The sequence below is a fragment of the Oncorhynchus tshawytscha genome, linkage group LG09 (assembly GCF_018296145.1).
Source record: "Oncorhynchus tshawytscha isolate Ot180627B linkage group LG09, Otsh_v2.0, whole genome shotgun sequence".
Lineage (NCBI taxonomy): Eukaryota > Metazoa > Chordata > Actinopteri > Salmoniformes > Salmonidae > Oncorhynchus > Oncorhynchus tshawytscha.
In genome coordinates this window covers 21446572-21518660 of record NC_056437.1, presented here as the reverse complement: position 1 = coordinate 21518660, position 72089 = coordinate 21446572, and the positions used below count along the sequence as shown (strand labels likewise).

The 72089-nt window shown below is 44.0% G+C and overlaps 1 protein-coding gene across 1 annotated transcript; it reads left to right on the top strand.

The window, feature by feature from the left end:
• Positions 1–20399: 20399 nt before the first annotated feature.
• On the top strand, positions 20400–64242 carry LOC112259321 (reticulon-4 receptor-like). The gene is made up of 2 exons (XM_024434035.2): positions 20400–20927; positions 61648–64242. Exons 1-2 carry the CDS (start codon positions 20906–20908, stop codon positions 63036–63038), a joined length of 1413 nt encoding a protein of 470 aa, XP_024289803.1. The 5' UTR covers positions 20400–20905; the 3' UTR covers positions 63039–64242.
• Positions 64243–72089: the final 7847 nt, after the last annotated feature.

Here is a 72089-nt window from a genome sequence, read left to right as displayed (position 1 = left end):
TCTGTCCAACGCTGGTCCGACCAAGCAGACTCCACACTCCAAGACTGCTTCCATCACGTGGACTGGGATATGTTTCGTATTGCGTCAGATAACAATATTGATGAATACGCTGATTCGGTGTGCGAGTTCATTAGAACATGCGTTGAATATGTCGTTCCCATAGCAACGATTAAAAAATTCCCTAACCAGAAACCGTGGATTGATGGCAGCATTCGTGTGAAACTGAAAGCGCGAACCACTGCTTTTAATCAGGGCAATGTGTCTGGTAACATGACCGAATACAAACAGTGCAGCTATTCCCTCCGCAAGGCTATCAAACAAGCTAAGCGTCAGTACAGAGACAAAGTAGATTCTCAATTCAACGGCTCAGACACAAGAGGCATGTGGCAGGGTCTACAGTCAATCACGGACTACAGGAAGAAATCCAGCCCAGTCACGGACCAGGATGTCTTGCTCCCAGGCAGACTAAATAACTTTTTTGCCCGCTTTGAGGACAATACAGTGCCACTGACACGGCCTGCAATGAAAACATGCGGTCTCTCCTTTACTGCAGCCGAGGTGAGTAAAACATTTAAACGTGTTAACCCTCGCAAGGCTACAGGCCCAGACGGCATCCCCAGCCGCGCCCTCAGAGCATGCGCAGACCAGCTGGCCGGTGTGTTTACGGACATATCCAATCAATCCCTATACCAGTCTGCTGTTCCCACATGCTTCAAGAGGGCCACCATTGTTCCTGTTCCCAAGAAAGCTAAGGTAACTGAGCTAAACGACTACTGCCCCGTAGCACTCACATCCGTCATCATGAAGTGCTTTGAGAGACTAGTCAAGGACCATATCACCTCCACCCTACCTGACACCCTAGACCCACTCCAATTTGCTTACCGCCCAAATAGGTCCACAGACGATGCAATCTCAACCACACTGCACACTGCCCTAACCCATCTGGACAAGAGGAATACCTATGTGAGAATGCTGTTCATCGACTACAGCTCGGCATTCAACACCATAGTACCCTCCAAGCTCGTCATCAAGCTCGAGACCCTGGGTCTCGACCCCGCCCTGTGCAACTGGGTACTGGACTTCCTGACGGGCCGCCCCCAGGTGGTGAGGGTAGGCAACAACATCTCCTCCCCGCTGATCCTCAACACTGGGGCCCCACAAGGGTGCGTTCTGAGCCCTCTCCTGTACTCCCTGTTCACCCACGACTGCGTGGCCACGCACGCCTCCAACTCAATCATCAAGTTTGCGGACGACACAACAGTGGTAGGCTTGATTACCAACAACGACGAGACGGCCTACAGGGAGGAGGTGAGGGCCCTCGGAGTGTGGTGTCAGGAAAATAACCTCACACTCAACGTCAACAAAACTAAGGAGATGATTGTGGACTTCAGGAAACAGCAGAGTGAACACCCCCCTATCCACATCGATGGAACAGTAGTGGAGAGGGTAGCAAGTTTTAAGTTCCTCAGCATACACATCACAGACAAACTGAATTGGTCCACTCACACAGACAGCATCGTGAAGAAGGCGCAGCAGCGCCTCTTCAACCTCAGGAGGCTGAAGAAATTCGGCTTGTCACCAAAAGCACTCACAAACTTCTACAGATGCACAATCGAGAGCATCCTGGCGGGCTGTATCACCACCTGGTACGGCAACTGCTCCGCCCTCAACCGTAAGGCTCTCCAGAGGGTAGTGAGGTCTGCACAACGCATCACCGGGGGCAAACTACCTGCCCTCCAGGACACCTACACCACCCGATGTTACAGGAAGGCCATAAAGATCATCAAGGACATCAACCACCCGAGCCACTGCCTGTTCACCCCGCTATCATCCAGAAGGCGAGGTCAGTACAGGTGCATCAAAGCTGGGACCGAGAGACTGAAAAACAGCTTCTATCTCAAGGCCATCAGACTGTTAAACAGCCACCACTAACATTGAGTGGCTGCTGCCAACACACTGACAATGACACTGACTCAACTCCAGCCACTTTAATAATGGGAATTGATGGGAAATGATGTAAATATATCACTAGCCACTTTAAACAATGCTACCTTATATAATGTTACTTACCCTACATTATTCATCTCATATGCATACGTATATACTGTACTCTATATCATCGACTGCATCCTTATGTAATACATGTATCACTAGCCACTTTAACTATGCCACTTTGTTTACATACTCATCTCATATGTATATACTGTACTCGATATCATCTACTGTATCTTGCCTATGCTGCTCTGTACCATCACTCATTCATATATCCTTATGTACATATTCTTTATCCCCTTACACTGTGTATAAGACAGTAGTTTTGGAATTGTTAGTTAGATTACTTGTTGGTTATTACTGCATTGTCGGAACTAGAAGCACAAGCATTTCGCTACACTCGCATTAACATCTGCTAACCATGTGTATGTGACAAATAACATTTGATTTGATTTGATTTGATTTGACATACTGTGCATTCGCAAAGTATTCAGACCCCTTGACTTTTTCCGTATATTGTTATGCTACAGCCTTTTCTGAAATGGATTAAATGAAAAACGTCCCTCGTCAATCTGCACAATACCCCATAATGACAAAGCGAAAACAGGTTTTTATAGAATTTGACAATTTCATAAAAAAATAAAAGTACCCAGACCCTTGGCTATGAGACTAATAATTGAGCTCAGGTGCATCCTGCTTCCAAATCAAATCAAATCAAAGTATATTTGTCACGTGCGTCGAATACAACAGGTGTAAACCTTACAGTTAAATGCTTACTTACAGGCTCTAACCAATGGTGTGAAAAAAATAAGGTATGTGTGTGTGTGTGTGTGTGTGTGTGTGTGTGTGTGTGTGTGTGTGTGTGTAGGTAAGTAAAGAAATAAAACAACAGTAAAAAGACATTTGAAAAAAGAGTAGCAAGGCTATATACAGACACCTGTTAGTCAAGCTTATTGAGGTAGTATGTACATATAGGTATCGTTAAAGGGACTATGCATATATGATGAACAGAGAGTAGCAGAAGCGTAAAAAGAAGGGTTGGCTGGTGGTGGTACACAGTACAGATAGCCCGGTTAGCCAATGTGCGGGAGCACTGGTTGGTCGGCCATTTAGGTAGTATGTATATGAACGTATGACTATGCGTATGCATATAAGATAAACAGAGAGTAGCAGCAGCGTAAAAGAGGGGTTGGGGGGGGGACACACAATGCAAATAGTCCGGGTAACCATTTGGTTACCTGTTCAGGAGTCGTATGGCTTGGGGGTAAAAATTGTTGAGAAGCCTTTTTGTCCTGGACTTGGCACTCGGGTACCGCTTGCCATGCGGTAGTAGAGAGAACAGTCTATGACTGGGGTGGCTGGGGTCTTTGTCAATTTTTAGGGCCTTCCTCTGACACCGCCTGGTGTAGAGGTCCTGGATGGCAGGCAGCTTTGCCCCAGTGATGTACTGGGCCATACGCACTACCCTCTGAAGTGCCTTGTGGTCGGAGGCCGAGCAATTGCCATTCCAGGCAGTGATGCAACCGGTCAGGATGCTCTCGATGTTGCAGCTGTAGAACCTTTTGAGGATCTCAGGACCCATGCCAAATCTTTTTAGTTTCCTGAGGGGGAATAGGCTTTGTCGTGCCCTCTTCACGACTGTCTTGGTGTGTTTGGACCAATCTAGTTTGTTGTTGATGTGGACACCAAGGAATTTGAAGCTCTCAACCTGCTCCACTACAGCCCCGTCGATGAGAATGGGGACATGCTCGGTGCTCCTTTTCCGGTAGTCCACAGTCATCTCCTTAGTCTTTGTTACATTGAGGGATAGGTTGTTATTCTGGCACCACCCAGCCAGGTCTCTGACCTCCTCCCTATAGGCTGTCTTGTCGTTGTCGGTGATCAGACCTACCACTGTTGTGTCGTCAGCAAACTTAATGATGGTGTTGGAGTCGTGCCTGGCCATGCAGTCGTGGGAGAACAGGGAATACACGAGGGGACTGAGCACACACCCCTGGGGAGCTCCGGTGTTGATCATCCTTGAGATGTTTCTACAACTTGATTGGTGTCTCCTTGTGGTAAATTCAATGATTGGACATGATTTGGAAAGGCACACACCTGTCTATATTAGGTCCCACAGTTGACAGTGCATGTCAGAGCAAAAACAAAGCCACAAGGTTGAAGGAATTGTCCGTAGACCTCCGAGACAGGATTGTGTCGAGGCACAGATCTGGGGAACTCTACCAAAAAATGTCTGCAGCATTGAAGGTCCCCAAGAACAATGTGCCTCTATCATTCTTAAATGGAAGAAGTTTGGAACAACCAAGACTCTTCTTAGAGCTGGCCACCTGGCCAAACTGGGCAATCGGGGGAGAAAGGACCTTGGTCACCTTCCAACTGGACAACGACTCTAAGCACACAGCCAAGACAATGCATGAGTGGCCCAGTCAGAGCCCGGACTTGAACCAAATCGAACATCTCTGGAGAGACCTGAAAATAGCTGTGTAGTGACTCTCCCCATCCAACCTAAAAGACTTTGAGAGGATCTGCAGAGAAGAATGAGATGAACTCCCCAAACACAGGTGTGCTAAGCTTGTAGGATCATACCCAAGAAGATTGTAATCACTGCCAAAGGTACTTCATCAATGTACTGAGTAAAGGGTCTGAATACTTCTGTAAATGTGATATTTCAGTAGTTTTTTTTATACATTTGCAAACATTTCTAAACAATGTTTTTTGCTTTGACATTACTGGGTATTGTGTGTAGATTGATGAGGAAAAAAATATATTGTATCAATTTTGAATAAGGCTGTAACGTAACAAAATGTGGAAAAAGTCAGTGGGTCTGAATACTTTCTGAATGGACAGTACTTACACTGACACCTCAACACACACAACACACACATACACACACACTGCATACGCCCGCACACACATACAGTACACACACACACACACACACACACACACACACACACACACACACACACACACACACACACACACACACACACACACACACACACACACACACACACACACACACACACTCACCACATATGCTTCTGCTACTGTCTATTATCTATTCAGTTGCTTAGTCAATTTAACCCTACCTATATGTACATAGCTACATCAATTTACCTCTACCCCTGCATGTCAATTCGGCACTGGTTCTCTCTATATATGCGTAATTTATTACTCGTTATAGTTATTCGTTGTTCACTGTGTCATTTTCCCTGTTAGTCTACACCTGTTTACGAATCATGTGACAAAAACATTTGATATGTTATGATATTTGCCGGTTCTGTATATTAGCAACAGGAGCTGAGCCTTGACTTCTGCCCTGTGGAATGGCCTTGTTTACATATCACTGATCTCCATTTCACAGAGAGAGAGAGAGAGAGAGAGAGAGAGAGATTCTATTTAACACTGAGAACCAAGGCGTGAACAGCATCAGCTCCAGATCGCACATCAGTTGTCAGACCTTTGAGACTGCTTTTTTCGCAAAACGACAACAGGATTTGTTACATTATTAGGGCCATTCAGACTGCAGTCACCTCTATATTAGACAAGATATAGGATGACACGTAATATGGTGGTGTTGGAGTGTAGGTGCTTCAGGCACAGATTGGAGAAAGTACTTCATTGCGTGTTTGGCCTTCTCCCTTCTTCACCTGTCGTTACAGGTCTGCTTGCTTCTCACCCAGCTAAGGTGGGTGTGAATTCTGAGGAATGTCAGATTGGTGGTGAGACGTGACCTCTTCAGCCCCCCCCTCCCCCCCAAAGAGCAACCCAGGCAAGAGCAAGCTATTTGAGGAGGTAGACAAGACTTGACTGAAAATCTCATTTGCAGTAGATCTGTGAAAATAATGATCCAGAAGCATTTCCCTCTCTTTCCTCCCATTGCTATTCTAAATGCTGTACCAACAGAGAAGAAACCTGAGGATTGAATTGCTCATCAGAAGTCAGCTAAGCATCCAGAGAGAGCCCTCTCCAGGACAAGGTAATGGCTTTTTTGCCTCCGTTCTTTCTGCTCTTTCTAGTAACCACTGAGACAGTAATCGTGCTGTTAAAATATATGATTTCTGTTTTTTTACCTGGGATATTTACACTTTCAAATACATGTAATACACGATACTGTAGCAATGGAAGAGATTAATCATATGTCTTTGTATCAATATACAGTACAGTATTATATATGGTAATGCAATGTGCTGGAGAGACTCAGTCTTGTCATTGTCTTGAACGTTTAAAAGAGTCCCTGTCAGAGAACACCATACCTTTCCAATTTATCTGAATGTAGGAAAGGTCGGTCAACAAATATAGACAAAGCACCTTGACGAAGGTGATGTACTGTGAGAAAGGTGCCCTCTAGGCCACACGTCAATGTCACTTCTATGTCAGGGTTGAGAAATAGCTGAACTTTACCTTACCTTCACTGTTCTAGCCCTTGTTGAAATGTGGAAATTTGCCCATTTTGAGTGGCAATAAGCATAACATGTTATATTTTGCTTTGTGGTGTGAACTTTTTCAGTATTAGAGGATAATTCACAAGGACAATGACTTCGACAAGGGTAATTATGTTGAACCATTGCTTTAAAAATGTGGATATGTGAGGTTGATGCATCACTCTGAGTTTCCTTTTTTCATTACTTTTTCAGTTGAAATAGACATGCACTCCGTGCTATATTTAAATCATTGTCATCGTGCTGGTGATAGTGAAACCTAACCTTACATTTAATTTATAACCCTGCACTTTAAGCATTGCTTTTCAAGCATAAACCTGTACATTGAGCATTGCTTTTTAATCATAACCCTTTACTTTGATCAAATCAAATCAAATCAAATTTTATTTGTCACATACACATGGTTAGCAGATGTTAATGCGAGTGTAGCGAAATGCTTGTGCTTCTAGTTCCGACAATGCAGTAATAACGAACAAGTAATCTAACTAACAATTCCAAAAAACTACTGTCTTATACACAGTGTAAGGGGATAAAGAATATGTACATAAGGATATATGAATGAGTGATGGTACAGAGCAGCATAGGCAAGATACAGTAGATGATATCGAGTACAGTATATACATATGAGATGAGTATGTAAACCAAGTGGCATAGTTAAAGTGGCTAGTGATACATGTATTACATAAGGATGCAGTCGATGATATAGAGTACAGTATCTACGTATGCATATGAGATGAATAATGTAGGGTAAGTAACATTATATAAGGTAGCATTGTTTAAAGTGGCTAGTGATATATTTACATAATTTCCCATCAATTCCCATTATTAAAGTGGCTGGAGTAGAGTCAGTGTCATTGACAGTGTGTTGGCAGTAGCCACTCAATGTTAGTGGTGGCTGTTTAACAGTCTGATGGCCTTGAGATAGAAGCTGTTTTTCAGTCTCTCGGTCCCAGCTTTGATGCACCTGTACTGACCTCGCCTTCTGGATGACAGCGGGGTGAACAGGCAGTGGCTCGGGTGGTTGATGTCCTTGATGATCTTTATGGCCTTCCTGTAGCATCGGGTGGTGTAGGTGTCCTGGAGGGCAGGTAGTTTGCCCCCGGTCATGCGTTGTGCAGACCTCACTACCCTCTGGAGAGCCTTACGGTTGAGGGCGGTGCAGTTGCCATACCAGGCGGTGATACAGCCCGCCAGGATGCTCTCGATTGTGCATCTGTAGAAGTTTGTGAGTGCTTTTGGTGACAAGCCGAATTTCTTCAGCCTCCTGAGGTTGAAGAGGCGCTGCTGCGCCTTCCTCACGATGCTGTCTGTGTGAGTGGACCAATTCAGTTTGTCTGTGATGTGTATGCCGAGGAACTTAAAACTTGCTACCCTCTCCACTACTGTTCCATCGATGTGGATGGGGAGGTGTTCCCTCTGCTGTTTCCTGAAGTCCACAATCATCTCCTTAGTTTTGTTGACGTTGAGTGTGAGGTTATTTTCCTGACACCACACTCCGAGGGCCCTCACCTCCTCCCTGTAGGCCGTCTCGTCGTTGTTGGTAATCAAGCCTACCACTGTTGTGTCGTCCGCAAACTTGATGATTGAGTTGGAGGCGTGCGTGGCCACGCAGTCGTGGGTGAACAGGGAGTACAGGAGAGGGCTCAGAACGCACCCTTGTGGGGCCCCAGTGTTGAGGATCAGCGGGGAGGAGATGTTGTTGCCTACCCTCACCACCTGGGGGCGGTCCGTCAGGAAGTCCAGTACCCAGTTGCACAGGGCGGGGTCGAGACCCAGGGTCTCGAGCTTGATGACGAGCTTGGAGGGTACTATGGTGTTGAATGCCGAGCTGTAGTCGATGAACAGCATTCTCACATAGGTATTCCTCTTGTCCAGATGGGTTAGGGCAGTGTGCAGTGTGGTTGAGATTGCATCGTCTGTGGACCTATTTGGGCGGTAAGCAAATTGGAGTGGGTCTAGGGTGTCAGGTAGGGTGGAGGTGATATGGTCCTTGACTATTCTCTCAAAGCAGTTCATGATGACGGATGTGAGTGCTACGGGGCGGTAGTCGTTTAGCTCAGTTACCTTAGCTTTCTTGGGAACAGGAACAATGGTGGCCCTCTTGAAGCATGTGGGAACAGCAGACTGGTATAGGGATTGATTGAATATGTCTGTAAACACACCGGCCAGCTGGTCTGCGCATGCTCTGAGGGCGCGGCTGGGGATGCCGTCTGGGCCTGCAGCCTTGCGAGGGTTAACACGTTTAAATGTCTTACTCACTTCGGCTGCAGTGAAGGAGAGACCGCATGTTTTCGTTGCAGGCCGTGTCAGTGGCACTGTATTGACCTCAAAGCGGGCAAAAAAGTTATTTAGTCTGCCTGGGAGCAAGACATCCTGGTCCGTGACTGGGCTGGGTTTCTTCCTGTAGTCCGTGATTGACTGTAGACCCTGCCACATGCCTCTTGTGTCTGAGCTGTTGAATTGAGATTCTACTTTGTCTCTGTACTGGCGCTTAGCTTGTTTGATAGCCTTGCGGAGGGAATAGCTGCACTGTTTGTATTCAGTCATGTTACCAGACACCTTGCCCTGATTAAAAGCAGTGGTTCGCGCCTTCAGTTTCACACGAATGCTGCCATCAATCCACGGTTTCTGGTTAGGGAATGTTTTAATCGTTGCTATGGGAACGACATCTTCAACGCACGTTCTAATGAACTCGCACACAGAATCAGCGTATTCGTCAATGTTGTTGTCTGACGCAATACGAAACATGTCCCAGTCCACGTGATGGAAGCAGTCTTGGAGTGTGGAGTCAGCTTGGTCAGACCAGCGTTGGACAGACCTCAGCGTGGGAGCTTCTTGTTTTAGTTTCTGTCTGTAGGCAGGGATCAACAAAATGGAGTCGTGGTCAGCTTTTCCGAAAGGGGGCGGGGCAGGGCCTTATATGCGTCGCGGAAGTTAGAGTAACAATGATCCAGGGTCTTTCCACCCCTGGTTGCGCAATCGATATGCTGATAAAATTTAGGGAGTCTTGTTTTCAGATTAGCCTTGTTAAAATCCCCAGCTACAATGAATGCAGCCTCCGGATAAATCGTTTCCAGTTTGCAGAGAGTTAAATAAAGTTCGTTCAGAGCCATCGATGTGTCTGCTTGGGGGGGATATATACGGCTGTGATTATAATCGAAGAGAATTCTCTTGGTAGATAATGCGGTCTATATTTGATTGTGAGGAATTCTAAATCAGGTGAACAGAAGGATTTGAGTTCCTATATGTTTCTTTCATCACACCATGTCACGTTAGTCATAAGGCATACGCCCCCGCCCCTCTTCTTACCAGAAAGATGTTTGTTTCTGTTGGCGCGATGCGTGGAGAAACCCGCTGGCTGCACCGCTTCGGATAGCGTCTCTCCAGTTAGCCATGTTTTCGTGAAGCAGAGAACGTTACAGTCTCTGATGTCCCTCTGGAATGCTACCCTTGCTCGGATTTCATCAACCTTGTTGTCAAGAGACTGGACATTGGCAAGAAGAATGCTAGGGAGTGGTGCACGGTGTGCCCGTCTCCGGAGTCTGACCAGAAGGCCGCTTCGTTTCCCTCTTTTTCTGAGTCGTTTTTTTGGGTCGCTGCATGTACTCCACTCCGTTGCACTGGTTGTAAGGCAGAACACAGGATCCGCATCGCGAAAAACATATTCTTGGTCGTACTGATGGTGAGTTGACGCTGATCTTATATTCAGTAGTTCTTCTCGGCTGTATGTAATGAAGCCTAAGATGACCTGGGGTACTAGTGTAAGAAATAACACGTAAAAAAACAAAAAACTGCATAGTTTCCTAGGAACGCGAAGCGAGGCGGCCATCTCTGTCGGCGCCGGATGTTACGCAGTCGGCGCCGGATGTTACGCCGAGAATACATTTTTAATCATAAACTTTTATTTTGAGCATTACTCAATCATAACACTCTAATTTTTGTTTGGATGACTCATATTTTGTACTACTGAATAGCATGAACAGGTGATTATTAATGCTGAAAGGTCCTCCTATTCTTGTGTTCATTCTTATTGTTCATTGGAGGCAGAAGGGGTCTGTTACCATTCACTTAATGAATGAGTTTAAAACTTGAGCTATGCTTTGTTCAATAAGGGGCATCAATCCTGCAGGAGGAATTTTTAGCTTATTGAAAAAGTATCACCGGTAATAAGATGACAAATATGTTTTCAGTCATTTTGCTAAATGTTTTGTTTCTGTGTGTCTCCTGCATAGATGTCTGACGCTAATGCCAAACTGGTGAAAAGAGCAGATGTGACTGTCATTGACTCTCTTTCATTGGCAGATGGCAAGCTTTCTCCTCTTTGGACTTGGGGCCCATCAGTGTCTTCCACCCATATTGGAAGTCCCACAATGTCAAACACGAATGTGTTCCTTCCTGCCTGATGTATGCACAGAGGTAATTAATGACTGTACACAATATGTCGGCCTTGGTGAGCACTGCGCTGCTGATGAGCTTAGGAATCATTAATTCATGTTCATATTGACTTTTTCATCCCCCAGCTAAGAAGCTTTGGGTTCCTGCTCCGGAACACTGTCTCAAGAATATTAATAGCTGCCTACACATCTCCAAACAGAGTTGTTACATCACTCAATCTCTGCTAAGTTCTAATCAGAACATAGATTGTGGTGCTGGAGGGTCCATCATATGGCTCCTGCTCAGGTTTACTGTACAGAAAATTGCCTGTCCTAAGAGACCTTTGCTGAACCTGCTCTCAGCTCTTTCCAACAGTACCAAGACAGTACTAGGATGATTTATGATTTTAAATAAAACTCTGTTGTTGAAACCTGATGTTGCAGTACAGTATGTCTGTGCCATAAAAGGTGCATATTTCTGTAGGGTTAGGGCATCTTGGTGAGATGTAAAGTGTTTTTGGAGATGTCTTCAAATAGACCCAGAAAGCTTTCTAAAAGCGGAGTGAATGAGTCCACAGAGCATGGAATTAATCAACTGACTACAAACCGTGTGTCACAGGTACTTCAGAAGGTCTGAATCACAAAGCCCTTCCTGTTTCACCCCCTTCCCTGACAGTTGAAACGCCCACAGTGATTTGCATCTTTTAATTACAGGCTCCATATATAATTGGGAGCGAGTGGGAGATGGGTAGAGTTCTGTGGATAGATTGTATATGTACATAAAGATAACTTGTTTTTGTGATGCTGAGGAGAATTCTCGGCTAGATATATAAGCTGATTCAAAATCCATAAAGTTTTCTTGCCTCAGGCCAAAACTTGTAACAGTTATATTACCTTCCTTGTATTGATGTATAATTTCAGACATTTTGCAGAAAATATGACCTAGAATTTTCTGAGGCACAGTAAATAGAGTAAACGGATCTGTTGTACTTGTTTTGTACAAACCAACCAGTTTAGAGAAACACAGAACTGTCTGTATCCCCAAGCTCACAGTAAGCCTAATACCAAAAGAAAGAGCACAGAAGATTTATATAACATGTCTTAAGTGTGGACTTAAAAAATAAATATGTTTCTGAACAGAAAAATATCAACAGCATAAAGTGATGCATTTAATAAAGTGATTGTCTTTTGATAAATGCCTGCAGCATATTGAGATGCTTTATTATTTACAGTGCCTTGCGAAAGTATTCGGCCCCCTTGAACTTTGCGACCTTTTGCCACATTTCAGGCTTCAAACATAAAGATATAAAACTGTATTTTTTTGTGAAGAATCAACAACAAGTGGGACACAATCATGAAGTGGAGCGACATTTATTGGATATTTCAAACTTTTTTAATAAATCAAAAACTGAAAAATTGGGCGTGCAAAATTATTCAGCCCCCTTAAGTTAATACTTTGTAGCGCCACCTTTTGCTGCGATTACAGCTGTTAAGTCGCTTGGGGTATGTCTCTATCAGTTTTGCACATCGAGAGACTGACATTTTTTCCCATTCCTCCTTGCAAAACAGCTCGAGCTCAGTGAGGTTGGATGGAGAGCATTTGTGAACAGCAGTTTTCAGTTCTTTCCACAGATTCTCGATTGGATTCAGGTCTGGACTTTGACTTGGCCATTCTAACACCTGGATATGTTTATTTTTTAACCATTCCATTGTAGATTTTGTTTTATGTTTTGGATCATTGTCTTGTTGGAAGACAAATCTCCGTCCCAGTCTCAGGTCTTTTGCAGACTCCATCAGGTTTTCTTCCAGAATGGTCCTGTATTTGGCTCCATCCATCTTCCCATCAATTTTAACCATCTTCCCTGTCCCTGCTGAAGAAAAGCAGGCCCAAACCATGATGCTGCCACCACCATGTTTGATAGTGGGGATGGTGTGTTCAGGGTGATGAGCTGTGTTGCTTTTACGCCAAACATAACGTTTTGCATTGTTGCCAAAAAGTTACATTTTGGTTTCATATGACCAGAGCACCTTCTTCCACATGTTTGGTGTGTCTCCCAGGTGGCTTGTGGCAAACTTTAAATGACACTTTTTATGGATATCTTTAAGAAATGGCTTTCTTCTTGCCACTCTTCCATAAAGGCCAGATTTGTGCAATATACAACTGATTGTTGTCCTATGGACAGAGTCTCCCACCTCAGCTGTAGATCTCTGCAGTTCATCCAGAGTAATCATGGGCCTCTTGGCTGCATCTCTGATCAGTCTTCTCCTTGTATGAGCTGAAACTTTAGAGGGACGGCCAGGTCTTGGTAGATTTGCAGTGGTCTGATACTCCATCCATTTCAATATTATCGCTTGCACAGTGCTCCTTGGGATGTTTAAAGCTTGGGAAATTGTGTTGTATCCAAATCCGGCTTTAAACTTCTTCACAACAGTATCTCGGACCTGCCTGGTGTGTTCCTTGTTCTTCATGATGCTCTCTCCGCTTTTAACGGACCTCTGAGACTATCACAGTGCAGGTGCATTTATACGGAGACATGATTACACACAGGTGGATTGTATTTATCATCATTAGTCATTTAGGTCAACATTGGATCATTCAGAGATCCTCACTGAACTTCTGGAGAGAGTTTGCTGCACTGAAAGTAAAGGGGCTGAATAATTTTGCACGCCCAATTTTTCAGTTTTTAAGTTGTTAAAAAAGTTTGAAATATCCAATAAATGTCGTTCCACTTCATGAATGTGTCCCACTTGTTGTTGATTCTTCACAAAAAAATACAGTTTTATATCTTTATGTTTGAAGCCTGAAATGTGGCAAAAGGTCGCAAAGTTCAAGGGGGCCGAATACTTTCACAAGGCACTGTATATGTAATATGTCAGACAGGGCATGCATACCTTCACATGTTGGCTTCTTTATAAAAACTCCATAGGCATATGAGGGAACATGCCTAATTCACTAAGGCATCATTACTTAATGCAGCAGAAAAAATGACCTGGCAAAGGCTGTTGTTTACTAATGCTCAACATTAGGGTGGAACAAGAGTCAAAGGGATGGTACAAACACAGCCGAAGACCAGAGCAAACATGCCATGAGCATTCACCAATATTATAGACAGCTTATAAGCTACTACATTTTCATGAAGCTTCATATAAATGTGTGTATGCAAGAAGCAGAAGAGCATGTTGCATCATTGTGCTTGTTGTAATGTGAAGGAAATACTTTACAGCCCAGTCATAGCTGTACTGTATGGCAGGAGCAAGTCAATTGGATACACGATTACTTCAGCTAAAATGTATTGGTTAATAAACAGATTGCCAACCCTGACAATCATAGGAACATGTTTAACAGGTAGAATTACTTCTACATTATACTGAGTCACTGACAAAAGTTCTTATTCACAGTGTTAGGGGTAGGCAGATTTAGACATGCATTTTAGAGAGACTTACACTTACACCCCTCCATCCTGCAGCCTGCAGCCTGCAAACAACAGGAAATGTTAGAAAATCCAATTAAATGATGAAATGTGAGTGTGAGTAAAAAGAGTAGGTTGCCATGTAATTGCAGCTTAACATAAGCAATTTCACATTGTCCCGGCTGCAAGATGTTAATGAGGTTTGTGTTGTCTCTGAAAAACAATGCAGTGGAGTGCAGCATTTTCTCAGCCTCCAGAGGCAAATTAGCCATATCTCATAAGTAGGGAAGAGTAGCTAGATCACACCAGATAGACTTCAGTATTCAACGTTCGGCCAGGTATCCAGGACATCGGGAGATTCCTTCAATACCTTCCACTGGGGGCAACGTGAGTTCCTATTACCTGTGCGCTCCGGCTCCGAGGATTGTGGGTTCAATCCCAGTGCCAAGCATTCTTTTTTCTTTTTTCTTTTCTTTCAAAACTATGCCAAACATGAACCCTTACCTTAAAGCTGCATTATGTAACTTTTTGGGTGAGCAGGCCAAATTCACATAGAAATGTGAGTCATACAGTGCGGCAAAAAAGTATTTAGTCAGCCACCAATTGTGCATGTTCTCCCACTTAAAAAGATGAGAGAGGCCTGTAATTTTCATCATGGGTACACTTCAACTATGACAGACAAAATGAGAAAAAAAATCCAGAAAATCACATTGTAGGATTTTTAATGAATTTATTTGCAAATTATGGTGGAAAATAAGTATTTGGTCACATACAAACAAGCAAGATTTCTGGCTCTCACAGACCTGTAACTTCTTCTTTAAGAGGCTCCTCTGTCCTCCACTCGTTACCTGTATTAATGGCACCTGTTTGAACTTGTTATCAGTATAAAAGACACCTGTCCGCAACCTCAAACAGTCACACTCCAAACTCCACTATGGCCAAGACCAAAGAGCTGTCAAAGGACACCAGAAACAAAATTGTAGACCTGCACCAGGCTGGGAAGACTGCATCTGCAATAGGTAAGCAGCTTGGTTTGAAGAAATCAACTGTGGGAGCAATTATTAGGAAATGGAAGACATACAAGACCACTGATAATCTCCCTTGATCTGGGGCTCCACGCAAGATCTCACCCCGTGGGGTCAAAATGATCACGAGCAAAAATCACAGAACCACACGGGGGGGACCTAGTGAATGACCTGCAGAGAGCTGGGACCAAAGTAACAAAACCTACCATCAGTAACACACTACGCCGCCGTCCTGCAGTGCCAGACGTGTCCCCCTGCTTAAGCCAGTACATGTCCAGGCCCATCTGAAGTTTGCTAGAGAGCATTTGGATGATCCAGAAGAAGATTGGGAGAATGTCATATGGTCAGATGAAACCAAAATATAACTTTTTGGTAAAAACTCAACTCATCATGTTTGGAGGACAAAGAATGCTGAGTTGCATCCAAAGAACACCATACCTACTGTGAAGCATGGGGGTGGAAACATCATGCTTTGGGGCTGTTTTTCTGCAAAGGGACCAGGACGACTGATCCGTGTATAGGAAAGAATGAATGGGGCCATGTATCGTGAGATTTTGAGTGAAAACCTCCTTCCATCAGCAAGGGCATTGAAGATGAACCGTGGCTGGGTCTTTCAGCATGACAATGATCCCAAACATACCGCCCGGGCAAAGAAGGAGTGGCTTCGTAAGAAGCATTTCAAGGTCCTGAAGTGGCCTAGCCAGTCTCCAGATCTCAACCCCATAGAAAATCTTTGGAGGGAGTTGAAAGTCCGTGTTGACCAGCAACAGCCCCAAAACATCATTGCTCTAGAGGAGATCTGCATGGAAGAATGGGCCAAAATACCAGCAACAGTGTGTGAAAACCTTGTGAAGACTTACAAAAAACGTTTGACCTCTGTCATTGCCAACAAAGGGTATATAACATGTTGGGGCTAGGGGGTACACATTAACAAGTCCAATACAGCAAATGAACGATAAACATCTTGTTAATCTACCCATCGTGTCCGATTTTTAAAATGTTTTACAGCGAAAACACAACATATATTTATTTTAGATGACCACCAAATTCAAAAACACACACAGCGATTTTTCACAGTCACAAAAGCATAAATATAGATAAAATGAATCACTAACCTTTGATTATCTCTATCAGATGACACTCATAGGACATCATGTTATACATGTATTGTGTGTTTTGTTTGATAATGTGCATATATATATATATATATATAAATATCTCAGTTTACATTGGCGCGTTACGTGCAGTAATGTTTTGATTCCAAAACATCCAGTGATTTTGCAGAAATACTCACAATAAACATTGATAAAAGATGCAAGTGTTATTCACAGAATTAAAGATAAATGTATCCTCTATGCAACTGCTGTGTTTTTTTTTAAATTACGGAAAAATAATAATCTGAGAACGGCGCTCAGAACCCAAAGAAATAGCCGCCATTTTGGCGTCAACAGAAGCTACAAAAAACACTATAAATATTCACTTACCTTTGAATATCTTCATCAGAAGGCAGTTCCTGGAATCCCAGTTTGACAATAAATGACTGATTTATTCCATAAAGTTCCATAAAGCCCACCATTTAGCCACTTGTTGTTAGCTTGTTCAGCCCAGCATTCAATACTCAAAAAGCACGACAGACAAAAACTCAAAAAGTTCCGTTACAGGTCGTAGAAAGTCAAATGATGTATGCAATCCATATTTAGGATGTTTTAAACATTAATCAGCAATAAGGTTCCAACCGGAGAATTTCATTGTCTGAAGAAACGCATAGGAACGCAAGAACACTCTCTCGTGACCGTGCTCAATGAGACGGAGGCTTTCTGCCAGACTACCCACTCAAAGAGCTATTATGAGCCCCACCTTTTTGCCCCACTGTATATCTGTCATTCTCATTGAAAGCAAGTCTAAGTAGTGGTAGATGTTAGCCATTTCAATGCTTCCTGTTTTTAAGTTTTGTTTTTGTGTCTTTTACTTTCAGTTTTGTACACCAGCTTCAAACAGCTGAAAATACTATATTTCTGGTTATTGAAAAGTTATTTTGGTACGATTCGGTACAATGATTCTCTACACTATACATAGCTTGTTATGTCAGAAAAGCTGAAATTGGGAAAACTATTAGAATTGTAGCAAACAGGAAATGGTGATTTCTGCATATTGCACCTTTAACCAGTCAGAATTAATGCCTACACCCAACCATGATATTTTTACTGTTTTAGACCTATCCTAAACCTTAACCCTTACCTTAACCAGTCAGAATTAATGCCCAAACTTAACCCCCCAAAATTTGATAAATGTTGAATACTGAAATGAGACTATGAGATCTTGTTGGGAACAGAGGTCCAAGCCACGATGGAATAAAGAATGTCTGTTTCATGTGAATGGATGCCAAGTGTGACAGGCAGGTAATGAATGCAGAGATTTGCACAAATTACTGACCCTAACAAATGTGTGTTTTTGTTTTCTGAAGCTATGTGTTGTCTATCCTCCTGGGCCGACTTCAGTTAAAGATCTAGTTTTGTATTTACATTTGGTTGAATTGTCAACTAACGTGAATTCAAGGTGAAATCAACAAAAAACGTCATCATGTCATTGGATTTAGGTTCAAAGTTGGGTGAAAAAATGATTAAATGAAGTTAAATGGATTACTTTTTGCAAATCCAATTCATTTTGCACGTTGATTGAACATCATCACATTGACATTTCTGGGTTTGAAATGATGTGGAAACAACATTGATTCAACCAGTTTTTGTACAGCGGGATGGCACATTACTTAGAGAGACGCCTAAGACAGCACTACAGGGAGACAGGACGGACAGCTGATCGTCCTCGTAGTGGCAGAGCACGTGTAACAACACCTGCACAGGATCGGTACAGCCGAACATCACACCTGCGGGACAGGTACAGGATGACAACAACAACTGCCCGAGTTACACCAGGAATGCACAATCCCTCCATCAGTGCTCAGACTGTCCGCAATAGGCTTAGAGAGGCTGGACTGAGGGCTTGTAGGTCTGTTGTAAGGCAGGTCATCACCAGACATCACCAGTAACAACGGCGCCTATGGGCATAAACCCACCGTCGGTGGACCAGACAGGACTGGCAAAAAGTGCTCTTCACTGACAAGTCGCGGTTTTGTCTCACCAGGGGTGATGGTCGAATTTGCGTTTATCATCGAAAGAACAAGCGTTGCACCGAGGCCTGTACTCTGGAGCGGGTATTGATTTGGAGGTGGAGGGTCCGTCATGGTCTGTGGCAGTGTGTCACAGCATAATCGGACTGAGCTTGTTGTCATTGCAGGCAATCTCAACGCTGTAAGTTACAGGGACGACATCCTCCTCCATCATGTGGTACCCTTCCTGCAGGCTCATCCTGACATGACCCTCTAGCATGATAATGCCACCAGCCATACTGCTCGTTCTGTGCGTGATTTCCTGCAAGACAAGAATGTCAGTGTTCTGTCATGGCCAGCGAAGAGCCCGGATCTCAATCCCATAGTGGACGTCTGGGACCTGTTGGATCAGAGGGTGAGGGCTAGGGCCATTCCCCACAAAAATGTCTGGGAACTTGCAGGTGCCATGGTGGAAGAGTGGGGTAAAGTCTCACAGCAAGAACTGGCAAATCTGGTGCAGTCCATGAGGAAGAGATGCAATGCAGTACTTAATGCAGCTGGTGGCCACACCAGATACTGACTGTTACTTTTGATTTTGATCCCCCCTTTGTTCAGGGACACATTATTCAATTTCTGTTAGTCACATGTCTGTGGAACTTGTTCAGTTTATGTCTCAGTTGTTGAATTTTGTTGTGTAAATATTTGTATGAACACATGTTAAGTTTGCTGAAAATAAACGCAATTGACAGTGAGAGGACATTTCTTTTTTTGATGAGTTTATGTTTTCTATGGCGCAAAATAGTGTTCCGTTTAGTATTGCATGAGCTAGGCCTGCTGTTACTTGCACACAGTGTTCATTAAACACATGGAGCCAAATCATCCATCTATCATGGAAACAGGACTAGTAATTACAACAGCCAGTGTTCTCGTCTGCACTCCTTACTGCAGGATAGCCTCAAGTTTACTCGTCTCGAAGGGAAAGAGCGCGGTGGATACGTGCGCTGTCCATGGTGCTGATTAGCATAAACACAATGAGGCAAGGCGGAAAAGACAAAAACATAAATCTCTGTTGAAGTGTGTTTTACAGACATTCATAGAAAAAACATGTTTGTCTTCTCTGTGGCAAACATTTCATGAAACAACGATTGATACGCTTCTATTAAATGGTGTGCTTTTTCTTTTTTTTTACAGCAACATGGATAATATATAATATAGGCTTGTTGAGACAGTACAGTCAGGGACGTGCACCACCGCTGGGAGGCGTCTCTCTCTCTTAATTTAGAATAGCCTGATAGGAAGATCTCATACTCACCTATCATTACGACTAGCCTATGATATAAGCTCGTTTTTTATGTCGTGTTTACAATCAATTAAACTGGTCGAGATAAATCAAGAGCACTACCAACACCTATCACTAAATATAAATATACAATTTGTTTGCTGTCCATCACATAATGGTACTGAGATGCGTATTACCCACTGGGCACAGACATCATTTCAACGTCTAGTTGTGATTTACATTTGATTGTGTTGTCAACGTGAATTTAACGTTAAATCAACAACAAATGTCACCATGCCATTGGATTTAGGTTAAAAGTTGGGTAAAAAAAACAGTAGTCTTTTCACTAATCCAATCAGTTTTCCACATTGATTCATAGTCATCATATTGTTGCTTTGTGTGTTTTTTAATGACGTGGAAACAACGTTGATACAACCAGTTTTTGCCAGGTGGATGTCGTTTGTTGCGATCATCGGTTCTGCGTGTATGTGGTTGTTGTTCAAGGATATGGGTTGTGATCAAAGAGTACAGAGAAGTTCAGCAACACCAACATATTTGCTACGTTTACAAAAGCAGCCCAATTCTGATATTTATTTCACTAATAGGTATTTTAACCAATCAGATCAGCTCTGAAATAGATCAGATGTCAAAAGATATGATGTGATTGGTCAAAAGACCAATTAGGGGAAAAAAAATATCAGAATTGGGCTGCCCGTGTAAATGAGTCCATGATCTCAGTTGCCTCCTCACGTTCTGGCTCAAAAAGACGCCCGCGCGCCTGCATCTCCCCACTGCCCTAGCTTGTTCTAAGTTGCTAGAGATGCGCAGGTCTTTGGATCCCCACCTTCACAAGCCAACCGACAATGAACTACTCATCTAGGATAACTCTGCGTTGGAAACCACACGAAGGATGATTGGATATATGACTGTTCTTAACCGTGGACAGCTGCTGGTTTTAATTCTGTAGCCCATTGGATTGCTGCCACCCGTGCGTTTATGTGGTCCGTTTGGAGACGTTCCTTTGGGTTGCCTGTATTCGGATGTAAATCGGAGGATTTGTTCCCTGCGCACCTCTCAAATGACTAAGCGTGGTGCGAAGAGGAGACTGCGTTCTCCATCTCGCTTCTATGTTAAAACCTTGGGCTAAAGTTTTCATGGACGGTGCCCTGGATTTTCCACTGCTATCCCTCTGAACAGGGTCTTTGCTTTTCAAGCAGAGAACAAGTATTTTACCACGCACACAAGAGGTGCCTTCTTTTGGAATCTATCTCCAAAATGAAGTCCGTTTTTATCCGAGGTACGTATGGGATTCGTTTACATCAGATCCGAATGTGTCGTGTGTTTGCTTGTTTGTTAGTCTTTTACTGGTTTAGCAAACTCTGATTCAATTTGCAGACGATTTTATGTTGATTTACAGAAACATATTATATAAATATCAGTGCTTGCTATTGTAAGTCTGAACACAACGTATTGATGTATAGCCTAGGCCTACTTAATGTGTACTTAACTTGTTTAAATGAGAAGATACAGCCTGTAACATGCCAATGTAGGCTAATAGATATATAATAAGCAAAGTATTTTTCGACGTTTATCTTTTAAAATGATATTGTAGCCTAATGTTGCATGATAGTTGGAACACATAAAACATGCATAGTAAACATGTAATGTTGTTTTATAGTTACCCAAAAAATAATCAATGTGTAAACACGTGACATCCCAAGGGCTCCATTTGTCAGATAAAAAAGTGTGTGGGGGGGTTCTGTTTGCACTAAGCTTTATCTCTCTATCGCTCTCTCTTTTTTTTTTACCAGCGCCTTTGAGACTATTGTGCACGGTGACCAATCACCCATGTCGTCCTAAATGTTGGCGAAGACCACCAGAGCTTATGAAAATGATTTATCAGTGTTCACTGCTCATTTTGTATATCTCATCTAGTCACGCAGTGGGGATTTGGGGACTGGGGAGTTGGGGATTGGGCGGGGTGTTTGCCTTACCTAATAGCAATGAAATAATATGGTTTCTTGTTTGTATGAGTGAGTGCATGCCTACTTTTGTCTTTGTTCTTTTTCTGTCTGTGCATGTGGGATGCCACTGCACGCCTCTTAAATGTTAATTCCTGGAGAGCCCAGGTCACAATACATAAAGTGTGATTCACCACCAGACCCAGGGAGGGAGGCTGCCAGGCTGGATCCCTGTCTATCACACCAGCTGGGGGGTAGAGGAGAACAGTCCTGAATAATGAATAATAATCCCAACCAAATGCCCAGTGTGATGAAAATACATCAAACGATCCATAGCTCAAAGGAAGCGGAGAAAGAATAGAGAGATAGGGAGAGAGCATAGGTTGGAAGTGTCTAAGTGTGTGCTAGAAATCTAGACAGCAAGAAACTAGGGTGTGAAGTGTGTGTGAATGAGAGAATGAGAGAGAGAGAGAGAGAGAGAGAGAGAGAGAATATGCGAGATATTGCAAACAGGGTGTTGGATTAGACTCATTAGAGACATGGAGAATACTTGAGAGCAGATGGTGAAAACCATCAAATCAAATGTTATTTGTCACATGCTTAGTAAACAACAGGTGTAGACTAACAGTGAGATGCTTACTTACTAGCCCTTCCCAACAATGCAGAGAGAAAAATATAGAAAAAATAGTAAGATGAAGAACAAGTACACATTGAGTAACCATAACTTGTCTATATAGACAGAGTAACAGTACCAAGTTGATGTGTAGGGGTATGAGGTAATTGAGGTAGATATATACATATAGGTAGGGGTAAAGTGCCTAGGCAACAGGATAGATAATAAATAGCAGCAGCAGCAGCGTATGTGATGAATCAAACGAGTTAGTGCAAAGAGGGTCAATGCAGATTGTCTGGGTAGCTATTTGGTTAACTATTTAGTAGTCTTATGGCTTGGGGTTTGAAGCTGTTCAGGGTCCTGTTGGTTCCAGATTTGGTACATCAGTACTGCTTGCCGTGCGGTAATAGAGAGAACAGTCTGTGACTTGGCTAGCTGGAGTCTTTGACAATTTTTAGGGCCTTTCTCTGACACTGTCTGGTACAGAGCTCGGTCCCAGTGATGGGCAGTATGCACTACCCTCTGTAGTGCCTAGCAGTCTTTCCAGCCTCTTGAGGGGGAAGAGGCGTTGTCGTGCCTGTTGGTGTGTGTGGAAGCAAGAGCAAAGATTATAGGATAAAAGACAGTGAGGATGCAGGAGGAATGGATAGCCGGTTATCAAGAGTTTGTTCAATATGTCTGTATAGACATAGTGTTTGTGGTATTATGTAATATGACAAGCATGACAGGTATAGCTATTGTTTCTGTTTCCTATAGTGTGCACAGTTACACCATTGTCTGTAGGAAGTGAGTAATAATCTGGAATCCACTGGCAATTGTTTATAAATCATGTAAGTGGTGTACTGTGTATTTTTCATTCTTACTTACTGGAGGAAAGACCCTGAACAGCCTGCACTGTAAATATAGAATGTTTTTGCAAATGAGAACAAGGCATGAATCCTTTGTTATCCAATTAAATAATCGTAACTCCTCTGTTATGGCTCTGCTGTGTTTGGTCAGGTTTAAAGATCAGACAAATGCTCATATGATATGGTATGTTGAGTGGAAACAGGAATCTCGTCAGTGTAAAGGTCAATCCATCCCCAAACCCATCACCTTTGAAAGATTGAGCCTGTAGTCATTACACTCAGCAGTGCATGATGTCCCTCTAGGAGAAACAACCACTGAGATGTGCACAGCTCCTCACAGTGCTTCCTGTACATCAACCACTCTCCCTCCACAGTTCAGCACACATAAATCAACGTCCCAATTGTCTGTTGCAGCCAGCCTCCTTTATTGAAATCCATTAGGCTACGCCTTTGGCCTCATATTAGCTTTAATTGCAGAAGGGTTGAATCCATTCCTGTGTGTGAGCATGCTGTGGGTGGGCCCTTTCCATTAGCTCGCTGGAGACTTTATGGTTCAATCAGTCGTGGACACGGACGGGCGGTATCTACCATGAAAGTGTCTGGGAGGGTGGAGGGTATGTTGGTGGTTTATTGGTGGAAGGCATGTTCTTCTCATTATTATGCGTGTTGCAGAGGAAGGGAGGAATGGTTTGGTTGATTGATAATTGAGCCAAATGGAAGCAGCCATTTTAGGGGGGAATTAGGGTGTGGCAAATGTACATCATCAACTAGATATCACACACACCTGCATGGTTAAACCTGTGTTTTTACTTTATTTGCTTGGGTATTGTAGCGTGAAGTCACAGACCATTGACTGTGCTGTGAATGGTTTCCACATAAACTGAACATTGCTGCTCAATGGAGTTCGAATTAAACCGATGGGATTTACTACCTCCTTTTAATTTATAACACATTTTGGTTCATGGTCCATTCAAGTTATTATAGGCAGAGCTCTGTGATGCATTAAGGCGTTTTGTGATGGTAAATGGGTCTGTGAGAGTTTGATGATTATTATGACATTGATGACATAGGAGCATGTACCAGTAAACCAATATTCAGTGTTTCAATAAATAAGTAATGCAGCATTAAGACTTTCAACTTGTAATCTATCCTTGCTGATTTCAGGCCCTGATACCCCCAGGCTTGAGCTTCCTGACTGGGTAAGGGGAAAGAGGGAGCATCTTAACAAATGTATTTATGCCAATTAAAGTAATGTCAACTGAGAATAATTCTGAAGAAAGTCAGACTCAAAAGGTTGCACAGCTACTAGCTACTTTGTTATTCTGACGCTGATGGGCTTTTCAGAAGAGCTTGAAGGTGATGGTTCATACCTCTTCTCTGCATCGTAAATGCATCCCAGGAAAAATCCCAATTACAGTACATGTAATGACAGCATGCCAGGTTGGACTGCAGAGGTCTTGAAAAAGAAGGGTCAACACTGCAAATATTTGACACTTATGAAATGCTTGTAATTATACTTCAGTATTTCATAGTAACAACTGACAAAAATATCTAAAGACACTGAAGCAGCAAACTTTGTGGAAATTAATATTTGTGTCATTATCAAAACATTTGGCCACGGCTGTATAGGTTTAGACTGCAAACATTCACGAAAATTACAATTCTGTAGGCATATTTCTGTAGAAAGTTTCATAGAAGTGATCGATAGAGACAATGAAGAGCTTCAGCAATATTTCAGTGTTTTTTCTCAGTGTAGAAGGTTTGAAAATGGATCATCTGCCTTCCTTGCAGACGAAGCCTTTAGGTTTCATAATACCCTCAGCAAGTCAAACCTGTAGTTAAAGCAATCATCAGCTTTTTTTAATAAAGCCAATAATTATTGACTAGGTGTGAAAATGACGAGCTGCAAAAAATTAATGCTTACATGAGGGTTGCTGCCTGAACTATTTATTCATTGTTGATGTAAAAAAATGTTTTTATAAAAGCAGTAATAAACTGGAGCCTGTATGTTATTGTGATTATTGTCATGGCTGTGCAATTTGGCAGTATTTAGTGATTGGAGCAGAGCCGGCAATCATAATAATCAATAAAAAAACAAACATTTCAATGCCTTATCTTTGTATTGACATCATGTGATATCCAAATCAAATCAAATCAAATGTATTTGTCACATACACATGGTTAGCAGATGTTAATGCAAGTGTAGGGAAATGCTTGTGCTTCTAGTTCCGACCGTGCAGTAATACCTAATAATTTCACAACAACTACCTTATACACACACAAGTGTAAAGGAATGAATACATAAAAATATATGAATGAGTGATGCCCGAACGGCATAGGCAAGATGCAGTAGATGGTATAGAGTACAGTATATACATATGAGATGAGTAATGTAGGGTATGTAAGCATTATATAAAGTGGCTAGTGATAGATTGATTACATCAAATTTTCCATTATTAAAGTGGCTAGAGTTGAGGCAGTATGTTGGCAGCAGCCACTCAATGTTAGTGATGGCTGTTTAACAGTCTGATGGCCTTGAGATAGAAGCTGTTTTTCAGTCTCTTGGTCCCCGCTTTGATGCACCTGTACTGACCTCGCCTTCTGGATGATAGCGGAGTGAACAGGCAGTGGCTCGGGTGGTTGTTGTTCTTGATTATGTTTTTGGCCTTCTTGTGACATCGGGTGGTGTAGGTGTCCTGGAGGGCAGGTAGTTTGCAGCCGGTGATGCGTTGTGCAGACCTCACTACCCTCTGGAGAGCCTTACGGTTATGGGCGGAGCAGGTGCCGTACCAGGCTCTCGATTGTGCATCTGTAAAAGTTTGTGAGTGTTTTTGGTGACAAGCCGAATTTCTTCAGCCTCCTGATAATGAAGAGGCGCTGCTGCGCCTTCTTCACCACGCTGTCTGTGTGGGTGGACCATTTCAGTTTGCCCATGATGTGTACACCGAGGAACTTAAAACTTTCCACCCTCTCCACTACTGTCCCGTCAATGTATATAAGGGGCTGCTCCCTCTGCTGTTTCCTGAAGTCCACGATCATCTCCATTGTTTTGTTGACATTGAGTGTGAGGTTATTTTCCTGACACAACACTCACACACAGTTTGGAGGGTACTATGGTGTTAAATGCTGCGCTGTAATCGATGAACAGCATTCTTACATTGGTATTCCTCTTGTCTAGATGGGATAGGGCACTGTGCAGTGTGATGGCGATTGCGTCATCTGTGGACCTATTGGGGCGGTAAGCAAATTGGAGTGGGTCTAGGGTCTCAGATAGGGTGGAGTTGATATGGTCCTTGACTAGTCTCTCAAAGCACTTCATGATGACGGATGTGAGTGCTACAGGGCGATAGTCATTTAGCTCAGTTACCTTCGCTTTCTTGGGAACAGGAACAATGGTGGCCCTCTTGAAGCATGTGGGAACAGCAGACTGGGATAAGGATTGATTGAATATGTCCGTAAACACACCAGCCAGCTGGTCTGCGCATGCTCTGAGGACGCGGCCGGGGATGCCGTCTGGGCATGCAGCCTTCCGAGGGTTAACACGTTTAAATGTTTTACTCATGTTGGCTACAGTGAAGGAGAGCCCGCAGGTTTTGGTAGCGGGCCGTGTCAGTGGAACTGTATTTTCCTCAAAGCGAGCAAAGAAGTTGTTTTTATTCTGTCTGGGAGCAAGTACTCTGTGATTGACTGTAGACCCTGCCACATACCTCTCGTGTCTGAGCCTTTGAATTGCGACTCCACTTTGTCTCTACACTGACGCTTAGCTTGTTTGATTGACTTGCAGAGGGAATAGCTACACTGTTTGTATTCGGTCATGTTTCCGGTCACCTTGTCCTGAATCTTGAATGCGTGGTTTCTGGTTGGGGAATGTTTTAATAGACCAGCGCTGAACAGACCTGAGCGCGGGTGCTTCCTGTTTTTGTTTCTGTCTGTAGGATGGGAGCAACAAAATGGATTCGTGGTCAGCTTTTCCGAAGGGAGGGCGGGGGAGGGCCTCATATGCGTTGCGGAAGTTAGAATAACAGTGATCTAGGGTTTTGCCAGCCCTGGTAGCACAATCGATATGCTGATAGAATTTGGAGAGCCTTGTCTCAGATTAACCTTGTTAAAATCCCCAGCTACAATAAATGCAGCCTCAGGATATGTGGTTTCCAGTTTACATAGAGTCGAATTAAGTACTTTCAGGGCCATCGATGTGTCTGCTTAGGGGGGAATATAAACGACTGTGATTATGATCGAAGAGAATTCTCTTGGTAGATAATGCGGTCGGCATTTGATTGTAAGGAATTCTAAGTCAGGTGAACAAAAGGACTTGAGTTCCTGTATGTTGTTATGATCACACCATGTCTCGTTAATCATAAGGCATACACCCCCGCCCTTCTTCTTACCAGAGAGAGATGCTTGTTTCTGTCGGCGCGATGCGTGAAGAAACGAGGTGGCTTTACCAACTCAGATCAGATGTCTCGAGTGAGCCATGTTTCCGTGAAACAAAGAACGTTACAGTCTCTGATGTCTCTCTGGAATGCTACCCTTGATCGGCTCCATCACTTATCAGGGGTACATTGGCATATTTTCCCTCCTATCTCCATGTGAACAGACGGAGCCCATGCTGTTGGTATGTGGACAATGTGTGTATAAACTATGGACACAGACAAAAAACTGGTGCCAGAACTCTTGTGTTGCGATATATTGATGTACAAAGAAAGTGCTCCTACAACTTTCAGAGATAAAACATGATGCCATCAGGGTTTTCAGAGTAAAAACTGTTCTTTGTTATTCTACCATGAATCTGGTCAGAGTGCACCAAGCATTTGCATACCCACTCAGTATGGTAGAAGAGTAACCTTTAACTTAAAAACAGAATAATAACGAAGGCTTACAGCTGTCAGCTTCACAACATTAAACTTGCTCTTTTAAACAAGTGCAATACAGCTTACGTCTACGAAACTCAGCACAGTAGCAATTTAATATACCTTCGTGAGCTTGAGAGACTTAAAATATATATATATTTCACCTTTATTTAACCAGGTAGGCCAGTTGAGATCAAGTTCTCATTTACAACTGCGACCTGGCCAAGATAAAGTAAAGCAGTGCGACAAAAACAACAACACAGAGTTACACATGGGATAAACAAACGTACAGTCAATAACACAATAGAAAAATCTGTATACAGTGTGTGCAGTTGAAGTAAGGAGGTAAGGCAATAAATAGGCCATAGTGGCAAAGTAATTACAATTTAGCAATTAACACTGGAGTGATAGATGTGCAGATGAGGATGTGCAAGTAGAAATACTGGTATGCAAAAGAGCAGAAAAACAAAAACAAATATGGAGACGAGGTAGGTACAGTTAAAGTCGGAAGTTTACATACACTTAGGTTGGAGTCATTAAAACTCGTTTTTCAACCACTCCACAAATTTCTTGTTAACAAACCAGTTTTGACAAGTCGTTTAGGACATCTACTTTGTGCATGACACAAGTAATTTTTCAACAATTGTTTACAGATTATTTCCCTTATGACTCACTCTATCACAATTCCAGTGGGTCAGAAGTTTACATACACTAAGTTGATTGTGCCTTTAAACAGCTTGGAAAATTCCAGAAAATGATGTCATGGCTTTAGAAGCTTCCGATAGGCTAATTGACATCATTTCAGTCAATTGGAGGTGTAACTGTGGATGTATTTCAGGGCCTACTTTCAAACTCTGTGCCTCTTTGATTGACATCATTCGGAAAATCAAAAGGAATCAGCCAAGATCTCAGAAAGAAATTGTAGACCTCCACAAGTCTGGTTCATCCTTGGCAGCAATTTCCAAGCGCCTGAAGATACCACGTTCATCTATACAAACACTAGTACGCAAGTATAAACACCATGGGACCACGCAGCTGTCACATCACTCAGGAAGGAGACGTGCTCTGTCTCCTAGAGATGAATGTACTTTGGTGCGAAAATTGCAAATCAATCCCAGAACAACAGCAAAGGACCATGTGGAGATGCTGGAGGAAACTGGTACAAAAGTTTCTATATCCAAAATAAAATGAGTCCGATATCGACACCTGAAAGGCCACTCAGCAACGAAGAAGCCGCTGCTCCAAAACTACCATAAAAAGCCATACTACGGTTTGCAACTGCACATGGGGACAAAGATCGTACTTATTGGAGAAATGTCCTCTTGTCTGATGAAATAAAAATAGAACTGTTTGGCCATAATGACCATCGTTATGTTTGAAGGGAAAAGGGGGAGGCTTGTAAGCCGAAGAACACCATCCCAACCGTGAAGCACAGGGGTGGCAGTATCATGTTGTGGGGGTGCTTTGCAGAAGGAGGGACTGGTGCACTTCACAAAATAAATGGCAGGAAAATGATGTGGATATATTGAAGCAACCTCTCATTACATCAGTCAGGAAGTTAAAGCTTGGTCTCAAATGGGTCTTCCAAATGGACAATGACCCCAGGCATACTTCCAAAGTTGTGGAAAAATGGCTTAAGGACAACAAAGTCAAGGTATTGGAGTGGCCATCACAAAGCACTGACCTCAGTCCCATTGAAAATTTGTGGGCAGAACTGAAAAAGCGTGTGCGAGCAAGGAGGCTTACAAACCTGACTCAGTTACACCAGCTCTGTCAGGAGGAATGGGTCAAAATTCACCAACCTATTGTGGGAAGCTTGTGCAAGGCTTCCCGAAATGTTTGACCCAAGTTAAACAATTTAAAGGCAATGGTACCAAATACTAATTGAGTGTATGTAAACTTGTGACCCACTGCGAATGTGATGAAATAAATAATAGCTGAAATGAAACATTTTCTCTACTATTATTCTGACATTTCACATTCTTAAAATTAAATGGAGATCCTAACTGACCTAAAACAGGGAATTCTTACTTGTATTAAATGTCAGGAATTGTGAAAAACTTATGTATTTGGCTAAGGTGTATGCAATCTTCCGACTTCAACTGTATTTGGTTGGATGGGCTATTTACAGATTGGCTGTGTACAGCTGCAGCGATCGGTAAGCTGCTCTGACAGCTGATGCTTGAAGTTAATGAGGGAGATATAAGTCTCCAACTTCAGTGATTTTTACAATTCGTTCCAATCATTGGCAGCAGATAACTTGATCGAAAGGCGGCCAAAGTCGTTGTTGGCTTTGGGGATGACCAGTGAAATATACCTGCTGGAGACCGTGCTACGGGCGGGTGTTGCTATGGTGACCAGTAAGCTGAGATAATGCGGAGTTTTACCTAGCAAAGACTAATAGATTACCTGGAGCCTGTGGGTTTGGCGACAAATATGTAGTGAGGACCAGCCAACGAGAGCATACAGTCGCAGTGGTGGATAGTATATGGGGCTTTGGTGACAAAGTATATGGGGATTTGGTGGCACTGTGATAGACTGCATCCAATTTGCTGAGTAGAGTGTTGGAGGCTATTTTGTAAATTATATCACTGAAGTCATGGATCGGTAGGATAGTCAGTTATACGAGAATATGTTTGACAGCATGAGTGAAGGAGGCTTTGTTCGTGAAATAGGAAGCCTGATTCTAGATTTAATTTTGTATTGGAGATGCTTAATGTGAGTCTGGAATGAGAGTTTACAGTCTAGCCAGACACTTATGTATTTATAGTTGTCCACATATTCTAGGTCAGAACTGTCCAGAGTAGTGATGCTAGTCGGGCGGGCGGGTGTGGGCAGCGATCGGTTGAAGAGCATGCATTTCGCTTTACTAGCATTTAAGAGCAGTTAGAGGCCACGGAAGGAGTGTTGTATGGCATTGAAGCTTGTTTGGTGGTTTGTTAACACAGTGTCCAAAGATGGGCCAGATGTATACAGAATGGTGTCGTCTGAGTAGAGGTGCATCAAAGAATCACCAGTAGCAAGAGCGACATCATGGATGTATACAGAGAAAAGAGTCGGCCCAAGAATTGAACCCTGTGGCACCCCCATAGAGACTGCCAGAGGTCCGGACAACAGGCCCTCCGATTTTACATACTGAACTCTATCTGAGAAGTAGTTGGTGAACCAGGCGAGGCAGTCATTTGAGAAACCAAGGCTGTTGAATCTGCCGATAAGAATACGGTGATTGACAGAGTCGAAAGCCTTGGCCAGGTCGATGAAGACGGCTGCACAGTACTGTCTTTTTTTGATGGCGGTTATGATATTGATAAGGACCTTGAGCGTGGCTGAAGTGCACCTGTGACCAGCTTGAAAACCGGATTGCATAGCGGAGAAGGTACGGTGAGATTCGAAATGACTGGTGATCTGTTTGTTCACTTGGCTTTCGAAGTCTTTAGATAGGCAGGGCAGGATGGATATAGGTCTGTAACAGTTTGGGTCTAGAGTGTCCCCCCCTTTGAAGAGGGGGATGACCGCGGCCGCTTTCCAATCTTTAGGAATCTCAGACGATAGGAAAGAGAGGTTGAACAGAGTAGTAATATGGCTTGCAACAATGGCGGCGGATAATTATAGGAAGAGAGGGTCCAGATTGTCTAGCCCGGCTGATTTATAGGGATCCATATTTTGCAGCTCTTTTAGAACATCAGCTGTCTGGATTTGGGTGAAGGAGAAGCGGGGGGAGGGGGGGGGGCAGTTGGCTTGGGCCAGTTGCTGTGGGGGGTGCAGAGCTGTTGGCCGGGGTTGGGGTAGCCAGGTGAAAAGCATGGCCAGCCGTAGAGAATAGCTTATTGAAATGCTCGATTATCGTGGATTTATCGGTGGTGACAGTGTTTCCTAGCCTCAGTGCAGTGGGCAGCTGGGAGGAGGTGCGCTTATTCTCCATGGACTTTACCGTGTCCCAAAACCTTTTGGAATTAGTTCTGCGGGATGCAAATTTCTGTTTGAAAAAGCTAGCCTTTGCTTTCCTAACTGACTGTATATTGGTTCCTGATTTCCCTGAAACGTTGCAAATTGCGGGGACTATTCGATGCTAATGCAGAACACCACAGGATGTTTTTGTGCTGGTCATGGGCAGTCAGGTCTGGAGTGAACCAAGGGCTATATCTGTTCTTAGTTCAACATTTTTTTGAAAGGGGCATGCTTATTTAAGATGTTGAGGAATACACTTTTAAAGAACCAACAGGCATCCTCTACTGACGGGATGAGGTCAATATCCTTCCAGGATACCCGGGCCAGGTCGATTAGAAAGGCCTGCTCGCAGAAGTGTTTTAGGGAGCGTTTGACAGTGATGAGGGTTGGTCGTACCCATAATGGACGCAGGCAATGAGGCAGTGATCTCTGAGATCGTGGTTGAAAACTGCAGAGGTATATTTAGAGGGCAAATTGTTCAGGATGATATCTATGAGGGTGCCCATGTTTACGAATTTGTGGTTGTACCTGGTAGGTTCCTTGATAATTTGTATGAGATTCAGGGCATCTATCTTAGATTGTAGGATGGCCGGGGTGTTAAGCATATCCCAGTTTAGATCACCTAATAGTACGAACTCTGACGATAGATGGGGGGCAATCTATTCACATATGGTGTCCAGGGCACAGCTGGGAGCTGAGGGGGGTGGCTCTGGCGTGGGCAACGGCGGTGTGGGAACAAGAGCCACCATCCTGCAGCTCCGTATTAGTCTTCCATGCCGAGCTGCAACTAGTCTTCGACCACCCAGTCGGCGGACGAGAAGCTGCTAGCTGACTGTTCAACATCCGCCAAGGGGTAGACCAATGGCTGACTTGGCAATTGAGTTCCACACCCTCGCCGCCGAGAGTGGGTGGAATACGGAGGCCCTGGTTACCGCTTTCCATCAGGGTTTGTCTAACTCTATCAAGGATGAACTGGCCTCTCGGGAACTGGCAAAGGACCTCGAGTCCCTGATAACGCTGGCAATCAGGATCTACAACCGCCTCCGAGAACGTGAGACAGCGCCTTTTTGACACTACCCCAGTATCCCAGTTTCCTGAGCACCCCAAGCCCCCCCAAACACAGCATTGTGGAGCCCATGCAGCTGGGACACACACATCTGAGCCCACAGGAGCATGACAGGTGAATGTGCGAAGGGTGCTGAATCTCTACTGCGGAGGTTACCTCATCCTTTCGTGATCTGGATGGACTATAAGAACTTGGTCTCCATTCAAGAAGCCAAGAGGTTGAACGCTAGGTAGGCTGTTTTTAACAGTTTGTTTTCACACTAGCTTATCTCCCTGGATCCAAGAATCAGAAAGCAGATGCCCCCTCCCGCCAACATGATGTCTTTAATGAGGAGAGGGACTCCGAGCCCATCATCCCCAGCTCCCGCATTGTGGCCCCTGTGATATGGAGTATTGAGGCCATGGTACGACAAGCCCAGACCTGAGAACCTGACCCCGGCAGGCGTCCCACGAACAGACTTTATGTTCCGCAATCAGCCTGTTCTGGAGTACTACAATGGGGACACCAACCTCTAAATTCACTGGGCATCCAGGGGTTAATCGGACACTGGAGTTCCTGAGGCAGACATTCTGGTGGCCCAACATGATTGAGGATGTGAGATCCTTTGTCTGTTCCACCTGTGCACAAAGCAAGTCCTCTTGACAGCGACCGGCTGGGTTGCTCCAACCTCAGCCCATCCCCAGCCAGCCCTGGTCCCACCTGTCCGTAGACTTTATCACAGGGTTACCTCCATCCCAAGGGTTTACCACTATCCCGGTGGTCGTCGATCGGTTCTCCAAGGCAATCCATTTCATCGCCTTACCCAAGTTGCCCTCAGCGAAGGAGACCGCTGATCTCAGGATTACCCATGTATTTTGACTACACCGACTTCCTCAGGACATTGTGGGTCCCAGTTCGTCACACGGTGTTGGAAGGCCTTCTGCTCCCTGTTGGGGGCGTCAGTGAGTCTCTCCTCAGGGTGGGCCAACCAGGAGCGGGCCAACCAGGAGCTGGAGAAGTTTCCTCTCAGGCCAGCAATTGAAGCAATTCCTCTTCTGGGCGGAATATGCTCATAACACTCTGCTGAACTCATCCACTGGATTGTCACCGTTTGAGTGTCAGTTCGGGTTCGCCCCCCGTTTCCTGAACAAGATGCCGATGCAGGGGAGCCATCAGCCGAAGCATTCATTCGACGATGTCGCCCATCTGGATCAGAGCGCGATCCTCCTTGCTCCACTCCTCTGCCCGACACCAATACCAGGCAAACTGACACCGAAGGCCTCTTTGGCTCCTCTGACCAGGTCATCGGGTGTGTCTCTCCACCCATGATCTTCCCTTTAAAGGTGGACTCACAGAAGCTCGCTCCACGCTACATGGGACCATTCATGCTCCTGAGTCGCATCTACCCGGTCTCCTATCGTCTCCAGCTTCCCAGGTCTATAAGGGTCTGGCCATCCTTCCATGTCTCCCGTCTCCAGACTCAAGATGGTAAGGACCAGTCCCTTCTCTCTGCCCACACCTCAGCCACTCCTAGAAAGTGGGGGTATTGTCATGGTTTCACCTGTCACCAAAGGGCGGCAGAGACAGTCCTAGAGACATTAATGACACTCAGATGTGTCCTACTACTCATTATGATTTACCTGTTAAAAGAGGTTTTTTTCTGGTTTCCTTTGCAGAAGCTTGAATTGTTTGCCGTGTGCGTTTGTCTCCTGAGTGAGTTTTCGAGACTTAGTGTTTGTTGTTTTCCCAGTGTTACTGTGATCGTTTGTTTACCGTTCCTCAGTAAAGTATTATGTTTATCTTGAACCACCAATTCCTCGTCTGGTCACTTCTCTGCGCCTGGGTCCAACCTCACCACTACACCCATACAGCATGTAAAGTGTTTTATTGGTGTTTCCAATGATCAGGCTTAGCTTTGTGAGGAATTACAATGTATGCAGAGATGTCTGCAGAATGAATCGCTGGTGCTTCCATACAGGTGTGGTTCCTGAGTCAATTAACCATCATGCTTAGGGTCATGTATAAAAATGCCCAGTTGCCTATTATTTTTCGCTACCATGGCTAGAAGAAGAGGTATCAGTGACTTTGAAAGATAGGTTTTAAAGAAGGATAGGGGGTTGGGTGGGTGGGTGTGTGTGTGTGTTAGTCACCAGATCTCAACTCAATTGAACACTTATGGGAGATTCTGAAGCGACGCCTGAGACGGCACTTGTAGACTCCATGCCAAGGTGCATTGAAGCTGTTCTGGTAGCTTGTGGTGGCCCATCACCCTATTAAGACACTATGTTATTGTTTCCTTTATTTTGGCAGTTACTGTACCTGTAAATTTGCATTGTGCTGTATGGACGCATGAAAAAATATGGCATCACTCTGTCTCTCCCAAGAATACTTGATGGCCTAACTTGCTGTACGCCATAAACCAGGAAGGCCAGAAGCATGGTCCATTTCTACGCCATGATGTGTTAGCACCCCAATGAACTATCCAATATTTTCCTGCTAGAGCACTCTATCAATTAACTGTTTAGTATGGACAACTGCTGTTAAAGCTAGCATGAGGAACCTATAGAATGTATGGTGGGAGAAGAAAATGTCAGTAATCTTAATCTCCATTAATGTAAAAATGTAGACAGAATCGGGGTTCCTATTCCAACCACATTCCTTTTCCAGCCCATGCAGAGGGATCTCTTTCCAGACAGTCGTGACAATGCATGTTATAAATAATGCCAGAGCATTTGTTTTTTCACCTGAATGAATTCCTCCCTAAAAATACTGCACAAACATAGCCTGAGAGAGAGTGGGACATCTCAGGCCTCTCTGGGAGACAGGTTCGGCTAGAGAACAGAGGATGCTCAAAAGCTCCCTCTCTGTAACGATGTGCGCTGAGAGTCGGGAAGCAAGTTTGGGGAGTGAGTGTTTTAATAAATAAATGAAACATAATACTAAACAAGAAACACAAACAACGCACAGACAGGAAACAGAAACAATGTCGCCTGGGGAAGGAACCAAAGGGAGTGACATATATAGGGCAGGTAATCAAGTAAGTGATGGAGTCCAGGTGAGTGATGACACGCAGGTGCGTGTAACGATGGTGACAGCTGTGCGCCATAACAAGCAGCCTGGTAACCTAGAGGCCGGAGAGGGAGCACACGTGACACTCTCAAAGAATGGGTGTAGACAAAGGAAAATTCTGAAGTAAATAGGTCATATGTGTCACGTCACTACTTCACAGGAGAGGCATTTGAAGTTTGTGTAAAAATGTGTATCAAAAGATATTTTGGGGCACAAATGGAACATGTGGAACATGTGAACTTTCATGTGCCTTAATAACGAACTTGTATGCCATCTGTAAATACGAATAAAATTGCTAAATAACGAGCCTAGTTGGCTTAGCCTCGAAAAATACAGGAACCTTTCTGCTTGCTGTGATTGGCTGAGATAATGGATGAGAGATGAGTTTGGATTGGTCTGCTATGTAGCATGCTTCTGTCTATAACATGAGCTGCTAAATATGTGTGGATAATCCTGTTTTCCACGGCTTAAAAAAAATATATCATGAAGAACTGAATAAACGTAGCTACTGTTCTCAACATTGCTGCCCTGAAAGTAATAGCTCTATCGACAAAGCACAGTGTGAAAACGTTGTGATGGACTACATTCTGGAGGATGATCGTGCCGTGCTCACTCTCTTTGACTGGTGGGAGCAGAGAGATTATTGCCAAATGCAGAGAGAGTCCAAAAAGAAAACACAGAAAGAAGGCTGTTGTATAAAACTCCTCTCTCCAAATCACATCAAACTAAGGGCAACCATGGCATCCATGAGGGAGAAGCGTTCATCCATGTATATGGGTAAGAGTTTAGCTACATTTTCAGATATAATATGCTTCTAATTTGGTCAGAAAGTCATTTTCATTGCAAGTTAAAGCATACTGTTAGCTATCTACTGTAGCTAACTTTAGCAGGCTGGCTCGCTAGATAACATTACATGTATGACCTCTGTAGGAGCTCTAGAAAGAGGCCCGAGGTCCCGGAATGAAATTCTGAGTTTATTATTATTTTGTTCCCAGTTGTTTTGAACGCGGCATCAGAGTTGGGATTATGGTTATTGTTTAGTTAGCTAGCTAGCTACATGTCTAAACAAAAGACTCCACTATGCAAGTAAACATTACACTGTACCGTTTACACCTTCTGTGTCCTGTGCATGTGTTAAATAAACTTAGATTTTATTTCATATGGGGTGTGTTGACCAGAGATGGTAATGTGAAGAACAACATGGCCTGCACCAAAGTCAGATTAGGATATAGGCCAAGGACTAGATACAATTAATGTTTACTACTACTTTTTGCTACTACTTTCATCACTTTTTGTTTGAAATCTTAGTTTTTTTTACTACAATGTGAATCCTTAACGAGATGGTTGGGGCTGAGGCTTAAGAGGGTGTGAATGATGCTGCATAGGTGTAAACAAAGAGCACTCCAGTAGGTGTACCAAAACATTCATGGGACATTTTCTCAAAAGTGGGGTTACAAGTTTATCAACTTTCAAAGCAGAATAACTTTCTCATTGTTCCTCAACTGTAGTGTATGATTTACAATTTTATAGCTTGGAGTCTCTACTTTTAGCCCATGTCTAACACACTACTTCAAATTTTGCAGCATAGGACCGAATCCAGGTGGTGGGTCACATATAATAATGATGCCCCTCTCTTTGTCTAGCCCACACTTTTAGTCTGCCCTTAACAAGAGCTGCAACTTACCATGACGATTTAGAGGACAGAATGAGAAGTTCTCAAGTTTTTGGCACCACATATTAGCCTTGGGCAATATTCCATTTGTATTGTCTACTGGGGTTTTTAAAAATACAGATGGTATGATTTTCAATACCATTTAATAAAAAGCGCCCCTTGTGGGCACTTCAGGTAATAATGTATACTGTATGGTACAGCAACGGTATGAAGTGTGAAAATCTGGATACCGCCCAACCCTACCCCATATATAATAGCATGGTTTCAGTAATATCTATCCTTTATACAACTCAGTGTTGTGTCCCTGTCTATCATAAAGTTGAAGTCAGAAGTTTACATACATTTAGGTTGGAGTCATTAAAACTTGTTTTTCAACCACTCCACAAATTCTTGTAAACACAATATAGTTTTGGAAAGTCAGTTAGGACATCTACTTTGTGCATGACACAAGTAATTTTTCCAACAACAGTTTACAGACAGATTATTTCACTCATAATTCACTGTATCACAATTCCAGTGGGTCAGAAGTTGACATACACTAAGTTGACTGTGCCTTTAAACAGCTTGGAAAATTCCAGAAAATGATGTCATGACTTTAGAAGCTTCTGATAGGCTAATTGACATCATTTGAGTCAATTGGAGGTGTACCTGTGGATGTATTTCAAGGCCTACTTTCAAACTGAGTGCCTCTTTGCTTGACATCATGGGAAAATCAAAAGAAATCACGCAAGAACTCAGAAAAATAATTGTAGACCTCCACAAGTCTGGTTCATCCTTGGGAGCAATTTCCAATCGCCTGAATGTACCACGTTCATCTGTACAAACAATAGTACGCAAGTATTAACACCATGGGACCACGCAGCCGTCATACCTCCCAGGAAGGAGACGGGTTCTGTCTCCTAGAGATGAACGTACTTTGGTGCGAAAAGTGCAAATCAATCCCAGAACAACAGCAAAGGACCTTGTGAAGATGCTGGAGGAAACAGGTACAAAAGTATCTATATCCACAGTAAAATGAGTCCTATATCGACGAAACCTGAAAGGCTGCTCAGCAAGGAAGAAGCCACTGCTCCAAAACCGCCATGAAAAAAGCCAGATTACTATGGACTATGGTTTTGCAACTGCACATGGGGACAAAGATCGTACTTTTGGGAGAAATGTCCTCTGGTCTGATGAAACAAAAATATAACTGTTTGGCCATAATGACCATCGTTGTTTGAAGGAAAAAGGGGGAGGCTTGCAAGCCGAAGAACACCATCCCAAACGTGAAGCGTGGGGGTGGCAGCATCATGTTGATCACGAGGCAGGAAAATAATGTGGATATATTGAAGCAACATCTCAAGACATCAGTCAGGAAGTTAAAACTTGGTCGCAAATGGGTCTTCCAAATGGACAATGACCCCAAGCATACTTCCAAAGTTGTGGCAAAAAGGCTTAAGGACAACAAAGTCAAGGTATTGGAGTGGCCATCACAAAGCCCTGACCTCGATCCCATAGATAATTTGTGGGCAGAACTGAAAAAGCGTGTGTGAGCAAGGAGGCCTACAAACCTGACTCAGTTACACCAGCTCTTTCAGGAGGAATGGGCCAAAATTCACCCAACTTATTGTGGGAATCTTGTGGAAGGCTACCCAGAACATTTGACCCAAGTTAAACAATTTAAAGGCAATGCTACCAAGTACCAATTGAGTGTAAACCCACTGCGAATGTGATGAAAAAATACAAATCTGAAATAAATAATTCTCTCTTCTATTAATCTGACATTTCACATTCTTAAAATAAAGTGGTGATCCTAACTGACCTAAGACCTATCAGGTGTCTGTTCTACCTTGGTAGCTTGCCTTAGGCCTACTTGGTATATGTCAAGAACCATACAAACTCAAAACTGAGTTCATTGTTCACAGAAAGACAGCTTTGCTTGTCACTCAAAGTCAGACAGTTATTTCAATCTAATTGACTTGCCCATTTAATCTCTGTGATGTCCTCTCTGTGGTCTGATTGGGGGTTTGAATTCAATTATTAATTTGGTTATTTCAATTCTGCCTGGAGGCCACCAGCTGGGTTGGACTTGCTCGAGGACCAAGACCAGAATTCATAGTCTAAGACATTTTCCATTGAGCATGAAAAGCCCGGCTGCTCAAGAGACCTGCTGAACTGTGTGCATGTGTAAACCAATCAGCATTGAGTTTTCTATCTATCTTCCTCAGTAAAACATTTTCCATAGCTAAAATACAGCAAGCTGTAGGGAATCACTGTCCCTGCCCTCTCTAATATCACTCTGCTCCGTAACCACATTTTTGTGGAATTGTGATTAGTTCAGATATTATGAGATTTCCCCAAAGCAACCTCCTCTGTATGTTAGCAGGCCCTATTGATAGAAGTGACATAATGATAGTGATATCGCTGCTCACTTTTCAGTCAGGAACACTAAGAATAGATGGGGAAGAATCTGAGTTTCTTAAGGGAGCTCCAATGACATTAAATGTGACTTATGTATGAGCTAATCCAATAGACTATATTGACGGGGTGGACCACAGTATGGTGCATTAATATGATCAAGCTTTAGCTGACAGGAAACGGGATCAAATCCTTTTACATTGGATCTCGGCTGTCTGTTTTCAACTAGTCTGTCTGGCGGCATTCAGTTCTTGTATTTATCCCTGTTGGCCAGAGGACTTGGAGCATCTTCCTCTCAAAAAAAACATCTTCAGCAAATCCTGTCTCATGGAAGGACAAGTTGCCCAACACAGAAGACAATCTTGCTTTGCATGTGGATTAATGCCACACAAAGGAACACATTTCTAAACTATTTCAAGCCATTGTTTGCTTTCCTCCTTCCTTCCCTGCTTCCCCTTTTTGGGGTTCAGTTTAAAATAGACAGTCTCCTAAATGAGTTTTCGTCTTAGATTTTGCGGTTCCTCTTCAATGTTTTACAGCAAACTGGAAGCTTTTCCAAAGGGGTGATAATATTTTGGACACACATTATCAGCTGTAAATAGCAGATGCTTGTCTTGAGTTTGCAATGTTCATTTGTGTTGTGCGGATTCATTTTTTGGGGTTGTTTCCTTTTAGATAACTATGGACTTTTTGAGTTTTGCTGACTCTGAAAATAGTTTAGCTGACTAATTGAAGCTTAGGTTACCTACATAACTGTTTGTGTCATAACTAAGTCAGTTGCTATCATTATTGTTTATATCATGGTGATAACTGTGTTGGACAATATGTCATCAGTACTGTAGCTTTTTAAGCCTGGCAGTCTCAAATAGTTGTTTTACTACAGACTCCCTCTCTTCACCTACTCTCTATCTCTCTCTCCATTTCAGTGGGATGACCCATTTGCTATGTTGACTGGAGCTAATGGCATAATTAAGTGAGTTTGAACTGCCAGGCAGTTCTGTCAGCGTTGTTTCAAGTCCCGATCACAAATCACTTGAGGAACAAAGACACCAGGTCACCCACATGTTTACAGAATAAAACATTATGATAGCATAGCTTAAAGCAGTTTACAGGTGCACCTTTCCACGTATTCACAGTCAGGAGCTTTTTCCAAAAGGATTACCTTCTCACTTTGATGTTTTCCCAGAATATGGTTTAGAACATCAGCTTCTAGACTGCAGGCTTTGCGAGAGGCAGATCAACTGTATTTGCCCTGTTTTCTGAGAATGTACACTGAGTGTACAAAACATTAGGAACGCCTGCTTTTTCCATGACATAGACTGACCAGGTGAAACCAGGTCACCTGTTAAATCAACTTCAATCAGTGTAGTTGAATGGGAGGAGACAGGTTGAAGAAGGATTTTTAAGCATAGAGATAATTGACAAATGGATTGTGTTTGTGCCATTCAGATGGTGAATGGGAAAGACAAAATATTGAAGTGCCTTTGAATTAGGTATAGTGGTAGGTGCCAGGCACACTGGTTTGAGTGTGTCAAGAACTGCAACGCTGCTGAGTTTTTAATGCTCAATAGTTTCCTGTGTGTATCAAGAATGGTCCACCACCCAAAGGACATCCAGGCAACTTGACACAACTGTGCGTTCTTCAGCTGTCCCCATAGGATAACCCTCTGAAGAACCCTTTTCTAAGAGTTTGGGCTTATACCATATAGCCTAAACTAGTATCCAAATTAAAACTGGGTGATCAGAAAGTTGCATAATGTGTATGGGGAATAAGATTCTACGGGCACAACGCGCATATGGCTCTACACAATCATTTAGTGTTTAAATTAGTATTCATTGAGGGGTGCTATGCTCTGACACTGTACTGTTCTGATCATTAGATGCATACATGCAGCAGTGTAGCGTTGGGGCTACTTTCACAGATAGCTCATCTACTGTGTGTTCCTCTTGTGAATACAATGTGTGACATCTTCAGCAGTTGATGAGAGAGGGAGGGGTGTGTGTGAGAAAGAGGGGAGTGGGAGAGGGGAGTGTGTGATAGAGAGGAGTGGGGAAGAGAGGGAGAGAGAGGGGGGAAGTGATAAAGAGAGAGAGGGAGAGAGAAAGAGCGAGAGAGAAGAGGGGGGCGGGCAGAGGAGATCCCAGTTCAGATCGTCAAAGGCGCCCATGTGCAAACAGATTTCCCTCTTGAGTTTGTGGTTGTGAATACACAAAGATGAAAGGAAAGGAGGGGGAGGGCAGATGATAGATGCAAGGACACTCAGAGTGGGAAGGTAGAGGAGACTTATGGTAGTAAGAAACCGAGGGTGGGATGGTAGAGGGATGGAGAGAAGCTGAGAGAAATAGAGAGTGTGAGATGCTTATCAAGTTGTCGTTGCTGATTCATAGACGCTTGGCAATGTACAACTTAAATTTAATCTGCCAAAGTACATAAAATATTTTATACAGACAGAGTTTATTCATATCTGAATATAATGTTGTTTGATCAGTAGAATTTAACGATCTAACACAATTATTAATATTTGTGTGTGTATGCATTGAGTGTACAAAACATTAGGAACACCTTCCTAATATTGAATTGCACCCCCTTTTGCCCTCAATTCGTCGGGACATGGACTCTACAAGGCGTTCCAAAGGGATGCTGGCCCATGTTGACTCCAATGCTTTCCACAGTTGTGTCAAGTTGGCTGGATGTCCTTTGGGTGGCATTCTTGATACACACTGATTGAAGTGGATTTAACAGGTGTGGTTCACCTGGTCAGTCTGTCATGGAAAGAGCAGGTGTTCCTAATGTTTCGTACATGTTTGTGTACACTCAGTGTATGTGACATACAAAGCCCACAATATATTTGAATAGGCTAAGCCACATAATAAACCATGTGGAAGAACTATGGAAGATATGCAGGGTTTTTATGAGGGCCGTTAAGATCGTCACATCTGTGTGAAATCACTTTCATCCTTTCTTCTCTGCTGTATGCCATCTTTCTCTGTAACCTTTTTTAGTTGTGTAGTTATGCAAGGCATACATAGCAGGAACCTACTCCCTGTCCACCCATGAATGCGTGGCTATGCATGTCTCCAACTCAATCATCACGTTTGAGGCCTGATTACCAACAACCACGAGACAGAAGAACAATTGCTCGTTCTGATATTAGTATTATTATTATTTCATATATTTCTTTTGCTAGGTATTACCGCACTGTTGGGACTAGAAATAAGCATTTCGCTGCACCTGCGATAACATCTGCAAATCTTTGTACGCAACCAATAAACTTGATTTTGGATGGATTCAAAAGGCACGCTAACATGTTAACTTCAGATCCACATTTCTTGTTAAACATAGCTGCATAATAGATGCAATGTGAGACTATTTGCAGTGAAGGTGGAGACTGGTGATTTATGACTCAACCCTTCAGCCTCCATGAAGAACATATACATTTAGAGCTTTGTTCTATTATCAATGGGAGGATGGAAGCTGAGACATTAGGTTTGGCTTATATGGGACCCAATAGAATCAGACTCGCTTTGAAGTTTTCATGAAATACATGCTGTAGCATGCATACCCTTGTTACACATTGTCAAATAAAATCATGAAATGATTTTGGACATTGTGAAAATACCAATTGTGCTCTTCTCACAGATATTTGAAAATTGGAGTGTACCCATGGAAAATATCCAAAATAGGATGAATTCAAGGCAGCACCTCATTTGAACAAACAAAAAGCAGGTTGAGCTTACATAATCATAGGCTTCATTCCAAATGGAACATATGAGTGTAGGCACAGGAGTCACAAGTAGATCCTTCCAGATTTCGTTAGATAACAAGTGTGTGCACTGACACTATTGTAAACAAAGCTTATCCATAAATATTGCTACGGCAGGTTTTATGGTTTTAATAGGCACAGTATTCATAGCCAGTATTCGAGTACCACCAGGCTGTTGTGGGGCCAGAGAGCAGGCTCTGTTCTCCAGCTGCAGGCATGTTTACCCCCTTCAGTACAGCAGTACCAAGGCAGCTCAGACTGTCTGTGACAGGCAGGAGGAGTGTGGGCTCAGCCTCTCCTACTCCTCTCTGTGACCGCCTGAACAGTGGAGGTAGGCAGCAGATAGGGGCCCTTACAGCTGTGCGATCCTCCACCTTCGCAGCTGCCGCCTGTCGAACACAGACACTTATCAAATCACCGCTGATGCTGCCTTTGGCTTACTCAACACCCCCTACCCCTTTCTTCAGGGCCATGTCGAGTGAGGTACACAAACTCATTTCATGTCTGCTTGCATTTCGGTTGTTGTTCAGCAGCGGTGAGATAAGGGGATGAGAAAAGGGGAAGGGAACAAGACCAAGAGTGATGGCTGTCTGGGCTGGCCAGCAAAGGAGCTGTGCTGTGGAGAGCAAGGCAGGGCTTAGACTGGACAGCCCTCTAAATGAAAAGGTGATGGATCAATAAAAGGCTGTGGCTGAGAAGTGTCCTATCAGCTGAGCAATGAGAAGCTCCAGAGCGCGTTGTGCGATGATCTAGAGGTGGAGAGCGCCAGGGTTCAGTGGCCTCGTGCCTTATCGCTACTATTTACTGCGGAATCTATTTTCCACCACAGGGCTTAGTGCACCCAGGAGCACCCGAACAAGAGCAGCTTGTCAATAATGCAGCACCTTTTCCCCCTCCATAGGATGTTCAGCACAACATGGGCCCCACAACACAGGCATGTATAAAGAAAACCTTTAAGGGCACAGTCAAACTTTTCTGTATTTCTTTGTGATGGATTGGGGCCCACCTCTCTCTCTTGCATGTCAGTGCAAATGTAATCCCACCCGAAAATGTTGTTTTAGCTTTTTTTCTGTTGACGTGCACTTCACAGTCAGATAAAACAATTTCACACTGTTTCGTGACACATCAAAGAGGATGAAAAAAGCACCAGTCTGTCAAGAATGTAGATGACGCACAACGATACACCTATGTCTATGCACATAGTCTATGCACACTGATGCACTTAACACCTTTAATTCATTTGGGATATTCTTGCAGTTTATTTTTTTAGCATAGTCTGTGACTGAGCGATGTTCTGCACCTGCCTGCAATTTGACTTCAACAAGGACATAGTTGTTACAATATGCTGCCAAAAGATCTGCAATTACTGTATAGTTAATATCTGGAGATTGTCATTTTGTTTATAAACCCCCCCTGCCACCAACTCGGTAGCTCCCATGCTTTCATTCGCTGTTTACCAGATGTTGGTTGTCATCATTTGACAGGGTTTTGTCTCAGTGTTCTGCAAATCAGGGCTTTCGACTAAAGTAAATTTAAGAAATAAGGTACAAGAGGCAGTGCTGTATCATGAATACAGTCAAAAGTAAATGGTGTTGTTCTACCCGACACGATAGAGGACAGCCAGTCAACCCATTTACCTGTAACTGTATTCATGATACAGCACTGGCTCGCCTTTCTTATTGCTTTTATAAAACGGTTACCAAGATATTAAAATAACAATGAATAACATATTTTCATTAAAACTTTATTTTGACAAGTAAATTCAAACAATTTCATTATTACACCAGAAAAATATAGTCTGGACAAAAATCTGGTTGTTAGATCTTTTGGTCATGTTATTACAGATGCGACCCACTCGTAAATTATTTTTGCAAATAAATTGGATGTATGTTCTAAACAATATGGTTGCTATGAAGGCTGGATAACGTCCTTGTCACTTGCTAGTTATAGCCAACTGAAGCTAACTCAATCATGTCAAACATTGCACCTGGAATGACAGTACACTAGCTGCATTTTCGTTTATTTTTTTTCGATTGGGCATTTACTTGGATATTTCCATGAGAATGACGTTGATGCGTGATTTCGTTTGTCTCAGAAAAAAATGTCTCTTCTCATCTAGTCTAGCCTAGGCATCATTCACTCTCTATGTCTAGACAGCTTTTGTATTCTGATCACTGAGTTCTGATCATGGAATTGCGAACATGTCATGAGTCTACAGCTATATTTAAATGTGTCTACCGTGTCCACATTAACCTTTTTTTTCACAGCGAATTAAGAAGGAATGTCAATGTAACCTGTAGCGACATAAAACAAATGTAAAAAAAGCTTTTGCCATAAAAAAAAGCTTAATAAAGAATTTGCATATGTTGCAAAACTAAATAGAATTGTTCCTTATTATTTTCGCCATATCATTTTCCATCAATGGATGTCGATTTGATTTCTTTGACTGCTAGTGATTGTAAATACATGTTTGTTTTTTTGCATTTGCATAGCTGTGGATGAATCGGTCAGGAAAGAGTGATGAAAGTTGGACAGAGGATCTCGACAACTCTGCCCAAGGAACACTTGGACGAAAAAAAACAAAACGCATTATATTTTCTGGCAATTGTGCCAGAAGTTATACACACCGTTATAAATGGATAATGCAATAGTTAGGCCAATTTGCGTGATTGACTTGTATTTTCAATGGGCCTAGGCTATTTCAATAGGCCCAATCTCCTTTCCCTTCCCAATTGATAACTTCCCATTTAAACTAAACTTTGCCATTCATAATTGCATAATAACAGAAAGTTACAGCAATAAACTGAATTTATAGGCTATTTATTAAATCTGTTTACCAGCTCCAAATCAAATGCAAGCTACAGTAGCCTACAATGGCATAGAAATGGACACTGAACAAAAATATAAACACAACATGTAAAGTGTTGGTCCCATGTTTCATGAGCTGAAAAAAAAAGTCCCTGAAATTTTCCATATGCACAAATAGCTTATTTCTCTCAGATGTTGTGCACAAATGTGTTTACATTCCTATTAGTGAGCACTTATCCTTTGCCAATATAGGCCATCCACCTGACAGGTGTGGCATATCAAGAAGCTGATTAAACAGCATGATCATTACACAGGTACACCTTGTGCTGAGGAGTATTTCTGTCTGTAATAAAGTCATTTTATGGGGAAAACTCATTCTGATTGGTTGGGTCTGGCTCCCCAGTGGGTGGGCCTATGCCCTCCCAGGTCCACCCATGGCTACACCCCTGCCCTAATCCATAGATTAGGGCCTAATGAATTTATTTCAATTGACTGATTTCCTTATATGAACTGTAACTCAAGAAAATCTTTGAAATTGTTGCATGTTGCATTTATATTTTTGTTCAGTATGTACTCAGCAAAAAAATAAACGTCCCTGTCATTCAAAGATAATTCGTAAAAATCCACAAAACTTCACAGATCTTCAGAGTTAAGGGTTTAAACACCTTTTCCCATGCCAGTTCAATTAACCACAAACAATTAATGAACATCCACCTGTGGAAAAGTCGATAAGACACTAACAACTTACAGACGGTTGGAAACTAAGGTCACAGTTATGAAAACTTAGGACACTAAAGAGGCCTTTCTACTGACTCTAAAAAACACCAAAAGAAAGATACCCATGGTCCCTGCTCATCTGCGTGAACGTGCCTTGGGCATGCTGCAAGGAGGCATGAGGTCTGCAGATGTGACCAGGGCAATAAATTGCAATATCCGTACTGTGAGACGCCTAAGACAGCGCTACAGGGAGACAGGACGGACAGCTGATCGTCCTCGCCGTGGCAGACCATGTGTGACAACACCTGTGCAGGATCGGTACATCCGAAAATCACACCTGCGGATCAGGTACAGGATGGCAACATCAACTGCCCGAGTTACACCAGGAATGCATCAATCAGTGCTCAGACTGTCCGCAATAGGCTGAGAGAGGCTGGACTGAGGGCTTGTAGGCCTGTTGTAAGGCAGGTCCTCACCAGACATCACCGGCAACAACGTCGCCTATGGGCACAAACCCACCATTGCTGGACCAGACAGGGCTGGCAAAAGTGCTCTTCACTGACGAGTCACGGTTTTGTCTCACCAGGGGTGATGGTCGGATTTCCGTTTACCGTAGAAGGAATGAGCGTTACACCGAGGCCTGTACTTTGGAGCAGGATCGATTTGGAGGTGGAGGGTCCATCATGGTCTGGGGTGGTGTGTCACAGCATCATCAGACTGAGTTTGTTGTCATTGCAGGCAATCTCAACGCTGTGCGTTACAGGGAAGACATCCTCCTCCCTCATGTGGTACCCTTCCTGCAGGCTCAACCTGACATGACCCCCTAGCATGACAATGCAACCAGCCATACTGCTCGGTCTGTGATTTCCTGCAAGACAGGTATGTCAGTGTTCTGCCATGGCCAGCGAAGAGCCCGGATCTCAATCCCATTGAGCACATCTGGGACCTGTTGGATGAGGGCTAGGGCCGTTCCCCCCAGAAATGTCCGGGAACTTGCAGGTGCCTTGGTGGAAGAGTGGGGTATCACGACAAGAACGGGCAAATCTGGTGCAGTCCATGAGGAGGAGATACACTTCAGTACTTAATGCAGCTGGTGGCCAAACCAGATACTGACTGTTACTTTTGATTTTGACCCCCCCTGTTCAGGGACACATTATTCCTCTTCTGTTAGTCACATGTCTGTGGAACTTGTTCAGTTTATATCTCAGTTGTTGAATCTTATTATGTTCACACAAATATTTATACATGTTAATTTTGCTGAAAATAAACACAGTTGACAGTGAGTGGACATTTCTTTTTTGTTTTTGCTGAGTTTATACGTGATGGCCATCAGATGCAAATGCATCATTCTCCTCATATCAGTTTCCTGTAACTTTTCCACAAAACAGAAGCACGCAAGGGAGCTCCATAACTTCCATTTCAAATGTCCTTTCGCCCAGTGCTCGAGACCCAACAACTGAGCATGCATAAAACCCTTAACTCTCTTGATTCGGTTTCTCAAAGTAAAGTTTACATTAAAATGGAGTTAAAACCACTTCTTACAAGCAAATTTATCTTCTGTGCTCTAGTGCGCCTAAAGTTGATTTAAGCAGTTTTCCAGTACATTTGTCGTCGTTATTTCTTGATGCGCATCAGTTCTAGCACATTAATATTTTATATGGAAAATGGTTATAGACGTGTTAAAGAGGTCAATTGAACTCAACCAAAACAATGGAATTGACATATTTAGGCTATTGTTTATGTGTATTTCACATTATGTTGATATACAAATCTGAGTATAATGCTTGTATGGCTGTCAACCCCAACACATATTCATGTCATCGTCGCCAATCAACTGCATTACAGTTAAAAAAGACTTTGACTACCGATTTCTGTATGCTAGCTATGCAAACCAGTTTATACGAACTGGAGTTAGCATTTAGCAGTCACTTCTTCTAAACCTGAAAAGGGACCACTTACATGTATGCAAATGTTGTGCAGTGAAAACAGCCAAATATATCCAAATCAGCCATAAGTAACCACATTGTGGGCTTTTTACAATAAATCAATCATAACGGATTTGAGCAAAATCCACTTAGTAGATCAGACTTGATGAATGTGCTCCAAACTGGTTGATGGAACCGTCTGCTTTCATTTGACTCTTTTAGTGCATTTATAGTATCCATATACCCTTTTCCCACACTATATTGAAATACCAGTATGCATTCTGCAAATGGTGGAACAGGCTAAATCTGAAAATAACACAACAACTTGATAGCACTAGCCAACTAGTGTAGCTAACTAGCCAGCTAACCTCTGTAACTAGCCAATAAGCTAGCTAGTAAAGCTAAGGGTATTGCAAACAGGTTAGCATATCTCCCCCCCAAAAATGCTTTCCCTAATAAGCTAGCTGGCTAGCATTTATAAAGCCAGCAAACACGTTCCTCACACGCTAGGAAGGTATTTCCTCCAACGTTTAATGAAAAGATGTGCCTGCCGCTCCCAAAACACAAGATTTGTGCTGATGAATTCGCCCACTCTATGCGCTTTCAGGTGGCTTGATTGCATCCAGACTGAGAAGAAATCCGCACACAATGCGTCCCTGACCACCTGCTGAAGTAGTATGCCAGTTCTGAACACAATCTGACCACAATGAGACTTTTGTACATCTTGACCTGTTATGACCTTCAATGCGATCTTCGTATTCTGATAGCAGCAACCGCATGTAAGTGTCAAGTGTAGACACAGCCTCTGGTGGTACAGAGATCAAAACTCAAAAGTGAAACATTGTTTCCGAGGTTGCCCACATGAATACTATGGTATGCTTAAGCAATAAGGACAGAGGGGGTGTGGTATATGGCCAATATACCACGGCTAAGGGCTGTTCCTTTGCACAAGTGCCTGGATACAGCCCTTAGCCATGGTATATTGGCAATATACCACAAAAACCTGAAGTGCATTATTTATATTACAGTGCATTCGGAAAGTATTCACACCCCTTGACTTTTTCCACATTTTATTGCGATACAGCCTTATTCTAAAATGTATGAAATACATGTTTTTCCTTATCAATCTACACAAAATACCCATAATAAATGTTTTGCAAATGTATTAAAAATAAAAACAGAAATACCTCATTTACATAAGTATTCAGACCCTTTGCTATGAGACTCGAAATTGAGCTCAGGTGCATTCTGTTTCCATTGATCATCCTTGATGTAACGGTTTTCTAGTGGTGATGAAGGAGAGTCGGACCAAACTGCAGCGTGTCGATTGCGATCCATATTTATTAAACAAAACGTAAACACGACTAAACACTAAACACTACAAAACAATAAACGTAATGAAAACCGAAAACAGCCTATCTAGTGCAAACTAACAGAGAGTACAAGTAAGACACTAAGGACAATCACCCACGACAAACTCAAAGAATATGGCTGCCTAAATATGGTTCCCAATCAGAGACAACGATAAGCACCTGCCTCTGATTGAGAACCACTCCAGACAGCCATAGACCTTGCTAGACAACCCACTAAGCTACAATCCCAATACCACCACCAAAACCCCAAGACAAACACCACAATTACAAAAACCCCATGCCACACCCTGGCCTGACCAAATACATAAAGATAAACACAAAATACTTTGACCAGGGCGTGACAGAACCCCCCCCCCCCTAAGGTGCGGACTCCCGAACGCACCTCAAAACAATAGGGAGGGTCCGGGTGGGCGTCTGTCCATGGTGGCGGCTCCGGCGCGGGACGTGGACCCCACTCCTTTAATGTCTTAGTCCCCTCTCCCTTCGTCCCTGGATAGTCCACCCTCGCCGCCGACCATGGCCTAGTAGTCCCCACCCAGAACCCCACTGGACTGAGGAGCAGATCGGGACTGAAGGACAGCTCGGGACCGAGGCAGCTCGGGACTGAGGGGAAGCTCGGGAGTGAGAGAAAGCTCAGGAGTGAGAGGAAGCTCAGGAGTGAGAGGAAGCTCAGGAGTGAGAGGAAGCTCAGGAGTGAGAGGAAGCTCAGGAGTGAGAGGAAGCTCAGGAGTGAGAGGAAGCTCAGGAGTGAGAGGAAGCTCAGGCAGGTAGATAGATCTACCAGCTCCTGGCTGGCTGGTGGTTTCAGCAGATCCTGGCTGACTGGCAGATCCTGGCTGACTGGCAGATCCTGGCTGACTGGCAGATCTGGAAGAGTCTGGTTGACTGGCAGATCTGGAAGAGTCTGGTTGACTGGCAGATCTGGAAGAGTCTGGTTGACTGGCAGATCTGGAAGAGTCTGGTTGACTGGCAGATCTGGAAGAGTCTGGTTGACTGGCAGATCTGGAAGAGTCTGGTTGACTGGCAGATCTGGAAGAGTCTGGTTGACTGGCAGATCTGGAAGAGTCTGGCTGACTGGCAGATCTGGCGGCGCTGGGCAGACTGGCGGCGCTGGGCAGACTGGCGGCGCTGGGCAGACTGGCGGCGCTGGGCAGACTGGCGATGCTGGGCAGACTGGCGGCGCTGGGCATACTGGCGGTGCTGGGCAGACTGGCGGTGCTGGGCAGACTGGCGGTGCTGGGCAGACTGACGACGCTGGGCAGACTGGCGACGCTGGGCAGACTGGCGATGCTGGGCAGACTGACGGCGCTGGGCAGACTGGCGACGCTGGGCAGACTGGCGACGCTGGGCAGACTGGGGGCACTGGCGGCGCTGGGCAGACTGGCGGCACTAGCTGCTCCATATAGGCTGACAGCTCTGGCGGCTTCTTACAGACTGACCGCTCTGGCGGCTCCGTGCTGACTGGCAGCTCCTTGCAGACTGGCAGCTCCTTACAGACTGACAGTCTCCGTGCAGACTGACAGCTCCTTGCAGACTGGCAGCTCCATGCAGACTGGCAGCTCCATGCAGACTGGCTGCTCCATGCAGACTGGCTGCTCCATGCAGACTGGCTGCTCTATGCAGACTGACAGCTCTGGCTGCTTCATGCAGACTGACATCTCTGGCTGCTCCATGTAGACTGGCTGCTTCATGCAGACTGGCAGCTCGGGCTGCTTCATGTAGACTGACAGCTCTGGCTGCTCCATGCGGACTGACAGCTCTGGCTGCTCCATGCGGACTGACAGCTCTGGCTGCTCCATGTAGACTGACTGCTTCATGCAGACTGACAGCTCTGGCTGCTCCATGTAGACTGACAGCTCTGGCTGCTCCATGCAGACTGGCAGCTCTGGCTGCTCCATGTAGACTGGCTGCTTCATGCAGACTGGCAGCTCGGGCTGCTTCATGTAGACTGACATCTCTGGCTGCTCCTTGCAGACTGGCAGCTCCATGCAGACTGGCAGCTCTGGCTGCTCCATGCAGACTGACAGCTCTGGCTGCTTCATGCAGACTGGCAGCTCTGGCTGCTTCATGCAGACTGGCAGCTCTGGCTGCTCCATGCAGACTGGCTGCTTCATGCAGACTGACAGCTCTGGCTGCTCCATGCAGACTGACATCTCTGGCTGCTCCATGCAGACTGACAGCTCTGGCTGCTCCATGCAGATTGACAGCTCTGGCTGCTCTATGCGGACTGACAGCTCTGGCTGCTCCATGCAGGCTGGCAGCTCTGGCTGCGCTGAACAGGCGGGAGACTCCGGCAGCGTAGGAGAGGAGAAAGGCTCTGGCTGCGCTAAACAGGCGGGAGGCTCCAGCAGCGCTGTAGAGGAGGAAGGCTCTGGCTGCGCTAAACAGGCGGGAGACTCCAGCAGCGCAGGAGAGGAGAAAAGCGCTGGCTGCGCTGAACAGGCGAGGCACACTGAAGGCCTGGTGCATGGTGCTGGAACTGGTGGTACTGGATCGAGGACACGCACAGGAAGCCTGGAGCGGGAGCTGCTACCGGAGGACTGGAGTGTGGAGGTGGCACAGGATGGGCTAGACCGTGAAGGCGTACTGGAGATCTTGAGAGCAGTGTTGGCACAGGATGTGCAAGGCTAGGGATGTGCACAGGAGGCCTGGTGCGTGAGGCTGGCACCAACTTCACCAGCCGACTAACACGCACCTCAGGACGAGTATGGAGCGCTAACCCAGGTGCCATCAAATCCCCAACACGTTCCGTCGGGCGAATTCCATGCAAAAAGCACCAACACAGCAACTCCCTCATTTCTCTCTCCTCCAATTTCCCCATTAACTCCTTCACAGTCTCTGGTTCTGGTCTCCTCCTTGGCTCCTCACGATAAACAGGGAGAGTTGGCTCAGGTCTGACTCCTGACTCTGCCACACTCTCCCTGAGCCCCCTCCAAGAAATTTTTGGGGCTGATTCTCAGGCTTCCATCCGCTACGCCGTGCTGCCTCCTCATATCTGCGCCTCTCAGCTTTCGCCGCCTCCAGTTCTTCCTTGGGGCGGCGATATTCTCCAGGCTGAGCCCAGGGTCCTTTACCATCCAGTTCTTCCTCCCATGTCCATTTCTCCAGGTGGTGCAGCCTCTCCCACTGCAGCTGCTGCTGCTCCTGCTGCTGCTGCCTCTGTTGCCTCTCCTGTGGTTCCTGCCTGTTAACACGCTGCTTGGTCCGTTGGTGGTGGGTGATTCTGTAACGGTTTTCTAGTGGTGATGAAGGAGAGTCGGACCAAACTGCAGCGTGTCGATTGCGATCCATATTTATTAAACAAAACGTAAACACGACTAAACACTAAACACTACAAAACAATAAACGTAATGAAAACCGAAAACAGCCTATCTAGTGCAAACTAACAGAGAGTACAAGTAAGACACTAAGGACAATCACCCACGACAAACTCAAAGAATATGGCTGCCTAAATATGGTTCCCAATCAGAGACAACGATAAGCACCTGCCTCTGATTGAGAACCACTCCAGACAGCCATAGACCTTGCTAGACAACCCACTAAGCTACAATCCCAATACCACCACCAAAACCCCAAGACACACACCACAATTACAAAAACCCCATGCCACACCCTGGCCTGACCAAATACATAAAGATAAACACAAAATACTTTGACCAGGGCGTGACACTTGAGATGTTTCTACAATTTGATTGGAGCCCACCTGTGGTAAATTCAACTGATTGGACATGATTTGGAAAGGCACCCACCTGTCTATATAAGGTCCCACAGTTGGCAGTGCATGTCAGAGCAAAATCAAGCCATGAGGTTGAAGAAATTGTCCGTAGAGCTCCGAGACAGGATTGTGTTGAGGCACAGATCTGGGGAAGGAAGAAACCGATGCTGACAGCATTTCAGAGTTGCTCTGTGGAGATGGGAAAACCTTCCAGAAGGACAACCATCTCTGCAACACTCCACCAATCAGGCCTTTATGGTAGAGTGGACACACAGAAGCCATTCCTCAGTAAAAGGCACATGACAGCCCACTTGGAGTATGCAAAGGTCACCTAAAGGACTCTGACAATGAGAAACAAGATTCTCTGATCTGATTTAACTCTTTGGAATGAATGCCAAGCGTCACGTCTAAAGGAAACCTGGCACCATCTCTACTGTAAAGCATGGTGGTGGCAGCATCATGCTGTGGGGATTTTGTTCAGCGGCAGGGACTGGGAGACTAGTCAGGATCAAGGGAAGGATGAATGGAGCAAAGTACAGAGTGATCCTTGATGAAAACCTGCTCCAGAGCGCTTAGGACCTCAGACTGTGGCGAAGGTTCACCTTCCAACAGGACAATGGCCCTAAGCACATAGCCAAGACAACGCAGGAGTGGCTTCAGGACAAGTCTCTGAATGTACTTGAATGGCCCAGCCAGAGCCCGGAGTTGAACCCAATCGAACTTCTCAAGAGGGACCTGAAAATAGCTGTGCAGCGACACTCCCTATCCAACCTGACAGAGCTTAAGAGGATCTGAAGAGAAGAATGAGAGAAACTCCCCAAATACAGGTGTGCCAAGCTTGTAGCCTCATACCCAAGAAGACTTGAGGCTGAAAGTGCAGCTAAAGATGCTTTTAACAAAGTAGTAAGGAGTCTGAATGTTTATGCAAATGTGATATATATATATATTTTATTTTTTATTTTTTACATGTGTAAAAACCTGTTTTTGCTTTGTTATTATGGGGTATTTTGTGTAGATTTGATGAGGGGGAAAAAACAATTTAATCAATTTTAGAATAAGGCTGTAAGGTAACAAAATGTGAAAAATGTCAAGGGGTCTGATTACTTTCCGAATGCACTGTATAAACTGGTCACCAACATAATTAGAGCAGTAAAAATACATGTTTTGTGATACCTGTGGTATACGGTCTGATGTACCATGGCTTTCAGTCAATCAGCATGCAGGGCTCGAACCACCCAGTTTATAATATGGTATAAATACTGTAGTATTCACTGTAATGTTTTTGTGGACATTACTTTAGTATTTAGGCCTACTAGAGTATTTAGTGTAGTATATTGTAGTATACTGTTGTATTTACAGTTAACTATAGTATAAATACTGTAGTAAAAGAACTGTAGTATATATTATTCTATAGTAATTCATATACTGTTTTTGCAGATTGTAGTGTACTGTAGTATTTACTGTCACATTTTTGCATACATTACTAAAACAGTAGTATTTATTTTAGTGTTTTTGCAGAATCTATTGTACTGTAGTATTTACTATAGTGTTTTGGTACTTTACATTTGACATAGAAACAGTTTCCTTGATGGAACCTACTGGAGAAATACTAAAAGAGCACATTCTCCATAACCAGTAGGTAGGTAGATCTGAACAGATAGTTCAGAGCTTCTGCTCTTTCATATTATCTGTAGGGAACACAATATATCATCTATACTTGGCATGTAGGTTTCTCACTTATGGGTGGTACAAACTGTGATATGGGGAAGGGGAATGGGCAGGGTATATACAAATTAGATACTGTAGTATTTACTACAGTGTTTTTTTTAGCATAATACTGTAGTGTTCACTATAGTATCCTACTGTGAATAGAGTTTCCATCATGATCGAGGGATAGCACGTGTGTAGTATAGTATTCTACGGTATACTACAGTTTACTATAGGTAGACAGCTCGCCCAATTAGCAACCGGGATCTAAACAACCAGTTTTATAATGGAAGTGAAAGTTTTAAGTTCATTCTAACTGATTTGTATGATTGAATAAAGGTGAATAAATGTGTTATCAACTCTGAAACATCTGGAGGAAAAACATATTTTTAATAAATACTGATACCGTATGCTTGGGTGTCGAGTTGACTTCTGTATATTTACTGCAAACACTTCTTCCTGAGCTGATCTCAATGCTTTGCAGTTTTAATGACTTGTTGTGACTGTCTGTACTGTGGTGTCCTGTCTAGCAAGCATCCACTTTTTCTTCTTGCATGGCTCGATGCTGAAAGCTATGCTTTTTTTCTCCCTCTGAAAAGAACCAGCGGAATTGCTGCCAACTATAATAGCCATAGACTCCCAAGCAGTTCAGAAACAATGGGTGTCCTGAAAATCTTTATACCGATAATAAATTAAACCCTGTTAAGACATTTGATTATGAGTTTCAATGAATGTACTGTAAATACATGTACAGTATGTCAATACCGACAAACATCTTTATGAGTGCATTGTACAATTTCAGGTTTAGTTTTAGTGTCGGAAAATGCACATGTGCAATTTTCACTGTGAGTAAATACGCTATGTGGCGGCAGTTCATTTGGGAGTCACCTCTCAGTTCCTGAAATGATGATGGCTTCATTTACAGGATAATTACTGTAGCTGTGGGGACCTTTACGAGAGAGAACATAATGCTGAAGCTGTGAGCATCTCTTCTGAGAGGTCTCCTAGTCCCAAAGCTGGCACCTGTGCCAGAGGAATATTTAACTTAGATGACTAAGGTCTGCCTTTATCACACTGAGGACCGATGGGCAATGCCCACATCCCAGAACACGTTGGGCAATGTTGATGAAATAACTGTCTGGTTGGAATGGCTCTAAAAAAATCCTAGAATACAAATAGATTATATTGTGTTAATTAATAATGGTATCAGAGGGGATGGCTGCCGTTTTACTGGCTCCTAACCAACTGGGCTATTTTGTGTGTTTTTTCGTGTTGTTTGTAACTTATTTTGTACATAATGTTGCTGCTACCGTCTCTTATGACCGAAAGGAGCTGCTGGATATCAGAACAGCATTTACTCACCTCGAACTGGATGAAGATTCTTTCTTTAATGAGTTCGATGCGAAGGATATACTACTTCTCCGAGACCAGGCCCAAATCCCTGTCATTCGCGTGAAGAAAAGACAGAAATACAGGGGGCGGAGATCGGGGTGCCTTGTGAGAATTTGTTGGCGAGTGCGTAAACCGCCTCTACCATCCGTTCTATTGGCCAACGTGCAATTGCTGGAGAATAAACTGGATAATCTCTGTTCAAGACTATCCTAACAACGGGACATTAAAAACTGTAATATATTAGGTTTCACCGAGTCGTGGCTAAACGACGACACAGATAATATACAGTTGGCTGGGATTTCTGTGTATCGGCAGGATAGAACAGCTATGTCTGGTAAGACGAGGGGTGGGTATGTGTGTCTTTTTGTCAATAACAGCTAGTGCGATGTCTAATATTAAGGAAGTCTCAAGGTATTGCTCGCCTGAGGTAGAGTACCTCATGATAAGCTGTAGACCACACTATCTACCATGAGAGTTTTCATCTATATTTTTCATAGCCGTCTAATTATCACCACAAACCGATGCTGGCACTAAGACCGCACTCATCCAGAAGTGGCACCCCTAGTGGCCAGGGACTTTAATGCAGGCAAATTTAAATCCGATTTACCTCATTTTTACCAGCATGTCACATGTGCAACCAGAAAAAAAACTAGACCATTTTTTACTCCACACACAGAGATCTATACAAAACTCTCCCTCGCCCTCCATTTTCCAAATCGAACCATAATTCTATCCTCCTGATTCCTGCTTACAAGCTAATTCTAAAGCAGGAAGTACCAGTGACTCACTCAATACAGAATATGTTCCGGGTTTCATCCAATGGCAATGACCAGTATACCACCTCAATCACAGGCTTCATCAATAAGTGCATCGATGACATCATCCCCACAATGAGCGTACATAGATATCCCAACCGGAAGCCATGGATTACATCCTCACCGAGTTAAAGGGTAGAGCTGCCGCTTTCAAGGAGCAGGGCACTAATCCGGTTGCTTATAAGAAATCCTGCTATGTCCTCAGACGAACCATCAAACAAGCAAAGAGTCAATACAGGATTAAGATGGAATCCTACTAACCGGCTCTGACACTCGTCAGATGTAGCAGGGCTTGCAAACTATTACAGACTACAAAGGCAAACCCAGCCAAGAGCTGCCAAGTGAGGTGAGCCTACCAGACAAGCCAAATGCCTTTTATGCTCAATTCGAGGCAAGCAACACTGAAGCGTGCATGTGAGCACCAGCTGTTCTGGACAAATGTGATCCCACTCTCAGTAGCCAATGTGAGCAAGACCTTTAAACAGGTCAACATTCACAAGGCTGCGGGGCCAGGCGGATTACCAGGATGTGTCCTCTGAGCATGAACGGGCCAGCTGGCAAGTGTCTTCACTGACATTTTCAACCTCTCCCTGACCACGTCTGTAATACCTATATGTTTAAAGTAGACCACCATAGTCCCTGTGCCCAAGAAAGTAAAGATACACCCCCCCGCCCCCTAACAAACAGATCACCAACCATTTTGAATCCCACCGTACCTTCTCTGCTATGCAATCTGGTTTCCGAGCTGGTCATGGGTGCACCTCAGTCACGCTCAAGGTCCTAACAATATCATAACCGCCATCGAGAAGAGAAAATACTGTGCAGCTGTATTCATCGATTTGACCAAGGCTTTCGAATCTGTCAATCAGCACATTCTTAACGGCAGACTCAACAGCCTTGGTTTCTCAAATGACTGCCTTGCCTGGTTCACCAACTGCCTCCAACTGCTCTTAAATGCAAGTAAAACTAAATGCATGCTCTTCAACTGATCGCTGCCCACACCTGCCCGCCCATCCAGCATCACTACTCTGGACGGTTCTGACTTAGAATATGTGGACAACTACAAATACTTAGGTGTCTGGTTAGACTGTAAACTCTCCTTCCAGACTCACATTAAGCATCTCCCATCCAAAATTAAATCTATAATCGGCTTCCTATTTCTTAATACAGCCTTCTTCACTCATGCTGCCAAACATACCCTTGTAAAACTGACTATCCTACCGAACCTTGACTTCAGCGATGTCATTTACAAAATAGCCTCCAACACTCCAACAAAATTACTGAAGCTGGAGACTCATATCTCCCTCACTAGCTTTAAGCACCAGCTGTCAGAGCAGCTCACAGATGACTGCGCCTGTACATAGCCCGTCTGTAAATAGCTCATCCAACTACCTCATCCTCATACTGTTATTTATTTTATTTATTTTGCTCCTTTGCACCCCAATATCTCTACTTGCACACACATCTTCTGTACATCTATAACTTCAGTGTTTAATTGCTATATTGTAATTATTTCTCCACTATGGCCTATTTATTGCCTTACTTCCCTTTTCCTACCTCATTTGCACACACTGTATATAGACTTTTTTTCTATTGCATTATTGACTGTATGTTTGTTTATTCCATGTGTAACTCTGTGTTGTTGTTTGTGTCACACTGCTTTGCTTTATCTTGGCCAGGTCGCAGTTGTAAATGAGAACTTGTTCTCAACTAGCCTGGTTAAATAAAGGTGAAATAAAGTTTTAAAAAATGGAAAAAATGCCTCCATGTTGCCAGTCTGACAGCCTTCGCATTCTGACAGCCATTTTAAATTGAGCCAAGGTATTTATTAAAATCATATTACATTTATCTTTTCTTCTAATAAGCTAATAAATTACAATGCACAATTGGCAAAAAGTCCATATGATAATTTGGTGAGGTGGCATAGTCCTGCAATGTAAGACTTTTCAGCACACAGTTTGTTTATGTTTTTTATGGATATTATGTTTAAGAAAACATATCTGTTTTATCAAATTGAGTTGTCCTTTACTATAAGAGTAAAGTATAGTAACTGTAGGAGGAAAGTGCATCCTGCACTGGACACAAGTTCTACTGTAGGCACTCATGTGATGTCAGTACTGATGTGAGAGCCATATGCCAACTTTCCTTTCTCCACCCCATCACTCCATCACTACCATTGAAGCAAGAAAATCCACTCTGAGATCTCTAGCACAGGCCAAGTGGCAATTCCTAGCTATCCTCAAATGTGATTTGCTCTGTTAGTCTGGAGCAAATTTTCTCAACCCACTAATGTTTTGTTACTTTGTCAAATAGTCCACCCCCCCCCACTCCTGCATTCTCTCCCTACATCCCCCCTTTCTCTCGCTCCCCTCTGTCTCTTTCCCTATCTCTCTGGCCTGTGCTTCCAGAACAGGAATCAAAATGAAGTGGTCAAAAGCTACCAAATTTGGTGTGTATTCCAGCCGCTATCCACTTTATATGGTATGCCTTACTCATGCAGGGAAATGTGGATTTTTATGTGAATTGACTGAGTGAGTACATCATGTGTGCATTATTTCCATTTCACTTAATAAATGTTGTTTTCTATAGTAAATAAAAACTCAATTTGAAGACATAAGGGGATTATATAGTAGTAAAACAGAGGAAGAGACTGTGATACTGCAGTAGTTGGAGAGCTGAACAGAGATGAAATGTTGAGGCACAGTCAGTGAAAACTAAACCAGGATCTTCTGCTCTGATTGGACTTGCAAAACTGATTCCTTCTAAGGATTGTAAATATCGCCATTTTATAGAGGGTGTTGTGTTCACTACATTTGTAAAATCATGAATTCCATGCTTCTACTATTATTGTATTTTATTTTCCATTGTTTAAATATATTCTAGCTTTAATAGGTAAATTCAAACTTTATAAATGTACTGTGAGGTAGTTTAAGAGACTGTTTAAATATTCTACAGTATGTGTTAGATCAGCTTTCCCAAACTTGGTCCTGGCCCCCCCCCCTGGGTGCACTACACAGGCGATTCAAATAATCAACCAGGACTGATTTTGGGAAACCCTATGCTAGAACAAAGTCATACAATATGATTTTAAACATAACCCTAACCTTAACCCTAGCCTTAACCACACTGTTAACCCTAATGCCTAACCCTAACCTTAAATTAGAAACAAAGAACACATTTTTTGGGTTCATACATTTTTACAATATAGCCAATTTTGACTTTGCACCTGGCCTACCTTAAAGGAAATTGCTCAGTTCTGCCTCAAGGACAAGACTCTATTCATGTTGTATGATTTACAGCAGAATGGGTGTTTGGAAGTTAACACAAATGCTTTTCTTCTAAATCCAGCAGAACCCCAACATATTCTCATTACCCACTTGTTTATTCCTCTTTTGCAGTTGGCGAACTCTACTTTCTGGTCCTTTGGCTTCAGTCAGTGCCTCGGATGGAAGGTTGGGTGGAGGGCTGCCCAGCGCCATGCATATGCCACAGCGAGCCACGGCCCACCTTGGCCTGCCAACAGCAGGGCCTCTACTCCATCCCCACAGAGATCCCCATCCACAGCCAGCGCATCTTCCTCCAGAACAACAAGCTTACCGTGGTCCGCTCCACCAGCTTCAGCCCCTGCAGAAACCTCACCGTACTCTGGCTCTACTCCAACAACATCAGCCACATCGAGGCTGGTGCCTTCTACGGCCTAGAGAGGCTGGAGGAGCTGGACATAGGGGACAATGACCTGAGGATCATCAGCCCCACTGCCTTCCGAGGCCTGTCTAGACTGCACACCCTGCACCTGCACAGCTGTGGCTTGTCTGTGCTGCCTGTAGGCATTTTCAGGGGACTATTTTCCTTGCAGCACCTCTATCTCCAGGACAACAGCTTACTGACTCTCCATGACGATACTTTTCTGGACTTGGCCAACCTGACCTACCTGTTCCTCCACAACAACAAGATAAAGACTGTGACGGATCACATGCTGCGAGGCTTGGTGAGCTTGGACCGCTTGCTACTGCATCAGAATCGAGTGACCTTCGTCCAGCGCAATTCTTTTCATGACCTACGCAAGCTGACCACTTTGTTTCTGTTCTTCAATAATCTAACAGTGCTGACAGGGGAGACCATGGACCCACTGGTGTCCCTCCAGTACCTGCGTCTGAATGGGAACCAGTGGATCTGTGATTGCCGGGCCAGGACCTTGTGGGACTGGTTTAAGGGATTTAAAGGGTCTAGCTCAGAGCTTGAGTGCCATGTTCCGGCCAGACTGTCCGGAAAAGACCTGAAACAGCTAAAGATCCCTGACCTGGAAGGTTGCTATGACAGCTCTGACCATACTTGGATTAGCGTGTTCAGTTCCAAGACACGATCTGGAAAACTCACCACGGAGAGTCCACTTAGGGCTGGTATTCCCAGGTGCTGCCTCTCAGATAAAGACAAGTCGTCCATCATCTCCAGCAAGGGTCTCCCAGATCCCTCCTCATACAACAGCAGACAAATCACCAACAATCCTCTGAAGGAGAAAGAGAACATCTCCAAAACTAAGCTGTTGGAAGCTGACCCCAACAAACCCCAGAACAAACAGAGTTTGAACGATGGGCCAGTGGGAACATTATCTAACAACCTGGACCAGTCTTCAGAGGATCTAAGCCCCTCCAATGACCCTGAAAAGAAGAAAAGGTGTGCAAAGGAGAACATGTCAGACCCTCTGTGTCTCGAGTCCCACGGATCTACAATTGGAGCATGGAGGCTTGTCTTTCTGCCTGTGTTTTGGCTATCCTTAGACTTCTGTTAGAAGTTACAATAACAGAGGGATAATATGGGCCAGTGTAAGGCCAGTGCAGGAGGCCCTGCTAAGTGCCAAGGGTGGGAAAGGGGAACAGAACTTTCATTCAAGTAACTTCCAAAATAATGGAAACACTTGACTAAATGAGGGATACAAAGTATTCTGAAAGCAGGGGCTTTCACGCAGGTGTGGTTCCTGATTTAATTAGGCACTTAACATCCCGTCATGCTCAAAGGCTCTGCATGATCAATCTGCCATCTGCAGTGGCCGTACAGCATTTAGTGTGATATGGCCTCACCAGAAGTCAGGGCATTGATATTTTTTGCACTTTGCGGTGCAGAGCAGAGCTGTTGTGAAGGAGATTGTCAAGGAAGTAAGTGTGTGTTTATATAGGACCTCTCACCCCCAGCTACTGTCAACCAATCATCCATATGCCATGGCAGTCTCAGTCACCAGATCTCAACCCATTTGAACACTTATGGTAGATTCAACATAACACCAAATTATGGAATTTCTCGTGGAATGGTGTCGCATCCCTCCAATAGAGTTCCAGACACTATAATATATTCCAAGGTGCAATGAAGCTGTTCTGGATTGTGGTGCCCCAACACCCTATTAAGACACGTTATGTCCGTGTTTCCTTTATTTTGTCAGTTACATGTAGATCTGAAGATATGAATTTGAAAAGAGAATTGGAAGAGCTAAAAAAAAGACAAATCAACAAATGGATGCCTTTCTACAGTATGTCCATTCCAAATGTATATATGTAATGGATTTGTTCCCAGGTGATACTGTATGTTCTGCCCAGCTATAAAGCACTTATTCTGGGAGTCCCTATCCTCTCTAGGTTTACTCTGCCAATGGTGGTGATTGGTTATTACAAAGACATTGAAACAGCACAAGCTGTTTAAAACTAAGAATGTTTTGAGGTTTCCTTCATGACAACCCCAAAGATGTGATAGATCGTATTCCTCCATTTATTTTTGTTAATCTTTTTTTAGAGTGGAACATTGATTTAAATGCTATTTTTATGTTTATAAGTGTAAACGTAAGACAAATACTTAATGTTTCTTGTCACGCTGTGGTTATGGGTAGCATTCTCAAAAGAGTACTGTCTATTTGTTCACTGAAGTTGCTGTGTACTATAGATATGCATTTTATTTTACTTGTGTAAAAGTATAAATATATTGCAAATAAAGTATTCTTTTTCTTACATTCGTTATGCTATTTATTCAAGCAAATTTTAAAAAGTATAGTCACCAGCTTGCTTTGTATGAGTAGGAAATATAGCCTCCTCCTGTGGGCTCCTTAGTGGCGCAGTGGTATAAGGCTGCATCTCAGTTTTAGAGGTGTCACTGCAGCCTGGTTCAAATCCAGGCTGCATCACAACTGGCCGCGTTCGGGAGTCCCATTGGGCGGCACACAATTGGCCCAGCGGTGTAGGCCGCCATTGTAAATAAGAATTTGTACTTAACTGACTTGCCTAGTTAAATAAGGGTTAAAAATATATATTGATTATCAAGTCTACACAGGGGACAGACAACATTACAGATGGTGATTGTCTTGTCTCTGGCAGCTTTGTAACATAATAACACTTTCTATTTAGATAAATACAATGTTTAACCTGCTGAGAGCTAACCACTCATTTTCCTTGATCACGATGGAATGCGTAAATACAAGATCTAATTATGTCAAAACCCATGAGCGAGACCTGCTGGAAACGCGATGACACAGACATAAATCAATGTGGGGTTGCTGATGCACCGGTCAATTCAAGGTCAATCGGAGGGATATTGACAACTTATTAAGTTTATGATGTATATCTGATTTCTTTAGAAGGGTATGACTGACTCCATTAATTTAAATGGACTTTCAAATTCGTATTTTTTGTCCAATTGTTGCTGGATTTCAAACCAATTTAATCGCACCACTCCCAGTAGTATTAGCCAATATAACAGCAATAACATGATGCTTAGTACAGAAAATCTGAATAATGTAACATATTATAGCAATAGATCACTTCAATACCTTACAGTGAAGATTCTTATTATATTGTTTTAATGAAGGAATTCATTCAGATTTTATCCAGAGCAATTAGAGTTAAGTGTCACGCCCTGACCATAGAGAGCTTTTATTCTCTATGTTGGTTAGGTCGGGTGTGATTTAAGAGTGGGTTATCTAGGTGAATTATATTTCTATGTTGGCCTAGTATGGTTTCCAATCAGAGGCAGCTGTTTATCGTTGTCTCTGATTGGGGATCATATTTAGGTAGCCATTTTCCCATTGTGCTTTGTGGGATCTTGTCTATGTATAGTTGCCTGTGAGCATTATAGTAGCGTTTCGGTTCTTCGTTTTTGTTGTTTTGTTGTTTAAAGTTTTCTATTCCAAAATAAAGGATGGAAACATACCACACTGCATCTTGGTCCACTCCTTATAATGATCGTGACAGAACATCCCACCACAAACGGACCAAGCAGCGTGGCCAGGAGGAGAAGACATCCTGGACTTGGGAGGAGATAATGGCAGGAGACGAAAGCCTTCCATGGAAGCAGATGCAGGAGGATCAACGGCGACTCAGAAGTTCACGACCACGACAGAAGCCTGAGAGGCAGCACACAACATTTTTTTGGGGGGTACACAGGTTGGTCGGCGAATCTGAGAGTGAAGAGGAATATTGGGATAGACTGAGTGAGGAGTATTGTGAGATAGTTGAGGGGAGTGATGAGGTAGAGTGGATGTTTTGAGTGTCTGGAGCAAGTCGCCGTGAGGAGCGTGGGACCATGTTTTGCAGAGATACGCAATGTGTCTCCAGGGCGCATCAACAGCCCGGTGCGTTCTGTGCCAGCTCCTCGCACTTGCCGTGCGAAAGTGAGCATCCAGCCAGGATGGGTTGTGCCGGCTCAGCGCTTCTGGTCTCCAGTACGCATCCTCGGTCCAGGATATCCCGTGCTGGCTCTACGCACTGTGTCGCCAGTGCGCCTTCACAGCCCAGTGAATCCTGTGCCAGCGCCCCGCACTTGCCTGGCTAAAGTGAGCATCCAGCCTGGACGCGTTGTGCCAGCTCTACGCTCCAGACCTCCAGTGCGCCTCCACGGCCCAGTATATCCTGCACCGGCCATACGTACTGTGTCTCTAGTGCGCCTCTACAGTCCAGTAAGTCCTGTGCTTCCTCCCCACACTCGTCCTGAGGTGCGTGTCATCAGCCCGTTGCCACCTGTACAGGTCCCACGCATCAGGCCTCAAGTGCACCTCCATAGTCCAGTACGTCCTGTGCCTCCTCCCCGCACTCGCCCTGAGGTGCATGCCATCAGCCCGGTGCCACCTGTACCGGTCCCACACATCAGGCCTCCAGTGCGCCTCCACAGTCCAGAGCTTCTGGCGACAGTTCCCAGTTCGGAGCTTCTGGCGACAGTTCCCAGTCCGGCGACGGTCTGCGGTCCGGAGCATCCGGAGACTGTCTGCGGTCCGGAGCATCCGGAGACTGTCTGCGGTCCGGAGCATCCGGAGACTGTCTGCGGTCCGGAGCATCCGGGGACTGTCTGCGGTCCGGAGCATCCGGGGACGGTCTGCGGTCCGGAGCATCCGGGGACGGTCTGCGGTCCGGAGCCTCTGGCGACGGGGGTACTGTCACGCCCTGACCATAGGAGCCTCTGGCGACAGGGGGGGTGGTGTACTGTCACTCCCTGACCATAGAGAGCATTTATTCTCTATGTTGGTTAGGTCGGGGTGTGATTTAAGGGTTGGTTATCTAGGTGATTTCTATTTCTATGTTGATCTAGTATGGTTCCCAATCCGAGGCAGCTGTTTATTGTTGTCTCTGATCGGTGTTCATATTCAGGTAGCCATTTTCCCATTGTGCTTTGTGGGATCTTGTCTATGTATAGTTGCCTGTGAGCATTATAGTAGTTTCGTTTGTTTGTTTTGTTGTTTAAAGTTCTCTATTCCAAAATAAAGGATGGAAACATACCACGCTGTATCTTGGTCCACTCCTTATAACAATTGTGACATTAAGTGCCTTGTTCAAGGGTACAGACAGCAACCAGCAACTTTTTGGTTATTGACTCAACACTGTCAACCGCTAGGCTACTTGCCACCCCATAATTAATTTTAGTCCACTTCTGACAGTTTCTGTGCTGCATTAAACCTATGAGAACACAGCTACATTATATGCTTTAGGCATCTGCCAGCACATAGCAAAAAGAGGCAGTAATGTAATGGTAAATGTACCTCTTGCATATGGTTCCTTTCCAAATATTACCATCTAAGCTATCATTGTCATCATTACTATTACATTCAGAGGAATATGCTATTTTAGATACCTTCACACATTTCTTGGCATAATGTACAGTAGGTTAAACAGATTAACAAAAAAATGCAGGATATTTTGCAGCCAATATATTTTTCTTAAGGCAAGTCAATCATACAAACTCAATGAAGGTTAACTTTCTAATAGGAATGAGTTCAGGTGGGTCTTCGCACTTCAACAAACAAAGGAAAGGAGGGCTGCTCAACAACCATGACAATAATTATGAGAATGGCTTACCAAGAAAAACTTCCAAAAGGACTAATTCAAAGTAAAAAGGAGTTTGAGCACTGCTAACTTTAATCCACTGTACAGGATGCGAACAGAAGTACTGACGTTTTGACGTCAAGCTGACATCTTCCGGAGTGACCTGACCATTGCCCTTAGCTCCTATTTATAGCCTACTGGCCCATTGAGACACAACACTTGTATTTTTTTTAAATGATAATGTGTTTCAAGGTAAATGGGAGGTTACAGCACAAAATAATTACATAAATAGTGTGTCTCGTTAATCAACAGGCCATGTAAAAATATACATTGGTGATATTCTGTGAATCCGGATTCATAGACACCCAAATATCACCTATGTACAGTATATTTTGACATGGCCTATTGATTAACGAGACACACTATTTTACCTTGAAACATATTATCATTATACTTGTTTCACATTGTTGTTTCACAATGGGCTATTAGGCTATAAATAGGAGTTAAGTGCAATGATCAGGTCACTGAGGAAGACGTCAGTTTGACGTCGAAACCCCAGTCGTCTGTTCTCATCCTGTACAGTGAAAGAAAGTGAGGAAAATAAATCACTCTGCCTTTTTTTATTGGGTGTTCCAACTCAATCTTGTCTCATCGCTGCAACTCCCCAACCGGCTCGGAAGGAGAAGGTTGAGTCATGAGTCCTCCTAAACCTGACCCGCCAAACTGAACTTCTTAACACCTGCCTGCTTAATCCAGAAGCCAGCCGCACCAATGTGTCGGAAGAAACACCGTTCAACTGACGGCCGGTGTCAGCCTGCAGGCGCCCAGCCCGCCACAAGGAGTCGCTAGAGCATGATGAGCCAAGTAAAGCCCCCGGCCAAAACCTCCCCTAAGGTGCTGGACCAATTGTGCGCCGCCCTATGGGACTCCCGATCACGGACAGTTGTGATACAGCCCGAGATCGAACCTGGGTCTGTAGTGATGACTCTAGACCACTGCGCCACTCAGGGGGTCCACTCCAACAAATTTTTACTTCTAATTAGTCCTTTTGGGAGTTGTTCTTGGTAAGCCATTCTCATTTCTAATAGGAATATTTAATAAATTCAATATTTAACCTTAAAAATAATTTTAGATGCCATTCACTAGACCACAGACACATGTTTTTGAGTAAAATAGTTGTTAACGGTTTCAATATATACTTGCAATGATGCATATAATGATCACTAGTAATTGTATCTCAATTTTTCAAAATAGATCCCATTTGTATACCATAAAGCAATTTTAGGAACACATGAATCATTCAGGAACACAAACATTTTCAGGAACGATACTGTAAAGGTCTACGGAAACATTACAGGACCAATAATAGACACATGATTTTATTTGCATTACTCATTACTCAGAACCTTGAGATAGGATCTTAATTTGATCACCCTGTTGGAGCAGAACTTTCTTGCAATACAGAAAATGTAACCTTTGTTGTGTATTTTAGGTTTTAAAACACTTCTGAAGTTTGTCATTTCCACTTTGAAATTTCAGACTTCATTTTCTCCTTACGAAAAATGTATCAACCCTTACAAAAAAGTCCATTAATTGTAATCCACATAATTATTCCAATTTCTGTTGCTGCTGAAGCAGAGTCAAATTAAGATACACCTTCCGGAAGGTCAAGAACACCAGGGATGAATAGGATATTCCCACATAAGTAAGAAATTAAATCCCTATTCGAATAGCTCCAGAAATACAGAGCACAAGTAAATCCCAAGTGTGTTTTAGCTTCATTATTCTTTACCATGGCTTTAGCTATAACAACTGTACTGCAATGGCTCAAATAATAATAATTGAACCCCTGTTTATATATGTTGTAAAAGTAAAAGTAATCTGATCATTTAAAATGCTTTTCATTGAGGTCAATACAGTACCTCACAAAAAATATTTTATCTACTGTTATTGCTGTTTGTCACACCCTGGTCTTAGTATTTCGTGTTTTCTTTATTATTTTGGTCAGGCCAGGGTGTGACATGGTTTATTTATGTGGTGTGTTTTGTCTTGGTTTTTTTTGTAGGTTATGGGATTGTGGTGTAGTATAGTTGTCTAGAAAAGTCTATGGTTGCCTGGAGTGGTTCTCAATCAGAGGCAGGTGTTTATCGTTGTCTCTGATTGGGAACCATATTTAGGCAGCCATATTCTTTGAGTGTTTCGTGGGTGATTGTTCCTGTCTCTGTGTTTGTTTGCACCAGATAGGGCTGTTTTGGTTTTTCACGTTACGTTTAGTGGTTTTTGTATTGTTCGTTATTATCTTTATTAAAGATGTATCGAGATAACCACGCTATATTTTGTTCCTCCTCTCTTCCGACGGAAGAAAACCTTAACAGAATCACCCACCGCAACAAGACCAAGCGGCGTGGTGACAGGCAGCGGCAGCAGGAGCAGCAAAATCCAGATTTCTGGACATGGGAGGAAATCTTGGATGGTAAAGGACCCTGGACACAGCCAGGAGAATATTGCCGCCCCAAAGAAAAGCTGGAGGCGGCGAAGGCGGAGAGGTGCTGGTATGAGGAGGCAGCACGGCGACGTGGATGGAAGCCCGAGAGTCAGCCCCAAAATTTTCTTGGGGGTGGGGCACACAGGGAGTATGGTGAAGCCAGGTAGGAGACCTGCGTCAACTTCCTGTGCTTACCGGGGGGCTAGAGAGACCGGGCAGGCACCGTGTTATGCTGTAGAGCGCACGGTGTCTATAGTGCGGGTGCATAGACCGGTGAGGTACATACCAGCTCCTCGTATCGGCCGGGCTAGAGTGGGCATCGAGCCAAGTGTCATGAAGCCAGCTCTATGCATCTGGTCTCCAGTGCGTCTCCTTGGGCCGGCTTACATGGCACTAGCCTTGCGCATGGTGTCCCCGGTTCGCCTGCATAGCCCAGTGCGGGCTATTCCACTTCGCCGCACTGGCAGGGCGACCGGGAGCATTCAAACAGGTAAGGTTGGGCAGGCTCGGTGCTCAAGAGCTCCAGTGCGCCTGCACGGTCCGGTCTATCCAGTACCACCTCCACGCACCAGCCCTCTGGTGGCAGCTCCCCGCACCAGGCTTCCTGTGCGTGTCCTCGGCCCAGTACCACCAGTGCCAGCACCACGCACCAGGCCTACAGTGCGCTTCGCCTGTCCAAGTGCTGCCAGAGCCTCCCTCCTGTCCAGCGCTGCCGGAGTCTCCCGCCTGTTCAGCGCTGCCGGAGTCTCCTGCCTGTCCAGCGCTGCCAGAGCTGCCAGTCTGCAAGGAGCCGCCAGAGCTGCCAGTCTGCAAGGAGCCGCCAGAGCTGCCAGTCTGCAAGGAGCCGCCAGAGCTGCCAGTCTGCAAGGAGCCGCCAGAGCTGCCAGTCTGCATGGAGCAGCCAGAGCCGCCAGTCTGCATGGAGCAGCCAGAGCCGCCAGTCAGCATGGAGCAGCCAGAGCCTCCAGTCAGCATGGAGCAGCCAGAGCCTCCAGTCAGCATGGAGCAGCCAGAGCCGCCAGTCAGAATGGAGCAGCCAGAGCCGCCAGTCAGCATGGAGCAGCCAGGATCCGCCATTCAGCCAGGATCCGCCATTCAGCCAGGATCCTCCAGTCAGCCAGGATCTGCCAGAGCCGCCAGGATCTGCCAGAGCCACCAGTCAGCCAGGATCTGCCAGAGCCATCAACCTGCCTGAACTTCCCCTCAGTCCTGAGCTTCCTCTCAGTCTTGAGCTACCCTTCAATCTTGAGCTACCCATCAGTCCCGAGCTACCCCTCAGTCCCGAGCTACCCCTCAGTCCCGAGCTACCTCAGTCCCGAGTAGTCCCTCAGTCCGGAGCTGTCCCTCAGTCCAGTGGGGCCCTTGGTTAGGGTTACTAGGCCAAGGTTGGCGGCGAGGGTCGCCAATCTAAGGATGCAAATTAAGCGGACTAAGACTTTGTTGGAGTGGGGTCCACGTCCCGCGCCGGAGCCGCCACAGTGGACAGACACCCACCCGGACCCTTCCCTATGGGTTTAGGTGTGCGGACGGGAGTTCTGTCACGCCCTGGTCTTAGTATTTTATTTATTATTTTGGTCAGGCCAGGGTGTGAGATGGGTTATTTATGTGGTGTGTTTTGTCTTGTTTTTTTTGTAGGTTATGGGATTGTGGTGTAGTATAGTTGTCTAGAAAAGTCTATGGTTGCCTGGAGTGGTTCTCAATCAGAGGCAGGTGTTTATCGTTGTCTCTGATCGGGAATCATATTTAGGCAGCCATATTCTTTGAGTGTTTCGTGGGTAATTGTTCCTGTCTCTGTGTTTGTTTGCACCAGATAGGGCTGTTTTGGTTTTTCACGTTACGTTTAAATTCAACTAAATCCAGATGTCACACCTGAACATTAAAGCTGGAATCCTTAATGGTGAAACCACCACATCCATTCCATCTTTAAATAATATTCATGTTCATGGATATAATCATTCACTTCATTCACTTCATAATCATTCACTGTTTGGTGACATGAATATGGCCTGGCACTGCAGTAAGTGTCATACATATCCAGCTACTGTTAATTGAAATGTATCACCAA

What these genes read in the sequence shown, in the direction of transcription:
- LOC112259321 (XM_024434035.2), top strand. Translation starts at nt 20,906, where the DNA reads ATGAAGTCCGTTTTTATCCGAG. An exon ending in GAAGTCCGTTTTTATCCGAG is followed by an intron (nt 20,928 to 61,647) that starts GTACGTATGGGA and finishes CCTCTTTTGCAG; the next exon opens with TTGGCGAACTCTACTTTCTG.